Source organism: Hemitrygon akajei, chromosome 16, assembly GCF_048418815.1.
Source record: "Hemitrygon akajei chromosome 16, sHemAka1.3, whole genome shotgun sequence".
NCBI classification, from domain to species: domain Eukaryota; kingdom Metazoa; phylum Chordata; class Chondrichthyes; order Myliobatiformes; family Dasyatidae; genus Hemitrygon; species Hemitrygon akajei.
In genome coordinates this window covers 62,849,985-62,922,073 of record NC_133139.1, presented here as the reverse complement: position 1 = coordinate 62,922,073, position 72,089 = coordinate 62,849,985, and the positions used below count along the sequence as shown (strand labels likewise).

At 44.1% G+C, this 72,089-nt stretch overlaps 1 protein-coding gene across 3 annotated transcripts; it reads left to right on the top strand.

Annotated features, from left to right (window-relative positions):
- Positions 1-41,324: 41,324 nt before the first annotated feature.
- On the top strand, positions 41,325-63,075 carry LOC140740110 (G-protein coupled receptor 54-like). Of its 3 annotated transcripts, XM_073069013.1 has the most exons (6): positions 41,325-42,083; positions 51,347-51,471; positions 53,539-53,674; positions 54,655-54,893; positions 60,163-60,213; positions 60,681-63,075. In XM_073069013.1, the coding sequence occupies exons 1-6, from the start codon at positions 41,840-41,842 to the stop codon at positions 61,038-61,040; spliced, it is 1,155 nt and encodes a 384-aa protein (XP_072925114.1). In that variant the 5' UTR covers positions 41,325-41,839; the 3' UTR covers positions 61,041-63,075. The 3 variants fall into 3 exon arrangements, with proteins under 3 accessions (XP_072925114.1, XP_072925115.1, XP_072925116.1); XM_073069014.1 differs by lacking the exon at positions 60,163-60,213; XM_073069015.1 differs by lacking the exons at positions 60,163-60,213; positions 60,681-63,075 and adding an exon at positions 57,992-58,339.
- Positions 63,076-72,089: the final 9,014 nt, after the last annotated feature.

The following is a 72,089-nucleotide window of genomic DNA, read 5'->3' as shown; positions in this document are numbered from 1 at the left end:
CAGGCATCGAGCCGGACTCTTCGAGGGGTAGACACAGACAATGGGCAGGAATGTCGAGCCAGGACTCCTCCTTCAGATCAGGCATCGAGCTGGGACTCTTCTTCAGGGGATAGACACAGACAATGGGCAGGAACGTCGAGCTGGAACTCCACCTTCAACCCAGGCACCGAGCCAGGACTCTTCTTCGGGGAGTAGACATAGACAATGATCATGAACGTCGAGCTGGAACTCCGCCTTCCACTCAGGCACCGAGCCGGGACTCTTCGAGGGGTAGACACAGACAGGGGGCAGGAACGTTGAGTGAGGACTCCGCCTTCAACTCACCCCTGGCAGATTGACCTTGCCCGCACCCACTCTGGCGACAGAAGGTGAATTGCTGGTACTCCGATGCGGGCTGGGTCACTCTGGCGACGGAAGGTGAATTGCTGGAACTCCGATGCGGGCTGGATCACTCTGGCGACGGAAGGTGAATTGCTGGTACTCCGATGCGGGCTGGATCACTCTGGCGACGGAAGGTGAATTGCTGGAACTCCGATGCGGGCTGGATCACTCTGGCGATGGAAGGTGAATTGCTGGTACTCCGATGCGGGCTGGATCACTCTGGCGATGGAAGGTGAATTGCTGGTACTCCGATGGGGGCTGGGTCACTCTGGCGACGGAAGGTGAATTGCTGGTACTCTGATGCGGGCTGGGTCACTCTGGCGACGGAAGGCGAATTGCTGGTACTCCGATGCGGGATGGATCACTCTGGCGACGGAAGGTGAATCGCTGGTAATCCGATGTGGGCTGGGTCACTCTGGCGACGGAAGGCAAATTGCTGGTACTCCGATGCGGGCTGGGTCACTCTGGCGACGGAAGGTGAATTGCTGGTACTCCGATGCGGGCTGGATCACTCTGGTGAAGGAAGGTGAATTGCTGGTACTCCGATGCGGGCTGGGTCACTCTGGTGATGGAAGGTGAATTGCTGGTACTCCGATGCGGGCTGGGTCACTCTGGCGACGGAAGGTGAATTGCTGGTACTCCGATGCGGGATGGGTCACTCTGGTTACGGAAGGTGAATTGCTGGTACTCTGATGCGGGCTGGATCACTCTGGTGACAGAAGGTGAATTGCTGGTACTCCGATGCGGGCTGGGTCACTCTGGCGACGGAAGGTGAATTGCTGGTACTCCGATGCGGGATGGGTCACTCTGGCGACGGAAGGCGAATTGCTGGTACTCCGATGCGGGCTGGATCACTCTGGCGACGGAAGGTGAATTGCTGGAACTCCGATGTGGGATGGGTCACTCTGGTTACGGAAGGTGAATTGCTGGTACTCCGATGCGGGCTGGATCACTCTGGCGATGGAAGGTGAATCGCTGGTACTCCGATGTGGGCTGGGTCACTCTGGCGACGGAAGGCGAATTGCTGGTACTCCGATGCGGGCTGGGTCACTCTGGCGACGGAAGGTGAATTGCTGGTACTCCGATGCGGGCTGGATCACTCTGGTGACGGAAGGTGAATTGCTGGTACTCCGATGCGGGCTGGGTCACTCTGGTGATGGAAGGTGAATTGCTGGTACTCCGATGCGGGCTGGGTCACTCTGGCGACGGAAGGTGAATTGCTGGTACTCCGATGCGGGCTGGGTCACTCTGGTGATGGAAGGTGAATTGCTGGTACTCCGATGCGGGCTGGGTCTCTCTGGTGACGGAAGGTGAATTGCTGGTACTCCGATGCGGGCTGGATCACTCTGGTGACGGAAGGTGAATTGCTGGTACTCCGATGCGGGCTGGGTCACTCTGGCGACGGAAGGCGAATTGCTGGTACTCCGATGCGGGCTGGATCACTCTGGCGACGGAAGGTGAATTGCTGGAACTCCGATGTGGGATGGGTCACTCTGGTTACGGAAGGTGAATTGCTGGTACTCCGATGCGGGCTGGATCACTCTGGCGATGGAAGGTGAATTGCTGGTACTCCGATGCGGGATGGGTCACTCTGGTTACGGAAGGTGAATTGCTGGTACTCCGATGCGGGCTGGATCACTCTGGTGACGGAAGGTGAATTGCTGGTACTCCGATGCGGGCTGGGTCACTCTGGTGATGGAAGGTGAATTGCTGGTACTCCGATGCGGGCTGGATCACTCTGGCGATGGAAGGTGAATTGCTGGTACTCCGATGCGGGATGGGTCACTCTGGTTACGGAAGGTGAATTGCTGGTACTCCGATGCGGGCTGGATCACTCTGGTGACGGAAGGTGAATTGCTGGTACTCCGATGCGGGCTGGGTCACTCTGGTGATGGAAGGTGAATTGCTGGTACTCCGATGCGGGCTGGGTCACTCTGGCGACGGAAGGTGAATTGCTGGTACTCCGATGCGGGATGGGTCACTCTGGCGACGGAAGGCGAATCGCTGGTACTCCGATGCGGGCTGGATCACTCTGGCGATGGAAGGTGAATTGCTGGTACTCCGATGCGGGCTGGATCACTCTGGCGATGGAAGGTGAATTGCTGGTACTCCGATGTGGGCTGGGTCACTCTGGCGACGGAAGGTGAATTGCTGGTACTCTGATGCGGGCTGGGTCACTCTGGTGACAGAAGGTGAATTGCTGGTACTCCGATGCGGGATGGGTCACTCTGGCGACGGAAGGCGAATTGCTGGTACTCCGATGCGGGCTGGATCACTCTGGCGACGGAAGGTGAATTGCTGGAACTCCGATGTGGGATGGGTCACTCTGGTTACGGAAGGTGAATTGCTGGTACTCCGATGCGGGCTGGATCACTCTGGTTACGGAAGGTGAATTGCTGGTACTCCGATGTGGGATGGGTCACTCTGGTGATGGAAGGTGAATTGCTGGTACTCCGATGCGGGCTGGGTCACTCTGGCGACGGAAGGTGAATTGCTGGTACTCCGATGCGGGATGGGTCACTCTGGCGACGGAAGGCGAATTGCTGGTACTCCGATGCGGGCTGGATCACTCTGGCGACGGAAGGTGAATTGCTGGAACTCCGATGTGGGATGGGTCACTCTGGTTACGGAAGGTGAATTGCTGGTACTCCGATGCGGGCTGGATCACTCTGGCGACGGAAGGCGAATTGCTGGTACTCCGATGCGGGATGGGTCACTCTGGCGACGGAAGGTGAATTGCTGGTACTCCGATGCGGGCTGGGTCACTCTGGCGATGGAAGGTGAATTGCTGGTACTCCGATGCGGGATGGATCACTCTGGCGACGGAAGGTGAATCACTGGAACTCCGATGCGGGCTGGGTCACTCTGGCGACGGAAGTTGAATCGCTGGAACTCCGATGCGGGCTGGGTCACTGTGTCTTGTCGTGGCAGTGGCGACTTGCGAAGGCTTCTCAACACTCTCGCCCCGAACGGCTAAAGTCAGGGGCTTATAAGCTGCCGGTTCAGGTCGAGGGTAGATTACCTTGATTGCCAAGCTCAAGGGACGCGTGAAACTGAATTAGATGGGAACAAGCAGTCAATGATCCGGATCGCAACCTAATTAAATTTAATGGGGAACCGATCAGGACCATGACAGTCTCATGGGCATCAATGTCTCACAGTGTCTATCCTGGGCTAACACATTGATGCAAACATGAAGAAGGCATGCAAGAGACTTTATTAGGCGTTTGAAGAGAATTGGTATGTCACCAAAGTCTCTAAAAATGTAGGGTGGGGTGGAGACTGGTTGCATCATAACCTAGTATGGAGCCTCCAATGCACAGGATCACAGGAGGCTGCAGAGTGCTGTAGACTCAGCCAGCTCCATCACAGGCACAACCCTCCCCACCATCAAGGTCATCTTCAAGAGTCAGTGCCTCAAGAAGGCAGAATCCATCACTAAGTACATGACCTCCATCAGGGAGGAGGTCCAGGAGCCTGAAGACACACATTCAATGTTTCACAAATAGCTTCTTCCCCTGTGTCATAAGATTTCTAAATGGATCATGAACCAATGAACACTACCTGTTATTCCTCTTTCACCCTCACAATTTATTTATCATTATACTTTATAGATATTATGTCTTTGTATTGTACTGCTGCCTTCGAGTAGCACATTTCTGTCATAATAAATCTAATTATAATTCTTATTAAACTCATGAGATTCTGCGGATGCTGAAAATCCAGAGCAAAATAAACAAAATCCTGGTCAAGCGGCGGATAAACAGTCAGCGTTTTGGGCCAATCTATGTAGAGAAATAAATAGTCCACATCTACCCTCTTACTCCTTTTCTTCTCCTCACAGGCGCATCACCTCCCTCTGATGACCCACCTCTTCCCCTTTCTCCACTGTTCTCCTATCAGGTTCCTTATTTTTCATCCCTTTGCCTCTTCCACGTATCCCTTCCCTGCTTCTCACTTCATCATCCCTTCTCCAACTACCCACCCTCTTCCTCATCTGGTTTCATCTATCATCACCTGCCACCTTGTACTCCTTCCTCTCTCTACTCCCACCCCCCAAACTTCTTATTCTGGCTTCTGTCCCGCCCTTCTTTCCAGTTCCAATGAAGAGTCCCGGCCTTGAAACTTGGACTGTTTATTCCCCTCCATAGATGCCGCCTGACCTGTTGAATTCTAGCAGCATTTTGTGCATGTACTCTGATTCTGATTAATTTCAGATTTCCAAGTTTATTTTACCTTGCTTTCAGCATTGCTTGTCTATTTTTGCAGCCAATTCATACCTGATGATTCATTGTTACTCATTTTACAGCATCATATGCCATAAAACAGATTTATTTTCACCAGTGTTCTTAAGTACAGACTTTTAGTTCTACAAAGTTACTGGCTGGGAACGGAATGATGCAGTGGGTTAGAGATTTTGTTATTTTGGGAATTAACTTCACAGCAGACTGATGTCTAGACATTTTATTTTCTGCTGGAGGTAACGAAATAAAATGAGTCACTGTCAAGTCCTGATGGATCACTATAGTTAACAAGATAGAAGGTTGTCACAGATGAAACTAGGATCAATAAAGCAGCTTTAGCTCGGAGAGTGGACAATGGCTGTAAAAGGGGAAAAAATCATGCCTGATTCATCTGCAAAATAGATTTTGGGTTGAGAGGTTGTTCAACTCAGCTGACTCAATTCTCTCTAAACACCATACCTGGGGTAAACCTGGGTAGTTCTATAACTCATGTTCTCAGTATTATTATATTTATTTATCATTATCCTTGTTTTCCTTTGCAATTTGGTTGTTTGTCATTCTTTCCTGTCCTGTCTCCCTTTCTCTTCACCATTTACACCTCGGACTTCAACTACTGCACAGAGTCTCGCCATCTTCAGAAGTTTTCTGATGACTCTGCCATAGTTGGATGCATCAACAAGGGAGATGAGGCGGAGTACAGGGCTACGGTGGGAAACTTTGTCACATGGTGTGAGCAGAATCATCTGCAGCTTAATGTGAAAAAGACTAAGGAGCTGGTGGTGGACCTGAGGAGGGCTAAGGCACCGGTGACCCCTGTTTCCATCCAAGGGGTCAGTGTGGACATGGTGGAGGATTACAAATACCTGGGGATACGAATTGACAATAAACTGGACTGGTCAAAGAACACTGAGGCTGTCTACAAGAAGGGTCAGAGCTGTCTCTATTTCCTGAGGAGACTGAGGTCCTTTAACATCTGCCGGACGATGCTGAAGATGTTCTATGAGTCTGTGGTGGCCTGTGCTATCATGTTTGCTGTTATGTGCTGGGGCAGCAGGCACCAACAGAATCAACAAACTAATTCGTAAGGCCAGTGATGTTGTGGGGGTGGAACTGAACTCTCTGACAGTGGTGTCTGAAAAGAGGATGCTGTCCAAGTTGCATGCCATCTTGGACAATGACTCCCATCAACTCCATAACGTACTGGTTAGGCACAGGAGTACATTCAGCCAGAGATTCATTCCACCGAGATGTAACACTGAGCGTCATAGGAAGTCATTCCTGCCTGTGGCCATCAAACTTTACAACTCCTCCCTCGGAGTGACAGACACCCTGAGCCAATAGGTTGGTCCTGGACTTATTTCCACTTGGCATGATTAACTTATTATTATTTAATTAGTTATGGTTTTATATTGCTATATTTCTACACTATTCTTGGTTGGCACGGTTGTAACAAAACCCAATTTCCCTCAGGATCAATAAAGTAGGTCTGCCTGTCTGAAAAGGTTGGTAATGATGGGCCAAAAATATGGTGTGAATTTTGTGACTTAATCTCATAGAGATCTCAAAAAGCAGGCTTTTCAGCCCACCAGGTCTGTAGCAACATTCAAACGCCCATGTACTCTGATTGATTGGCTGTGTCTGATGATGACAGTGAAACCTGTGCCAGAAAGTTTTTAAGATGGAAAAGCCATTGCATTGAGACAATTCCCCTCTCTTGACCTCGGAAGTCTGGATCCGGTGGTACGAGTAGTTGCCACGACTGTGGTTTTCCATCCTTGCATTCACTTCTGTGCCTTGTCATGCCCTTGGCTCCTCAAGAAACACTGCAGAACTTCCTTCCTGGCTGTTGGATCTTACTGTTAAGCTCATCCTGCCGGAGCTGACTTTGCATGCTAGGAGTGCAATGACCCTATCTCATACCTCACGAGGGTATGAAGTCCTTATTTGTTTTAGCTTGCCTGATGAAGCATTGTACCAGGGTGTGGTTGCTGTCATATGCAAACAGTTACCTGGAGCCACAATGGGAGCTGAGTGGGGATCAAATGTGAGTGTTGGATCCCTGTTTAATTTTTGGTCTTCTGGGTTTTTCCAGGAGCTAGGAATGATAAGCAGTCTTAATTCCAAGATTTCAGTTTTATTTTAATTACAAACAAACATACAAATACTAAACAAACTAAATAAAGAGCTGGGAAAAGATGCTAAGGTTTGTAAGACAAAAGAATAAAGATGGCACTTCTGAAAAATCTATCACATTTATAGATAAGATTAGAGAAATTCCTTAGATAGAGATAAATTATTTTAATATGCTATGTAATTAAAACAATTACATAATGTGCTAATACTTAGCCAATGAAAAATGGGAGGTGATAAACTGTTAGTTTAGCTGCTATACCGCTTTCTGCCTGTGAGTGTGAAAAATACATGAGTTTGTGAAAAAGTATAAATCTTATAAAAAGTATTAATAAAGAAAGACAGTGGTTTCCAGTGTGAGTGAACTGCCTAAGAATGGACATGGCAAACCCATTCACTAGAGGTGATACCCCATCCTGAACACCTGATCGAAACATGCTATTCCCATTCTTTCTCCCATGTTTCCATTAGTTCCTCCTATGCATTAGGGGTAATTTAGAGTGGCTGATTGATCTATCAACTTGACTGTCTTTGGGATATTGGAAGAAGCGATATCACCTGAAGTAAACATATGCAGTCACAGGGAGAATGTGCACACACTACACAGACAGCACCAGGGTTCAGGATCGATCATGGACCACTGGATTTGTGAGGTAGTGGCTTTCCTACAGCTCAGGAATAGACCCTTTGGCCCTTGATGCCTACACCATACACAATGGCAAATTAAACTCAATCTCTTCTGCCTGTACTTGGCATATTCATTTGTCACTGTTTAACAGCCTTTTAAACATCTTTATCCCTGTGCTGCAAAGAAATATTGCAGGCCACAATTTCAGAGCTGTGGTCCAGTGTACAGTCTATCGAACATCTTCTTAAAAGCCACAATCATATCTGCCACCAGACTATTCCAGGCACCTACCATTCACTTACTCCATATATCGTTCTTTCCTCCTCTCACCTAAAATGCACGTCTTCTAGCATTTGACATTTCTATCCTAGGAGAAAACATTTCTGACTGTCCATCCCATTTACTCCTCTCATAATTTTATAAACTATTATCAGTTCTCCCCTCAGCCTCCGAAACTCCACAGTAAACAATCCAAGTTTGTCCAACCTGTAACTCATACCCTCTAATCCAGGCAGCATTCTAGTAAACTTATTTTGTAACCTTTCCAAAGCTTACACATCCTTCCTGTAAAGGGGAGACCAGAATCTCCACTGATTACAGGTCCATACTGTTTGGTTGCTCCTTATAGGACAACCCCTTTATCCCAGACATCAAACTTCCCTTTGGCAAACTTGAACTTTTATGTGTCTTGAAATTTGGATCAGATTTTTCTCAATTCAAGATAATTTTGCTTTAATGACCACAACAGATGCCTGACGGAGAGATGCACACTAGATCAGTTAAGTAGCTTTAATAATATTTGGAACTATATGAATAATGCTTCTGAACTCTCTGAGATTGGATTTACTACCCTGAAGTCAAAGATCTTTCTTTACAACATAAGATGTAATACTTGCTTTAAAGCTGATGTTAACTTGTTCATGAACTTGGACCTCAGGGTTAGTTAGTGTTTTCACAATTTGATGTGACAAAGTGCATTAAGTGTTGACTTTGGCTTCATTAGTAGCCTTGTGTTTTTATTTATTTGAGAGACAGCCTATAAATCCAAATTTCCAATGAATGGGAGTCCAATATTCCCAATCTTTCCTTCCCTTCTAAAGTAAGCAGTGGGTATCAGAAAGACAGGCAATGCTAAAGGTTTCTGGCATCCTGTTACGCCTTTCAGAAAAAGTCAACATATATCCATATCCTGACAATGTTGCCCATATGCACATGGCAGCCATGTTCAGCACAGAAAGGTCCTACAAAGCATGAAATAGATCCTGGATCAGCTTTCATTTTGGTGTTAGATGAAATACAAACATTAGACAGAAGTTTGAGATACAACAGCTCCATGCAATCTTTAATGTGCATTGAAAAGGCAGGAAAAAGATTATAAGAAAAATAATATGAAATTGATAGTAGGTTTTAGACCCAGAGAGATGTAGATGATCTGATCAATTAGGCAGAAAAATAGCAAATGCCTAAATGCCTCTTGAATGTTGCTATCATCTCTGGTGGAGCGTTCTAGGCATCTACCACTCTCCTGTGCTTAAAAAAACTAGCTTGCTTGGTAAAATCTCTTTAAACCTTCCTCCTCTCACCTTAAACCTTTTCCTTCTGGGAAAACAACTCTATCTAGCTCATTAAAACTTACCAAACATTGAAAGGCTTGGATAGAGTAGATGTGGAGACGATGCTTTCAGTAGTGGGAGAGTGGCACAGCCTGGGAAGAGAAGGGTGTCCCTTTAGAAGGGGAATGAGAGTCAGGCCTGCACCTTCTAGTCGCCACACAGCTAACAGGAGTCACTTGTCACTTGTTTCCAACTTGTCAGCTGCTGCTGCTTTAAACCCAGCTCTCATCCACAATCCTCTGTTCACTCATTGAAGCAGCCAGCCTCAATCAGCTCCTTCTAGCCTTTTGTTCCCTTGTTTCCTTGTCATGCCAAGTATCTGTTCTCTCTTGTTTTGTGGCCCCGCGTGACTTGTTATTTTGCAGTTTTTTAACAAAATATCATTTACTGCTAAATCATCTTTGCTTCTGGATCAAGCCTCTTCTGCATCCCCTGACAGGTTGGGTGAACACATGATTGACCTAACAGATTATGCTCACCTAAAGGAAGTCGTCCGTCGACAGGAGCACACGATCCCAAAGCGACAGGAAACCATTGACCATCTGCTCACCACTCTCAGCCGACTCTCCATCACATTACAGCAATCCTGTGCCAGTCAGCCCGCTCCTTTGGAGCCCTGGGTTATGGTGCCCCAATGCTTCAATAACCCTCAGCCCAATGCCACAACATCCTGTCCCAGTGTGTCTTACACATTAAGCTCCAGCCTTCTCTGTATTCCATGGACCAAGACAAGATGGGCTTCATCATCTCTCTCCTGAATGGGCAAGCTCTTACCCGGGCCGCTGGGACAATAAAATCATAATTTGGAATATATACAAGGAATATGCTGCTGAAATGCTTTGGGTTTTTCACCATCCAGGAAGTGAAATGGGGCAACAGTTCAGATATCTCGCCTCCGTCAAGATTCGTGCTCGGTGCTGGATTACACTGTGGAATTCAGGACCCTCACAGCGAGTGCGGCTGGAATGCAGAAACACTGCTGGATCATTACCATCACGGCCTCTCGGACCACTTGAAAATTGAGCTGCCTACTCAGAAGATGCCCACTGACCTCAAAAACCTCATCACTCTGACCCTCCAAATTGACAAGCGTCATAAAGACTGACCCTCCAGACATCCAGCCAGAACCCCAGTTCCATTTCTAGAACTATTTCAGGCTGCAGGACCCTCATCGTGAATGCCCCCAGAACCCATGCAGTTAGGACCCCCCCCCCCCCCCCAAAGCATAAGCATCAGTGGAGAAACAACTTGTCTGCTTTTTGCAGAACCCATGCATTAAAACCTACTGGGTCTGGGAAAGGACACAACCAGGTAAAGACGAGGGACCTTCTATCTGGTAAGCTCGACCCAGCCTTCCATTCCAGCACCATCGTCCAACTCACTTTCTCTGATCTCCTCAATGGTTCTATGTACACCGGAGGCTCTGTTGGCTTCTGGTGCAGTAGGCAAAGTTGGACTTCCTATCAAGTCTCTCTCTCACCCTTTCTGCATCATGGCCATTGACTGACATCCCTTGGGGTTTGGGATGACCAGAGTGTGTACATGAGCATCGGTGAACACTAAAAATCCATCCAATTTCCCCTTACCTACTCACACAACACTCTGTTCATCTTGGGTCACTCAACTCCTGTCGGATCATCTGCCTGCAACCGCAAGTTGACTTCACCATGTAAATCCGTGGAGACGAAGGAAACTCTCGACCTCACCACACACCCACAGGAATGCCACAACTTACCCATCACCTTCACTAAAAGGGAAGCCAGCACCCTACTGCCTCACGGACCACATGACTGTGTGATCGACCTCCTTCTGGGCACCACCCCTCCCTGAACTCGTTTGCTCTCCCTTTCCCCTCCTAAGACCAAAGCCATGTACAACTGGCATTGCTGAAGCGCTACAGCATGGCTTAATTCAAACATCCCAGTCCCCTACCGGTGCAGGATTCTTCTTTATCAAAAAGAAAGATGGTAGGGCGAGTGGTCTTCATCCATGCATTGAGTACAGAGAACTCAGCAAAGTAACCATTAAGAACCACTACTCTCTCCCCTTGATGGATAGCACATTCAAAACACTCCACGGGGCCAAGATCAGCAAACTGGATCTATGGTGTGGGTACAACCTTATCCACATCCGCCAGGGAGATGAGTGGAAGATGGCATCCATTACTCCCACTAGCCACTATGAACACCTGGTGATCCAACAGTCCAGCCATTTCTCAAGCCTTTATCAGTGAGTTTCTCGGAGACATGCTTCATGTATTCTTCTACCTAAACGACATCCTCATCTTCTCCAAGGACTCTCAAGACCACGTCTGTCACATCTGATCTGTCCTTCAGTGTCTCCTTGAAAACTAACTGCACTGTGAGTTAGAAAAATGCTGTTCCACACCCTAGACATTTCTTTCCTGGGTTATGTCCATTCACCCAAGGCATAACCATGGACCTGGAGAAAGTGGGTTCCATCATTGAGTGGCCTTAACCAGGTTCCCTCAAACAGCTACAATGCTTCTTGGGCTTCTCCAACTTCTACCACTGTTTCATCAGGAACTACACCCAAATCACCACTCCCCTCACCTCCCTCACAGATATCTTGATGTGCTGCCATAGACCATACTTTCAAGGAGCTCAAGAGATGCTTCACCACTGTTCCCATTCTCTACTACCTGAGCTCCGCAGGACCTTTTGTGGTAGAAGTGGATGCATCTGATGTGGGTGCTGGAGCCATCCTCTCCCAGCGAGGACCAGAAGGGAAGACACGCCCTTGTGTCTTTTTCTTGCTCAAGTTCAACTCTACACAGTGCCATTACAGGGAGCTACTCACCATTAAATAGGCCTTGGTGGAATGGAGGCATTGGCTGATAGGAAACACCGAGCCCTTCCTGACCATCAGAACCTGACATCCATACAACAGACCTGCCAACTCGACTCATGTCAGGCTCACTGGGCCCTCTTCTTCAAACAATTCAACTTCATCGTCTCCTACTGACTGGGCTCCAAGAACACTAAGGCGGATACCTGTCATGACAGTTCGGTTCAGCTGAAACAGCGGCCGACCCTCAGTCCATCTTTCCATCCTCGGAGATCCTTGCCCCGATCATCTGAGATCTTGAAAACCAGACCTGACAGGCCCCACAGCATGAGCCTGCTCCAGCCGCCACACCTGACAACTGCACATACGCGCACTCTGCGACACTCCAGTGGGCCAGTCCTCACCCTTCTCCAGCCATCTGTGATGCCGATTTTAGCGGCACACCATGATTATAGATGTAACTCAGTTCGTCACTGCCTGATCTCACTGTGCCCAGTTCAATTGGTCCAACCAATGGCTCTCTGGGTACCTGTGGCCCCTACCGGTTCCCCGACACCATTGTCATGGATCTCATCATAGCTTTGCCACCTTCCAATGGGGCCACGGTGATCATGACTTTGGTAGACTGATTCTCCAATGTGGTCCACTTCATGCCCTCCCCAAACTTCTGTCAGCTACTGAGACAGAAGACCTGGTTCTCCAACATGTAATTCACCTCCATAGTAAATGTCAGGACATTGTCATGGATGGGGTGTGCAGTATCTGGATGACTGGGAGGGGTATGGCCTGAGGGTGCTGTCCAGTTTCATCTTGGATCCATCAGTCATTGAGGAGTTTCACTGGACTCATCCAAATTATCCCGTGGCATTAAGTGTTAGCCATAGGAGTGCAGGGTATCACGTCAGGCCTGCAAATGCAGGCACCTCCCATCTCTACACAGCTAACAGGAGTCACTTGCCACTCATTTCCAACTTATCACCTGCAGCCTATTTAAACCCCGCTCTCATGCACAATTCTTGTACACTCATTGAACCAGCCAGCCTCAACCAGTTGCAACTAGCCTTCAGTTACCTTATTACCTTGTCATGTCAAATATCTGTTCTCTCTTGTTTTGTGGCTCTTCATGGCTTGTTATTTCGCAGTTTATTAGTAAAATATCGTTTACTGCCAAATCATTTCTGCTGCTCAGCCTCTGGGTCAAGCCTCATCTACATTTCCTGACAATGAGAAGGAATTTCTTTTGCCCGAGGGTGATAAATCTGTGAAATTTATTGCCACAGATGACTGTGGAGGCCAAGGATATACTGAAAGTAGAAGCTGATGGGTACTTAATTAGTAAGGCCATCAAAGGGTACGGGGAGAAAGCAGGAGAATAGAGTCGAGAGGGAAAATAAATCTGCCATGAAGGAATGGTGGAGCAGACTCGATGGGCCAAATGGCTTAATTCTGCTCCAATACCTTGTGGTCTTATGGTCTTATCTATGCCCCTCATGATTTTACAGTTATGCAGGAATACATACATTAAACAATGTGCGTAGCCCATTTCATATATGCACAGAATAAAGGAGAATGTGACATAAATCAATGTAATAATATACCATTTGCTGGTAATTTAAAGGCCATTTGTTAAATTAAATCTGCTCTTGTCATTCTCAGTGGAGACAATGGGTGTTATTGAGGCAAAGTTAAGAAAGGGCAGACAGAATGACTAGGATATATGTTTCAGCAGAGAATAGCTGAATACTGCAATTTTCTCTTACAGAATTATCTCTCTGTGATGAAAGCAATCTAATTTGTCACTCTGTCAGTGGACTGTGTGTCCTGTTATCTAACCCACGTTGATAAGATTTTAAAAATATTCTGCTGAGTGAAAATAGTCGGCTTGACTTCTGCTGGTGATAATATCTTTCTTTGAATTAAACTTACCAGTTACTGTGGGAATGCTACGTTGCCGCCATAATATGTGGCGACTCTCATGGGCTGGTCCCAGCACATCCTTTAGATAATGTTGGTTGTTAATACAAACAATGTACTTCACTATATGTTTTGATGTATGTGTGATAAATAAATGAATCTGAATCTATATTGGTATTCTCCCCACTTTCTGAACAATTTAGTTTCAAGTGTGCTGGCTCAGTGATTAAAGAGCTGAGATAGCCATCGAGAGTCTAAGTCCCAACATGCTAAATAAATTCAATAGATCTACTAATTATCTGAATAGATCTTATTCTAGTCCTTCCCTTCATGATAGAAGCTTAATTGTTCAGGCAAATAGGATGAGACATACATATTGATTTGCCCAGATTATTAATCTAAGAACAAATGAAGGATAAACTATCAAGATGCAAGAGATTCTGCAGATGCTGGAGATCTTGAGCAACACACACAAAATGCTAGAGCAATTCAATAAGTCAGGCAGCATCCATGGAAGGAAATGAGTGCTCGCTGTTTCGGGCAAAGACTATTCATCAGGACTCATTTTTCAATCTTTTTATTGATTTCCAAATAAAGAATATACAAATCGGAAGAGGAGTATAACAAGTAGACAATATAAAAGACATATAAACAGCAATAGTAAAAACAAAATGTATATAATATCAAAATCAAATAAGTAAAACATTATGCTGTTATATATACAATAGTCAAAAAAAACTACAACTCCTCATAACAATCATAAGAAAAAAAGATTGGAAATTTTATTGATAAGGAAAAAAACCCCACTAACTAAACTGCAACAAAAAACGAAAGAGAAAAAAAAATGAAAAGAAAAAGAAAGATTGGGCAGTCCAATTGAGGATAAAATTAGAAAAAACAGAGAACGAGAAAAAAAAACACATCCTTCCAGTCATCTCCAAACCTTCATGGATAAGGATTTTCCCCAAAGAGAATTCTTAAAAATAAATAAATAAATAAAAATTAAATCATGTGAAAATATTGAATAAAAGGTCACCAAATTGTTCAAAATTAAAGAATGTATCAAATGTCTGGCTTCTAATTTTCTCCAAGCTTAGACATGACATAATGGAGGAGAGCCAATAGAAAACAGTAGGCGGGATAGATTCTTTCCAGTGTAGCAAAATAGCTCTCCTAGCCTCATCAGGACTCAAGAAGCAACTGAGCCTACAGATTCTGGAGCTAACTTTCAAACATATGAGCATTTATACAGAATGTAAACAGGCCATTCAGCCCATCCTGTCCATTCCACCAAGATGCCCCATCCAAGCTAGCCTCATTTGCCAGCATTTGGTCCATAGCCTCTTAAAAATCCATGGACTTTTCCAGCTGTTTTCTAAAAGCTGTTATTATACCTGCTCCAACCATTTCCTCTGGCTATTCATTCCATATCAATAGCACCCTCTGGGTGGAACAGTTGACTTTCAAGTTCTTATTTAATTTTCCCCCTTTTACCTTAAATCTATGTGCCTACCACTTGATTTCCCAATACTGGGAAGAAAATTGTGTGTATTCACTTTATGTATACTCTTCATGATTTTATACACCTCTGTAAGGTTACCTCTCAATCCCTGACACTCCAAAGGCTAAGCTCCCAGCCTGGCTAACCTCTCCCCATAACAAGTCCTTCAAGTACTTATAAATCATTTCTGAACAACACACACAAAATAATGGAGGAACTCAGCAGATCAGGCAGCCTCTATGGTGAGGAATAAACAGTTGAGGATTCAAGCTGAGACCCTTCAACAGGACTGGAAAGGAAGCGGGGAAGGAGCCAGAATAAGAACTTTTGGAGGAGATGGGAGCAAGCTGGCAGGCGATAGATGAAACCAGGTGAGGGGGAAGGTGGGTGGATGATGAAGGGGGTTGAAGTAAGAAGCAGGAAGATGATATGTGGAACGGGTAAAAGGCTGAAGAAGAAGAAGGAATCAGACAGGAAAGGAGATTTGACTCTGGGGGAGGGGCACCCGAGGGAGGTGATGGGCAGGTGGGGAGAAGAGAAGGAGTAAGAAGGAAGCCAGAATGGGGAATGAGAAAAGAGAAAAGAGGGAGGGGGTAAAAATTACCAGAGTTAGAGAAATTGATGTTCATAACATCAGGTTGGAGGACAGCCAGACGGAATATGAGGTGGCCACATTGTGACAGTAAGGGAGGCCATGGACAAATATGTCAGAATGGGAATGAGAAGTTGAATTGAAATGGGTGGCCACTAGTAAAGCCCGCCTTTCATGTGGGTGGAGGGAAGGTGCTGATGGATAGTCCCCCAATTTCCTTTGGATCTCACCAATGTAAAAGGGGACAAATCTTTTCTGAACTCTCTCCGGTTTAATCCATTTAACCCGAGCATCGGCTAATATGAGATCAATGTGCTTCCTACAGTAAAGAGAGTGGAAACCTGTCAGTCTGGTCATTATTTTTATCTGATGTATTGGGCTTTTTGTTAAATCCAGTGGCCAGTCCATTGGCGAACACGCATCAGTCACTTCACTCTGTAATTTATGTTTCAGGAAGCTTGCTGTCACTTAGCTGAGTGGTCAATTTTTTTTTAAGAAAGATTAGCTTTATTTGTCACATGTTCATTGAAACATACAGTGAAATGCATTGTTTACATCAAATCAAATCAGCAAGGATTGTACTAGGCTGCCCACGTGTGCTATGCTTCCAGCACCAACGTAGAACGCCTACAACTCACTAAGCCGAACCCGTATGTCTTTGGAATGTGGGAGGAAACTGGAGCAGCTGGAGAAAGCCTATGAGGTCAAGAGGAGAATGTACAATCTCCTTACAGAATTAAACACTGAACAGTGATTGCTGGCTCTGTCAAGTGTTGCAGTAATAGATATGCTCCTGGGCTGCCCATTATTGCTAACTGTACCCAGATACAATGATATCTTGTCTTCTGTACCGCTGATACAGGCCAAATCATTATACAGTGCAATGAGGTAGAACGCGGTGTTATTGTTGTCACATGTATCAACATACAGTGAAATGCTTTTGTTTGCATGCCAACCAGAATGCAGAATATTAGTGCAAATATTACCATGCCACACTTATATAATATCCAATGGATGTTTAGCCCAAGGGCCCGAGGTAAAGCAGGGATAGATTGAGACAGCTGATTGCATAGTCTCTATTCTTGTGACAGTGAAGTCCATGAGGCTCCCCACATGTTATTGGAGACGAGTGGAGGCTGGGGAGAGGTGCCTAAAAAGATGGTTTGACGTTGTCAAGGGAAGACCATAAAACAGGAGCACAATTAGGTCATTTGGCCCATCAAATCTGCTCTGCCATTTGATCATGGTTTATTTATGCAAGTGGTGTTAACCATTGCATTTCCAGCTGATCCAGGAACAGCGGAGAATCTCAGACTCAGTGAACAGGTCCTGATAGGGAACTCAATTACCCTCCAGTTCTCTCAATGAGAGTCCCTCCTGTAACAACATGGACCTTACAGCACCCTGAAAGGTTTGTTAGGCAAAGAACAACACGGAAAGTGTAAAGGCTGAGAAAGACACAGAACTCATCATTCATCATCTTCAGTCAGAATCACCTTTTGTACAAATTCTCCTCTACACAGCACCTATTAATGTCCATACAATCTGTCTATGATTACAAGCTATCTTATGTATTTATATATATTCTGTTTTATTGTTAAGTTCTTTATGCATATGATGCTTTTTTTAATGTTGCATTGGATACAGAATAACAATCATTTCTTTCTCCTTTACACTCGTGTACTGAAGAATGACCATCTTTGCCACGGTAGCATCAGGGTTAGCGTGACGCGATTACAGCTCGAGGCATTCCGGAGTTCAGAGTTCAATTCCAGCACTGTACATCCTCCCCCATGGAATGCAGGGGTGTTTAGAAACTAGGAGCTCTGGTTTCCTCCCTCTGTCTAAAGACGTACTGTGAAGGTTAATTGGTCATTGTAAATTGTCACGTGATTAGGTTAGAGTTAATCACAGTTGTGAAGTTACTGGGGTGGCATGGCTCAAAGGGCCAGAAAGACCTATTCCGTGCAGTAACACTGAATAAATAAATAAATCTTGAATCTTGAATTCATCTCACTTCAAGCTAAGTAGATTTGCAATCTCACGACACTGAAAGAACACAGCATATTGCAATGGAATTTCTGCTTAGAAATATTAAGTTGAACTTGCTCAATTGCATTTCAAGAGGATTATTGATGACATTTCAAAATCTTTAAGTGGCTAAATCACAAGGCTATCACTCCATCATCCTGCAGTGTTCCATTATATCCTCTACAAATAAGTACAGCAACTTGTGTAACCGTAAACTGCTCAACATCAGAATATTTTCATCATTGACCAAGTCTCATATGTTTCACAGATATACAGTGCTTATAAAAAAGTCCCCCCCCCCCCCGGAAGTTTCATGTTATTGTTTTACAAATTAAAATCACAGTGAATTTAATTTGGCTTTTTTGACAGAAAAAGACTATTGTGTCAAAGTGAAAGCAGATCTCTACAAAGTGATCTAAATTAATTACAAATATAAAACACAAAATAATTGATTGCATAAGTATTCACACACTTTAATATGACACACCAAATCATCACTGGTGCAGCCAGTTGGTTTTAGAAATCATCTATTAGTTAAATAGAGATCCATTTTTGGAGATCTGTCTGTAAGTCAGGGTGTTTAAATTGATTGTAGTAAAAATTGAAGATCCAACTGCAGGTGAGTCAGTATCCCGGCAAAATCCACACTATGAAGTCAAAAGAACACTCCAAGCAATTCCATGAAAAGGTTATTGAAAAGCACAAGTCAGGAGATGGATACAAAAGATTTCCAAGTCACTGAATATTCCTTGGAGTACAGTTAAGTCAATCATCAGGAAGTGGAAAGAATATGGCACAACTGTAAATCTGCCTAGAGCAGGCTGTCCTCAAAAACTGAGTGATGGTGCAGAAAGGGGACTAGTGTGGGAGACCTATGACAGCTCTGGAGGAGTTACAAGCTTCAGTGGCTGAGATGGGAGAGTCTGCACTACAACAACTGTTGCCCGGGTGCTTCACCAGTCACAGTTTTATGGGAGAGTGGCAAAGAGAAAGTCACTGTTGAAAATAAACTCACATGAAATCTCAGCTAGCATTTTCCAGAAAGCATGTGGGAAACTCTGAAGTCAGCTGGAAGAAAGTTCTATTGTCTGATTAAACCAAAATGGAGCTTTTTGGTCATCAGCCTGTTGGCCAGAAGAAACTGCAGTATGATCAAGGACGGGGGACACAGACAAGCCAGTTGTCTTTGCTTCCCCCATTTTGTGGACTCTGAACAGTTAGTTCCTTGCTCTTGGATAATCTAATCAGAGCAACTGAATGCGGACACAGGAAGCTTCAGGTAATGATCTGCTAAACCCGAGACCATTCTCAAACAAGTAGCCATTTGTTATGTAAAGGGTGGACTCTGAACTGATCCTTGCTCTGGGATAATCTAATCAGAGCATCAGAACCTGAGACCATTCTCAGTGGAGTAGCTCGTGTTATGTAAAATGCCAGACCTGTAATCGGTAATCTCGTTAGACTCTGTCTGCGTTGCCACATTGAACTGTTTTGAACCAATCAGAGTGTAAAGAAACAAATACACAAGACTGGGGTGAGCAGAGCCATGAAACAATGTTGGCTGTAGCCCTGTATGATGACCAGTAAGAAGGTGACCCGGGTCGGTCAGGTGACCTTGAGCCAATGGGATGGAGATCCAATGGTTCAATTGATGAGGAAAACGCAGGAGCTCCTAATACTCAGGGGCGATAACTCTGCAGCAGCCAGAGACAAACCATCGCAGATAAGGAGGACCCACGGACACGTGGAGATCGGGACCACGAGGAACGCCTGGCCAGTGTAGACTCTTTTCCCAGGTAATATCCTTTTCTCTTCATTGACTGTTCATGGAATGTCAAGGAATTCTAGTAGGGTACACACAGGTAGTTAGTTTGTGAACCCATGCGCTTTTCAGTTGAAACAATAAAAGTTACTTGTTAGTAACTACAGATTCTCTGTACCTCACTGATCATTATTACAAGGGGTGATTCTTGTAACCAGACCAAACGCCACACATCATCAAAAACACATTATCTCTACCAGGAAGCATGGTGGGGATACGTCACTGCAGCAGGCCCTGGAAGGCTTGTGAAGGTAGAGGTAAAATGAATGCAGCAAAACACAGGGAAATCCTGGAGGAAAACCTGATGCATTCTGCAAGAGAACTGCGATGTGGGAGAAGATACGTTTTCCAGCAAGGCGATGACCCCAAGCATAAAGCCAAAGCTACACAGGAATGGATTAAAAACAACAAAGTTAATGTCGTGGAGTGGCCAGGTCAGAGTCCAGACCTCAATCCAACTGAGGATTTGTGGCTGGCTGTTCACTCACAATCTCCAGGCAACCAGTTTTGTAAAGAAGAATGGGGAAAAATTGCAGTGTCCAGATGTTCAAAGCCGATAGAGACCTATCCACACAGACTCAAGGCTGTAATTGCTGCCAAAGGTGTATCTACTGAATACTGACCAGAAGGGGTGAACACTTCTACAATCAATTATTTTTTGTTTATATTTGTGATTAATTTAGATCACTTTGTAAAGATCTGTTTTTACTTTGAAACGTAAGAGTCTTTTTCTGTTGCCCAGTGTCAAAAAAAGCCAAATTCATCTGGTGGTGAGTGGGGAGGAATGCTCTTTATAGGCCCTGTATCTTGATATCTTCATTATCTTAATATTAAAGTCTCTTTATTTATCACATTTATTTTTATAAAATATAATTTCATATGTGAAGTTCAAGTTTGTTTGTTGTCATTCCTCAGTACACGAGTGCAACGGGAGAACAGAATAATTGTTACTCTCGATCTGTTGCAGCATAAAAAACACAATAGGCATAAAGAACACGACACAATAAATATAAATTCACAAGACTGCCGTATACACATAGATTGTATGCATATAAAGTGACATGAGGTGTAGGAGTGTCTGTACATAAGGTGATCCTGACAGGAAATGGAAAGTAGTGGTGGTTGGGGGTGTGGCAGGGTGGGTTACTGGTGTTTGGGGGTGGGGAGGGTGGGTAGGTCCCTATATTTTGCTGCATTCATTTCAGCCTTTCCCTTCACAAGCCTTCCAGGGCCTGCTGCAGTGAAGCAGCCACCACCATGTTTCATGGTAGGGATGGTGTGTTTTTTGTTGATATGCTGGGTTTGGTTTATGCCAAACATAGTGTTTAGTCTGATGACAAAAAGCTCAATTTTGGTTTCATCAGATCATAGAACCCTCTTCCTGCTGACTTCAGTCTCCCGTATCCCTTCTGGCAAACTTTCGCCGAGATTTCATGTTTGTTTTTTGTAGAGATCTGTTTTCACTTTGACACAAAAGAGTCTTTTTCTGTTGATTGGTGTAAAAGCCACATTAAAATCACTGTGATTCAAAGTTGTAAAACAATAAAACATGAAAAGTTCCAAGGAGAGTGAATATTTTTTATAGGTACTGTCTGTCCCTGATAGCACGAAGCTGGTGCTGGTGTTGCACTGGCAGTTTTAACTACCTATTGTAGAGCCTTCCTGTCGGCCACAGTGCAGATTTCATACCACACAGTGATACAGCTTGTTAGGACGTTCTCTACCGTGCATCTGTAGATGGTCGTATGTGACCTGCATAATCCAGCCCTCTTCAGCCTCCTCAGAAAATATAGGTGTTTGTGAGCTTTCTTGACTGAGGAGTTTGTGTTCTGGGAACATGAGAGATTATGCAAGATGTATAGTCCTGGAATTTGAAACTGCTTGTGAAACAGCAATTTGAAAATGCAGACAACACATTTCACTGTATGTTTCAATGAACCTGTGATAAATAAGCAAATCTGAACTTGAAAATCCTATTAAATTGGTCAGACAGGACTTCATCTTGTAAAGCCTTACTAACCATCTTTAATTAACCTCTGCCTTTACAAATGTAGATTAATGCTGCCCCTCAAAATTATAAATATATGATTCTGAATCTGATCTCTCCAAATGCGCTTCACAGGAAATAGGATTAAGTCAGAGATATTTACAAGTCTTCTAATATACAGTATATCAAAATTATAAATAGGGCCCATTGTGCACAATCTGTTTGCATAAATTTGTTAATGCTGTCATTAGTTCTTTTCCGAAATCTTACAAGAGAGCAATATTCAAAGTCCAGTTTATTGTCATATATGCAAGTACACATATGCAAAGATGAAATGAAAATGTTACTTGCAAAAGCATCAGGCACTTAGCATCAGATAAGCAGCATTCACAAGAAAGAGAAACATAAGTGAAGCATAAATTATACCCAATTTTTAACAGAAAGAACACAATTAAACCAAAAAAAGACATAGAAGTTCAAGATTTCCATTGTATGGGCTGAAGTGCTAAAAATTAGACTCAACACAGTGAAACTGTTCCTGTTATCAGCAAACCTTGAAATCTTTCAAAAAGTGTTTACAACTTAAATGCTGAAATAAAATTATTTTGTGTTCTCCAACCTATTAGATTATAAACATATTGGAACAACCTCACCACTTCTGTTGAATGTAGTGGTTTCTCACACGGTTTGCACTGGGCTGTACTTCACTGGGAAGAAATCATCAGTGCTGACTCAATAAAATCTTCCAGATTTATCGGGAAGAGATGCTAACCATTGTCAGCGATCTCCCCCAGACCCACAGCCCCAGCATTGAGACCTTAGTCACATTCAGTTTGCATCATTAGGTAGGTAATGTCTCTCGCATTCTTGACACCAGCTTCTGAAACAGACAGCCTCTCCAAGCACTGCATTGCAGGGAGATCACCAGGTGGACAGGGAAAAGGATATGCTATTGAGGAAATGAAACATTCCTATTGACTCCTGAGAACCTCTGGCACCTGAAGGTTGGATGTCTGCAAATCTGCAAGTCCAGGTGGGAGGCCTGATGTCTCTGACTGTGAGAGTCTGGGGTCAAAGACCAGTGGTCAGAGGCTTAGAATTGGCCTGTCTTGGGGTTGCGGGCCTGTCTGTGTGTTAGTTTGTGGGGAAGAGGTTTGCTCTGCTGTTGTCGCTTGTGTTGCTTTGTTAAACGTTGTAGGCAAGCTATGTTTGTGGCAGAGCATGTGGTAACACTTGTGGGCTGCACTCAGCACATCCTTTGGTTTTGCTTGTTGCTAACAAAAATGACGTGTTTCACTATGTTTCGATGTCATCATCATCATTATATGCCAAGTTGGTGACCATGACTTTTCTTGGCAAAATTTTCTACAGGAGTGGTTTGCCATTGCCTTCTTTTGGGCAGTGTCTTTAGAAGATGGGTGATCCCAGCCATTATCAATCCTCTTCAAAGATTGTCTGCCTGGCTTCAGTGGTGATGCACCATCAATAACTCACGCCGAGACTTAGGAAGTGAGATATCGGCTTTTATTGACTGAAGAACAACACTACATCCTGGGGAAAATGAGGGAGAGCAGCAGGCCACAGTCGCCTTTATACAGGGGTCTGTGGGAGGAGCCACAGGGGCAGTCAGCAGGGTCTTGGGAGGAGCCACAGGAGCAGTCAGACAGGTATATCTAGTTCACCACAAGTGGTCACATAACTAAGACTTGTGATATGCACCAGCTGCTCATACGACCATCCACCACCTGCTCCCGTGACCCCATGTGACCCTGATTAGGTGCTACACTTCAACCAAGGGTTACCTGCAAGCTTTCAGAGGAAAGGAGTGCCATACACCTCGTTAGCAGAGACGTAACTCCACCCCGCTACCCAATGTTTTGATGTACACATAATAAATAAATAAATCTATACTTGAAAATCCAATTAAATTGGTCAGACATGATCTCATCTTGTAAAGCCTTATTGACCATCTTTATTTAGCCTCTGCCTTTACAAATGTAGATTAATGCTGCCCCTCAAAATTATTTGCAATAACTTCCCAACCACTAACATTGGATTTAAGGTCTGTAATCATTTGGTTTATCCAGAGGAGGGATTAAAGAAAAGATTAACTTTACTTGTCTCATGTACATTGAAATCATGCTACCCTAATCCATGCTGATGTTCTTAAATAAAGGTACCACATATGCTGTCATTTGCTCACCTGCCATCTCACCTATAGCCAGTGAAAATTTAAAGATCTCTGTCAGAGCCGCCACTATTTCCTCCCTTGTCTCCTAAAGAAGCCCAATATGCATTTTACCTGATCTGGTGATTTATCCACCCTTAAGTCCACTAAGATATCTAATACATGCTTTTTACTGATAACGTGCTCAAGAATTTTACCACCCCCTCCCCTGAATTCTTTTTGTCTTTCTCCTTAGTGAAAGCAGGTGAGAATTATTTATTTATTTAAGGCCTTCGCTCTAACCTCTGGCCCCATGCATAGGTTTCAAATTTGGTTCCTAATTAGCCTTATCTTTTCCTTCTACCCTCATGTCCTTAATTTACTTGTAAAACCTTGTGGGATTTCAATCAGTTATATTTTGTATCTACGCTTTGCCTTACTAATTTCTCTTTTTTTACCTCTCTCTGCCGGTTTTGTACAATTCATTGTTTTTCAGTAGTCACTGACTTCAGGATGGGGGGGGGGAGCCAGTGCACAATCTCCTGTTTACATCAATGGTGCTGAGGTCGAAAGGGTTGAAAGCTTCAGGTTTCTTGGAGTGTTCTTCACCAACAGCCTGTCCTAGCCCAACCAGGCCAAAGAAGCTCACCAGTGCCTCTGTTTCCTCAGAAGGTTAAAGAAATTTGGCATGTTCCCTTCGACCCTCGCCAATTTTTATCGATGTACCATAGAAAACATCCTCACCAGATGCATCACAGCTTGATATGGCAACTGCTCTGCCCAAGGCTGCAAGTAAGTACAGAGAATTGTAGCCACAGCTCAGCACAGCACGAAAATCAGACTTCCCAGCATAGACTTCGTCGACGCTTCTCACTGCCTCAATAAAGCAGCTAACATGCTCAAAGATCTCACCCACCCCAGACATTCTCTCTTCTTTCCCCTACCATCAGGCAGTAGATACAAACGTCTGAAGGCACATACCACCAGGCTCAAGGACAGCTTCTATCCTGCTGTTATAAGGTCTCCCAGTATGATAAGGTGACTCCTGACCTTACAATCTGTCTCATTGTCTGCCTGCCTGCAATTCACCTGTAATTTAAACTGCATTCTGTTATTGATTTTCTTTTGTACTAACTCAATGTACTGATGTGATGAAATGTTGTGCTTTGTAGTACAAGTGACAATAAACCAATTTTCCAAATAATTTCTTTCTTCTCAAAGTACATACTGTATATTTTGCCATATAATACCTTGAGATTAATTTACAGCAAATACATAGACACACAATAGAATGGATGAAAATCGGCAGACAATAAAGATGGACAAACAAACAATGTGCAAAAGACACCAAATTCTACAAATACAAAAAAACCCCATAATAATAAATAAACAAACAAACAAATAAATAAATATTGAGAACATGACCATTTTAGATTAGATTAAATATACAATCAATCTAATGCTGATAACAATTTTCTTTTATTCCATCATCCTTAGGGTATCCACCGAGATAATTAATGCAGAGTGCAAATGAGATATTGCACTGAGATATGAGTAGTTTCTCCACAATTTATATATCCTTGTCCCTGTTGAAAGATGTTCTAAAGGCAGCAACATTCAATCAAATTGACAAAAGGTAAGTAAATTTTGCCTAAGCCAATTAAAAACTTCCTTATAAGTTTGCAAGTGTACTGATTGCATCACTGTGTGGAAAATAGCTGTTTAAATAACCTTTTTGATCACTACCTTAATTTATTTTTATTTATTGAGATACAGCATGGTATAGGTCCTTTTGCCCCCTTGAGCGGAGCCAAGCAGCAATTCCTTGATTTAATCATAGCCTGATCATGGGAAAATTTACAACAACTAGTTAACCTACCGAAAGCTACGACTTTGGAATGTGGGAAGAAATTGGAGCACCCAGAGGAAAACCATGTGGTCACAAGAAGAACATGCAAACCCCTTGCAGGCAGCAGTGAGAATTGAACCCGGGTCGCTGGTACTGTAAAGCATTGTGCTAATTCAATTAATTTTGTATCAATGTCTAAATATGCAAACTGGTCTTTTATTAGAGACTGAATGTTTGATTGTGCTAAATGTCACTTTTAATACTATCACAATGTCAATTACTGAAAATGTTAATAGTTCACACAAGGGAAAGTTTTGGAACCCATTAAATTTAAACAAATATTCTTGATATTCAATAAATGGAAGTAATTATATTATTATTATTATATTGCTTTCCAGCATTGAGAATTCATTAAAATCTCTTTTAGCTATTTCAGGTGTCTCAATAGATGCAGAGGAGATTTGAGTCTTCGGGACTGTAGAGCAGTCCCTCAGCACAGAGAAATGGGTTTGAATGCCAGTGATCAGTGGTGTGATCACCTGAGCCGAGTATGGTGTTCCCTTAAAGGTTTCTCTAATGGTGGGTCCTCAGGTGGCTGTAGACATTAATCCAGGATCCACATTTTCTGATGCAGCTGGGCAAGAGTAAGTGGTGGCTGTGGTTAGTGGTTGGGCCAATGATTAAGAAACAATCAAAATATTCATGTTTTAAAATTTATTTTATTGTCAGGACATGTTCAAACTCCAGGTGACAAATCCCACGAGTCTCACAGTGTAGCCACGAAGTACAGACCATTTACACTTTACAGCTCTACAGTCATCTACAAGTCTACAACTCATGTTCTCAGTATTTATTCCTTTGCACAATTTGCATCTCCAAAAGAAAGTTAATAAATAATACTCAGGTCATGAGGTGTAGAGTCCTTGAAAGTTGTGGCATCAGTTCAGCGTTGAGGTGAGTGAAGTTATGTATGCTGCTTCAGGAGCCTGATGGTTGAAGGTTAATAACTGGTCCTGAACTTGGTGATGTGGGACCTGAAGCTCCTGTAGCTCCTTCCCAATGTCAGCAGCAAGAAGAGAGCATGGCCTGGATAGTAGAGGTATTTGATGATGAATGATACCTTTTTGTGGCAGTGCTCTGCAACGGTTGGAGCCCATGTGATGTAAGGCCGGCTGGTGAATTGGATCAACGTTTAATTTGATAGTAGGAGATGGAAGATGAAAGTGAAAGGCTGTCACCTACATGATCAAAGACGTTGTAGTGTTATTGTTTTGTTGAAGGCACATGTTGGACTTGGTGACCTATCATTGTTATTCATATTGCTTGTCGTAGCCGTGTTGAGTCAGAGGTTGTTGGTGATAACTGATGTCAGTCAAGTTCTATTCTGGTCGGTTTTAAACCTTTTTTTGAATGGAAGCCTTTATCTTTCCTGGTATTGGAGGCTTCAGTGACTCAGAATCTATGCCTGTTCAGTACAAGGATGATACAGTGAGGGAAAACGTTACCGCTCCTACAGATCAGAATTAATTTAAAGTAATAATTGACCAACATGCATTGTTTGGCAATGCATCACTTTGCAAAGAGTTAGTTGTCACTTTATCATTTTCTGTCAGAGTCACCTTATGTTCAGATACTCCCGCACCTGTTATGTACATAGAATCAGTCTGCGTACTGTATATAAGGTAATTTCATATAAACACAATGGTCACTTTATTAGGTATCTCCTGTATCTAATGATGTACCCACTGAGTGTATGTTCATGGCCTTTTGCTGCTGTAGACTATCCACTTCTGCACAATTTGCATCTCCATAACCTCCACATCCTTTCTGTATTGGAGCAACAGAACTGTACACAATACTTCAAGTGTATGTTCAAATAGAAATGCATTTTACAACAAATCAGAGTTTTATAGTTAATGGTAGAAGTTTATTAATTCCAGATTAGTTTAATAAAGTGTATTTGAATGCTAATTGCTTTTGCACTCGAGTCTTGTGGACACTCAGCTATTGACCTCTGGTGCACTGTGATTGACCTTGGACTGTGCAGAGACTCTGGTCCATGATCTTCTGCCAAAGTTATGGTGCTATTGAGATTCAACTTCAGATTCAGTTTATTTATCACACATACATTGAAACATATAGTGAAATGCAATGTTTGTGTTAACAACTAACACACTTAATGTACTGTCACATATTCTGATGCCAATATAGTACGTCCTCCATGTTCAACAGAAAAAAAATGGAATAAAACAAAACGAAATCAGCAAAACAAGCCCCTTTCCCTCTCTCCCCGACAAACAGGCGTCCAATCCCAGAACAAGCTGCCTCTAGGTCTTGGCCCCAAGTTCCCAGACTCGCAGACATTGGGTCTGCAACTTCGCTCAGGACTTGCACGTCACAGGTTTGACCTTCAGGCCTCGACTTACAGACTTGCACAGATCTCCAGCTCCAGTGACCTGGGCCCTTGTGACTCCTTCGAGCCTCTACCTTGGGTTTTTGACCTTCAGAATTCTCCCTTGGGACTTGCCAAGCTTTGGATTCTGATCTTCAACTTTGCCCATTGGACTTCGCTGACCTCTGGGTATTGATCCCAGGATTTGCCGATCACAGAATCACATTTCCAGTGGTAACAAAATGTACTGATGAGGGCAATGTAATTGATGTAATCTTTGTGGATCTCATTAAAGGCTCTGTCATGATCCCACATGGGAGACTGGTCCAGAAGGTTCAAAGTTCAAGGTAAATTTATTATCAAAGTACATATATCTCACAATATACGATCTTGAGATTCTTTTTCTTGCGAGCATTCAGAGTAGAACAAAAAATAGAAAAAAAAATTAATGAAAGCTACATTAAAGAGCAACAAGCATCTAATGTGCAAAAGAAGGCAAACTATGCAAGTAAAAAAAGTTAATAAATAATACTCAGGACATGAGGTGTAGAGTCCTTGAAAGTTGTGGCATCAGCTCATGTTGGGATGTCGGGGTGAGTGAAGTTATGTATGCAGCTTCAGGAGCCTGATGGTTGAAGGTTAATAACTGGTCCTGAACTTGGTGATGTGGGACCTGAAGCTCCTGTAGCTCCTTCCCAATGGCAGCAGCAAGAAGAGAGCATGGCCTGGATGATACCTTTTTGTGGCAGTGCTCTGCAATGGTTGGAGCCCATGTGACGTAAGGCCGGCTGGTGAATTGGATCAACATTTAGTTTGATAGTAGGAGATGGAAGATGAAGGTGAAAGGTTGTCAGCTACATGATTAAAGACGTTGTAGTGTTATTGTCTTGTTGAAGGCACATGTTGGACTTGATGACCTATCATTGTTATTCATATTGCTTGTTGTAATGTGTTGAGTCAGAGGTTGTTGGTGAACACACTGACATCAGTCAAGTTCTATTCTGAAGTCAGTTTTAAACCTTTTTTTAATGGAAGCCTTTACCTTTCCTGGTATTGGAGGCTTCAGTGACTCAGAATCTATGCCTGTTCAGTACAAGGATGATACAGTGAGGGAAAACGTTACCGCTCCTACAGATCAGAATTAATTTAAAGTAATAATTGACCAACATGCATTGTTTGGCAATGCATCACTTTGCAAAGAGTTAGTTGTCACTTTATCATTTTCTGTCAGAGTCACCTTATGTTCAGATACTCCCGCACCTGTTATGTACATAGAATCAGTCTGCGTACTGTATATAAGGTAATTTTATGTAAACACAATGGTCATTTTATTAAGCACTGTACCTCCTGTATCTAATGATGTGCCCCCTGAGTGTATGTCCGTGGTCTTCTGCTGTTGTAGCCCATCTACTTTAAAGTTCAAAAGCTGCAGATCGAGCTGCTTGCCATGCACAGTTTGGATTGCCAATATGTCCAGAAGAAAGATGTCCAAAGCTGTCGTGACCATTTACTGCAATCCCAGTAATATTGCATACTCTCCATGAGCTCTGTGTACACTTCTAGCTGCAACCAGTGCAATGAAAGACCACACCCACTCCAGAAATTACAAAAACTTGAAAGCATGTACTGTAACTCCGGCTCAAAGAACAGTTTCTAGCTTACTGCTGCAAGACTATTAAGCAGTTCCCTAGTATGATAAACACGAGGAAATCTGCAGATGCTGGAAATTCAAACAACACACACAAAATGCTGGTGGAACACAGCAGGCCAGGCAGCATCTATAAGGAGAAGCACTGTCGACGTTTCAGGGTCTCGGCCCGAAACATCGACAGTGCTTCTCCTTATAGATGCTGCCTGGCCTGCTGTGTTCCACCAGCATTTTATGTGTGTTGCCCTAGTATGATAAGATGGTTTCATGACTTCAAAATCTACCCTTTCAAGAACATAATTTCAGACCATATTTTAATTGACTTCTGAAAGCACTGTTACAAGGCTATTGAACAGAGGCCAGAATGTTAAGATGGGCTCTTGATCTCGCAATCTACCTTGTCATAATCTTTGCACCTTCTGCCTGCATTGCACACCCTCTGTAACTGTCACAGTTTATTCCGCAATCTGTTATTGTTTTCCTTTGTACGACCACAATGCACTGTTGTAATGATTGTATGGACAGTATGCAAAACAAAGACTTCCATTGCAACTCAGTACATGTGACAATAGCAAATTAACTCATTGTGGATATACTGGATGCACTGTTAATTGTGATTGAAGATTGTTTATCGTCATTCTTCAGTACACAAGTGCAAGGGATAATATAATGCTCATTACTCTGCATCTGATGCAGTACATAAAAACACAGCAAGCATAAAGAACACAATAAATATAAATATAACAGCAAACCTACAAAACATAATATACAAATAACTGTTCTGAACGTGTGTGTGTTGGTTGTCTGTTGTTTCTGATGATCACATTTGTCTGTGCAGCTCAGTTGTGTGTTCTGAGGTGGCTCTGCAGTCCTATACCAGAAAGGGATGAGCATTGACAGTGAGGGCAGGCAAACTGTCTGGCAACAGATGTGGCCATTTTTCTCCATCCTCGAGCACCGACCAGATCTGCACATTGACTGTTTTCGAAGTTTTTGGAGGCTCATCTTACCAGGGCACACCATCCAGTCCAGTCCTGAGCATTTTGCTCGCTGCTTAGGTGCAATGTCAACATGTGTGAAATTGGCTTTCACACAGCCCTTGAACCTCTTACAGGTCACCAGCCACCTCCTCTTCCTTGTGACAACTCTCCATATAGCAATTATTTGGGTATTCTGGAACTCTGCATGTATATAACATGCCCTGTCCAGTGAAGCTGGACTTATAGGATCTTTGCTTCTATGCTTGTGCTGTCTGCTCTTCCGAGGACATAGGCTGATTGGCTGTACATAAAGCGATGCCAGATTATGGGTATGTGGTGGTGGTGGTGGTGGGGGGGGGGCGGTGAAGGTGTTAATCAGTCTGAGGGCTTGGGAGAAGTAATCTTGATCTTGGGAAGGTGCATTTAGTTTACTGGAGTATTCTCTTATTAATCCTTCTGTTGCTCCCTTTACGATCTCATCTCTCCTCTTGGTTTTCTCTACCACAACGTCATTAATGGTCCTTGTTTTCACATCTCTACTCACTCCTTGCATTTTGACTTTTGATTCATCCAGCTGGACTTTGGTCTTTGCACCTACATTTACAAGCAGCTTTTTGTCTCCCACTTGTAGTTCATGCAATAACCTTAATGCCCGCAGAGTAGATTCTGGTTCTTCATACTTACAAAAGCTGAATGCTTGCAACTTTCCTGAAGCTCCTTGAACTCTCTTCCAGCTTAAAACCAAGTAAATGCCTGATTAGCATACCAGAAGCTTTCTCAGATACGTTGCCCACAAAAACTGTTGTCATTGGACCACTGCTTTTGTCACTTCTGAGCAGCATGTGATCCAACTTGCTTTCCAAACAGAGGCACGGAGGTTGGCACCAACACCTGTTTGTCCTTTCTTGGGCAATGGTTTATGGTGTTGAGCATGGAGACAGTTGTGACATTAAGTAGTACATTTCTAATTCACTTTCAGCTGGCTTCATTGCAGGGTATGTGGCATGAAAACAGTGAATGGATCTCCAATCAAGTTGTAGTTTCTCAGCCAATCATGTCTCCACTGTGCTGGTCCTCCTGTTTTTACCACATACAAGCTCAGAATGTCTTATTGGCCATTGTATTTCACTGTTACGAATGTCATTCCCAAAGGAGTTTTCTTTTCTCCAATATAAGTTCTTAGTTGGATATCTGCAGTATCTTTAAAATGCTGATCAAACTCATTTTGTGGAATGACTGAAACACACAAGCCTGTGTCAAGTTCCATTTTAATTAATTTGCTATTCACTTCTGGTGTAAGCCCATATTGCTTGTCCAATGTTTGTTTTCGCAATGTAAATCTCAAGGCTTCTCATTAATAGAGTTTTTTTTATCAACAGCGTGTGGATTAGTGCTCTTTTTGAATCTGCAACTTGAATTTTTTATATTTTTTTCTTTCCTGTGCAATCCATTTATTTTTCCCTGCCCTGCATGTTCTTTGTATGTGTCCCACTTTGCTGCATTTTCTGAAAATTTTGCCTTTAAACCTGCATAGGTCTGGTATATATGAGTCACTGCTACAACAGTAATGCAGTTCGTTCCGCCAGGCAGGTTTCTGTTTAAACGTCACAATTTTGGTCACAATCACATTTATTCATGACTGCAACTCAATTGCAACTCAATTTCTGTTTGCTGTTTCCATTGATACAGTGATTTCAACCGCTCTTTTAAATGGGAGTTGTGCTTCAGTTAGGAGCCATGTTTGAATGGTTTCTTGTAAGATTGCACAAGCTAAATGATCTCTCAGTGCAATGTTAAACCCATTGCTGAACTGACAATGCTCGGACAATCTCTTCAATTCAGCTACATAAGCTGAAATGGACTCCCATTTTCATTTGATTCCACTTATGAAACCTAAAGCATTCTGCACTCAACAATAGCTTTGGCTCTAAATTATCCTACATTATGTTTATGATATCAGCAAAAGTAATTTTAGCTGGTTTTCTTGGAGCAGTCAAACTTCTAAACAAACTGTATGCTCTTCCACCTATTAAGTCAGCAAAACTGGTATTTGTTTCTCATTGGGAATTCCACTTGCTTTCAAATACTACTCAATTTGTTCTGTATAGATCAAACATGTCTGTCTTTCTTATGTCACCAGCTATTTGTTTTTTTTAGTTATGATCATCCTTTTTTTGCCTTTTTATTTTAAACGCAACTATTTCCCTCCTCTTGCAAAGAAAGAGTGCTGTGCTTTTTGTTTAAATTCGCACATCTCGCTGTGTTTTTAATAGTTGGTATTCATTTTGGATTTGTATTAAAACTTCCTCATTACTACTGTTAAGTTTTGTAAAATGGTTGCATTCATGTATTGCATACATAAAACCTGTAATGAATTCTGTAAACAACAAAGAATGCAAAATCAAACAATATATTTATGATTCTACTCAAATATTACTGAAATAATAAGCACATGGTTTCCATGGTTTGCTGAGGTATGTCCACAGTTCTCTGCTAGTTCTTGCGTTTATGGGCAGAACAGTTGCCATTCCCATCTGTTACAAAGACATATTCTCATTAGGCCTTAAGACATAGGAGCAGAATTAGGCCATTTGGCCCATTGAGTCTACTCTGCCATTCCATCATGGCTAATTTAATATCCCTCTCAACCACATTCTCCTTCCTTTTCCTGTCACCTTTGCCACTCTTACTAATCAGGAACCATTTTAAATATACTCAATAACCTGGCCCCTACAGCCTTCTGCGGTGATGAATTCCACAGGTTCATCACCCCCTGGCTAAAGAAATCCTCTTCTATTCTGAGGTTATTCCCTCTGGTCCTAGACTACCCCACTATAGGAAACATCCACTCTGTCTAGGCCTTTCAACACTCAGTAGGCTTCAATTAGATCTCTTCTCATTCTTCTGAACTCCAGCAAGTAAATGCCCTTGTAATTTCAGGTTTGGGCAAGAAATCTGATTGTATTTCACAGCATTATCATGCTCCTTGTTCACGTCCATCCTCACTAAAATTCCTCATTAATCTGACAGGAGGAAGCTCCAAAATTAATTAAGATCACGCGGGCATCCTTGTCTCATCCTATCACACTGAACATATTTCCTGTTTCATCCCACCTCCACCCTCCATACAGCTTAAAACAGTATTGTATTTTCACTGGCTTGGCATGACAACTACTCTGCCCTGAAACCACAAGAAACTACAGAGAGTTGTGGACACAGCTTAGCACATCTTGGAAACCAGCCTCCTCTCCATTGACCCTGTCTATACTTCTTACTTTCTTGGTAAGGCAGTCAATAAAATCAAATATTCCACCAACCCTGGACATTGGCCAGAAAATACAAAAACCTGAAAGCATGTCGCGTCAGACTCAAAGACAGCTTCTACTTTGCCATTATAACACTATCCCTTCATACGATAAGATGGACTCACAATCTACCTAGTATGGCCTTACACCTTCTTGCCTGCCTGTGCTACACGTTCTCCGTAATTGTTATAGTTTATTCTGCATTTTGTTATTGTTGAAGTACATTGATGCACTGTGGTCATGAATTGATCTGTATGGACTGTATACAAGGCAATTTTTCACTGTATCTCATTACTTGTGACAATAATAAACCAATTTACCAAATAATTTACCAGTTTTTCCAATTCCTCTGAAAGGTGTTTGAACTGAAACATTAATTCTTTTCCTCCAGATGCTGCCTGACTTTCTGAGTGTTTCCAACATTTTTTTTCATTAAAGTCGATAGCTTCACACACCTCAACTCTGAACTGATTCCAGAACTATGGACTCACTTTCAAAGGCTTTGCCACTTGTGTTCTCTGTAATATTTATTTACTTACCTTTTGTTTGTTTGTCTTCTTTTGCACTGTGATTGTCAGTCTTTGTGCATAATTTTCAATGGTTCGATTGTATTTCTCCATTCTACTGTAAATGCCTGCAAGAAAATGAATCTCAAGGTAGTATATATGGTGACATATTGTATGATATGAACTTTGATAATAAACTTACTTTGAACTTTGAAGGATTTTAGACAATGGTAGTTACATTCCCTGAAAAGAACTGCGAACTGTCAGGATTATCCTGATCTTTTATGGGTTGTTAAGGAAGCATACAAACTACAGGAAATACAACACCACTTATCCTGTCACTGACATTGAATCTGAGCGCTTATTGAATAAGTAGGGACTGGTATGAATGAGCACCCATCCTAATTTATCAAAAAATCAAAGTACTGTGTCCCAGCTGATAAATGATTTTTTTTGGGCAATCACTGGTGCATTGTACACTCTTCTTAAATAAGGGATATATAATAGTTAGATTCTATCCAGAAGCATCATGGATCTCCTGTACAATAATATGGACTCTGGACACAATCTACCTTGTTATGATTTACTCGGCATCATTTTCCTGCATTGTTATTATTTGACCTTGTTCTACCTCAATGCCCTGTGTAATGATTTGATCTGTATGAAGAGTATGTGAGACAAGCTTTTTTATTGTATCTTGCTACATGTGACAACAATGGATGGCACATGGTAGCAGAGCAGTTAGCACAATGTTTAACAGAGCCAGTGATCACCAATTGGGGTTCAATTCTGTAAGTAGTTCGTACGTTCTCCCCGTGACCTTGTGGGTTTCCTCTGGATGCTCCAGTTTTCTCCCACGTTCCAAAGACGTAAAGGTTTTGGGCATATGAGGTTGGCACCAGAAGCATAGTGACATTTGCTGGCTATCCCCAGTATACTGTATCCTCGGCTCTGTTGCTCATTGACACAAACAATGTATTTCACTGTATATTTCAATGTACACGTGACAAATAAAACTAATCTCTATTTTTAAATAAACCATACCAATGATAAAGCAGTACCTATGATTAATAACATCCAAATGTATTGATTTTATTTTTTTTATTGATGCCAGAGCTGAAACCTGGTTTTGTGCTCTGGGTACTAGTTAAAAACACTAAAATGACTGAACTAAACACCTGTCGTTTAGTGTCATTCAAGGTCTGGTCTGCCCGTGCCATTATTATGAGAGAAGAAACCATACTTGGAGTACCTTGTCACCCTGGTATCGGAGAGATAATTAAACTTTTCCCTAGGTTGGGGAATCAAGAACAAGAGGGCATAGGTTTAGGGTAAGAAGATTAACTAAGGGGGCACCTTTTTCACCCAGAGGGTGGTCAGTAGATGGACGAGCTTTCAGGGGCAAGTGCCTGAAGCTAAGAGGCACTTGGGCAAGTACATGGATAAGAAAGATTTAGGGGTTATATGGCTTAAAAGTAGGCAGATGTGCCTACTTTAGAGGTAATCTTGGTCCATACAGAAAAGCTGGGCTGAAGGGTCTGTTATTGTGCTGTATGAGTCTATGATTGTAAAGTGGGAAGACTGCACATAAGATTTATGAGGATGCTGCCAGAACTTGAGGGAGTGAGTTTTATGGACAGGTTGGACAGGCTAGGAAGTGGAAGGTTGAGGGGTCACCCCTTAGAAGAATGAGGTTGGAGTCTGAGAGTCTGGGGCTAAGGACCGGAGGTCCAGTGACAGCCTGTCCTAGGTTTGGAAGCCTTCATCTATGTGAGAGGGGTGGGAAAGGGGCTTGTTTTGTTGCTCTGCTGAACGTTGTAGGCATGCTATGTTGGTGTCAGAATGTGTTGTGACATTTGCACCCCCTTGTGTGTGTTGGTTGTTAATACAAATGATGCATTTCACTGTACATTTCAATGTACAGTACATGTGAAAAATAAATCTGAATTTTCTGCAAATGTATAGAATCATGAGAGGCACAGACAGGGTAAGGGAACATAGTATTTTTCTCAGGGAAGAGAAACTGAAAACTAGAGCATAGGTTTAAGGTGTGAGGGAAGAGATTTATAAAAGATGAGTGGTAATTCTTCATGCACAGGGTGGAGAGTATATAGAATGAGCCTCCACAGGAAGGGGTTAAAGTAGGTACAAAACAACATTGAAAAGACATTTGGATAGGAGGGGTTTAGTGGGATATTGGCCATATGCAGGCAAGTGGAACCAGCTTAGAGGCACTATGGTCAGCATGGGTGAGTTGGGCCAGAGAGCCTGTTTCCATGCTATGCCTCTAAGAAAAAACCTAGTAAATATATTTCTCTCCCTACCAGCCTCTCTGGTAAATTATCTCCTTGATGTTTGTGACAGATTGTTGCATATACAATTACTTGTTCCTTTCACTTCATTAATGTAGAGTCAACATAACTCTAATTACTTCAAATTAGGTTTGAAGTGACTTCAGATTATTCAAGGTTCTTAGTTTTCACAACACCGGAGAAAGCTTTTCAGCCCAATGACTCCTTGTGGGTCCCAGCAGAACAAACCCATTCCCCTCCTTACTTCCCTGTGGCTCTGCCATTCATTAGAGTCAGAGTAATACAACACAGACATAGGCCATTCAGCCCAACTGGTTCATGCTGACCAAGATGGCCCATCCATGCTAGTGTCATTTGCCAGTATTCAGCTCACCAAACCTTTCCTCTCCATGTACCTCTTGAGCTGTCCCTTAAATGTTGTTATTTTACCTGCTCCAACCACTTCTTCTGGGAGTTGATTCTATGCAGATGCCAGCCTTTGTGTAAAAAAGTTGCCCCTAAAATTCCTCTTAAACCTCTTCCTTTTGGGAAAAAGACTCAATGCATCTACTCAATCTATGCCCCTCAAGATGTTTACTCTCCTTCATATGCCTGTTGAAAGACCTGGCACTTGTCAGAAACTTCATGGGGATGGCACTCCATGGATAAGTAGAGGTATACTCCATTACCAGGTAGCCCACCAATGCTCACTATCCAGACGTGGATGGCATTTTGGTGAAGCAGTTTGTGTAATTCTGTGACAGTATCAGTCATAAGATAGGGGTTTCAATTCCCACTGCTGTCTGAAAGCATTCTCCCCATGACTGTGTGGGTTTCCTTCAGTTCCTCCCAGTTCAAATCCACATTCCAGAGACACATGCTTAGAGATAGTGAGTTATGGGCAGGCTATGTTGGTACCAGAAGTATGACGACACCTGTGGGCTGCCCAGCACAATCTTTGCTGATCTTGTATGTTTCGATGTACATGTGACAAATAAAGCTAATCTTTTCAGCTAAACTTGTGTTGTGCGAGAAAAATGGGCACCTGTAACAAGAGAGGTAATCCTAACTCCCCACTTGCATGGACAGATTTTGTTCTAACTCTGACTAGTGGTTTGCGGATGATAACCACTGTAGATGGCTGCATCTCAAATAATGTCAAGTGTCAGTACCTCCAGTTGAACTCTGTGTTTTCTCCCAGCTGTCAGTCTGTGGGTTTGTATTGCCATGTGCTCCTGTCCCCGGTCCTGCTCTACTCCGGCCCCTGTATCACTGAGTACTCCGTCTCTCATCTGTTTCTCATTATTACCTGTATTGCTGCCACCTGTGACTCCACCTATCACCTACCTCTCTGTTTATTGCTCAGTGTATTTTAGTCCTGTGTTGTCACCTGTTTGTTGCCAGATTGTGCCAGTGAATTTTCCTGAGCCTTTCTAGCATTTGTATCTGTACTCTATCCATCTGAGTATCGACTCTGCCTGTTTCCTGATTCTGGTTTTGGATTTCTCTGGATGTTTTGATCTCTGCCTGAACTTTGACACTGACTTTGTTTACACCTTGGGATATGTTACTCAATTAATATCACTGTGTGTACAGTACTGGATGCGATTGGATCCCTGCTCCAGTGCCCTGACACCCAGTTGGAGTACAGGAAGACAATAGAAAACCCAGTGACATGGTGTCATGCCAGCCTTCCTCCGAATGTTAACAAGGAGCTGGTCTTTGACTTCAGGAGCTGAGGTTGGGAGGCTTGAGAGATTCAAGTACCTTGGTGCAAACATCATTAATAGCCTGTCCTGGTCCAACCACATTGCTATCACAGCCAAGATAGCTCACCTACAGGTCTACTTCCTCAGGAGGCTATAGAAATTCAGCATGTTCTTGTACCAACATTTCTTGGTGCATCATAGAAAGCATTTTGTTTGGATACATCATGGGTTGGTATGGTAACAGCTCTGCACGTAATGGCAGAAGACTGCAGGAAGTTGTGGAGAACTCAGCAGGGGAACCAGCTTACTGTCTGTAAGGAGACTGTACATTCAGCCCTTTGTTCTGTGGGTTTCTTCTCACTTTCTAAAGATGTACGGTTAGAGTTAGTTAGCTGTGGGCTTGTTCTGTAGGCCCCAGAAACTTGCAGACAGGTTGTGGTGAACTACATATACCTGTCTGGACATGCCCCCCTGCTGACTGCTCCTGTGGCTCCTCCCACAGACCCCGGTATAAAGGCGATTGAGGCCTGAGCCCTGCCCTCAGTCTCCAGGATGTAGTGTGGTGGTCAATTACTGCTTGTTTTCTCTTCCAGTCAATAAAAGCCAATATCTCGCCTCACGTCTCGGAGAGTTATTGATGGTGCATCACAGGTCCCAGCACAATCCTTGCTGATTTGATGTGACACATTTCACTGTATGTTTTAATGTACATATGACAAATAAAGCTAATCTTTAATCCTTACATGTGACATTAATAAACCAATGCCAATTCCTACAAATTTTCAAAGCAGAACAATAGCGGGAACACTTGTGGGTTGAGGCCCACTGACTCAGTTTGCAAACTTTTCAAACTAGTAGGCACAACTTTTCAAATGAGGCAAACACAGGTAAATGGGAGTAGTACGGGTAGGTAACATCGGTGTGGACACGTTGGGCTGTAGGACTGGGTCCGGGCTGTACAACCTTATGAGTCTATTTCACTTCATTCATTTTTTTTTTAACCACTTATCTGCACAGACGGAAAATTTGCGTTGGCCAATTAGCCCTCGCACACTTTGGGGAGGAGTGGGTTCTTACGGATAATGAGCAGCCAGCACACAGACAATGCATGGGCTCAGGATAAGTTCCAGCCCCACTGTGCCTCCGCATCACCCACCAGGTCCTTTATGTGTGTGAAACCACTGCAGTAAAATAACACATCCCGTTTCATCCTACAATCTGGTGCAATCTTAATGCTTTCCTGTATTATAAGTTTGTGATTGAAAGCTAGTTTTCCTGTAATGATGCACCATGGAAAACATTCTGTCTGGATGTATGAGAGCTTGGCATAGCAACTGCTCTGTACGTGATCACAGGGAACTGCAGAGAGATGTGGACACAGCTCAGCACATCACAGAAACCAGCCTCTCTACGGACTCTGCCTACACTTCCTCCTGCCTCAGTAAAGCAGCCAGCAGAATCAAAAAGCCCAACCACCCCAGACATTCTCTCTTGTCCCCCCTCCCATTGTTAGGGGATGCAAAATCCTGGAAACATATACCTCCAGGCATAAGGAGGGCCTCTATCCCACTGGGACAAGACTACTGAATGGTCCCCTAGTATTTTATGAGCTTGCCCTTTCAAGACCATAATATCAAACTACATTTTGACCAACTAGAAAGCATTGTTGTAATATTCCCCAGAATGTTAAGATAGGCTCTTGCCCTCACAGCCTACCTCATCATCGCCTTGCACTCTTTGTAACTGTAACACTTCCTTCTGCACTCAGACATTGTTTTGCCTTGTACTACCTCAATGCATTGTTTTAATGCACCTAGACCACGGCCATCAATAGCCTTCTAATCCATGTACTTATCCAAATTACTTTTAACTGTTGCAGTTGAATCCTCATCCATCATTTCCTTTGGCAGCTCGTTCCACACTCACGCCACCCTCCAACTGAAGAAGATTTCCCTTATTTTTATTCTGCCCAGCAACTCCTGATTTAACCCAAGCCTAATCATGGGACAACTACCAGCTGGTACGTATTTGGACTGTGGGAGGAAACTCATGTGGTCAAGGATGTACAAACTCCTTACAGACAGCAGTGGGGATTAAACCTGTAAAGTGTTGTGCTAACCACTATGCTACTGTGCCAACTAAAATTTCACCTTTCACCTGAAATCTATGACCTCTAGTTCTGGTCTCTCCCAACCTGAAGGAAAAAAAAGCCTGCTTGTATTTACCCTACTTGCACACCTCATAATTCTGTATACCTCTATCAAATCTCACCTCAATCTCCTACACTGCAGGAAATGAAGTCCTAACCTATCCCTATACTTCAGGTCTTCAAGCGACTTGTAAATTTTCTCCACACTCTTTTGGACATCTTCAAAAGGCAGCATCCATCACAAAGGATCCTTAGGGTCCTAGACATGCCCTCTTCTCATTACTACCATCAAAGAGGAGGTACAGCAGCCTGAACACCCACACTCAACGTCCTAGGAACAGGTTCTTCCCCTCCATCATCAGATTTCAGTATGGTCCATGAACAATACTTCTATTTCTCTTTTGCGCTATTTATTTATATTGTAACTTATAGTAATTCGTTTTGCCTGCACCGTCCAGCACTGCTGTCACAAAACACATTTCACGACGGGACTGATGTCAGCGACGATAAACCTGATTCTGACACTGCTCTGGAGGTCTGGGTGGGATTTCAACTCGAGTATGAAGTCGAGGAGCGAGAGTATTGGCTGGCGGTCCGGTAAAGACTCCTCCTCCACCACGCCATGTCCCTCACTGCCTACACGCCTCCTCCTTCCACACATCAACTCCTGTGTTGCTAACCGACCCGCCGCAAATCCACTTAGGTCCACCTATCACCCACCCGCACCCCCGCTCACTCCTCCCTCTCATTTCCAATATACCGGCTCTCTTCTCCCGACCCTCTATCAGTGCGGACGCAGGGTCCCGACCCGAAATGACCGGCCTCCACAGATGTTGCCCAGCATCGCTCCGGTTTCCAGTGTCTGTCGTCTCCAGCTCAAAGCTTCTCCGGACGTGGTTGTCATTCGAGATTCCTGCCTCTAACCCGCGACCCTCTCCACCACCAGAAACTTAGCCTTGTCCCAGCCTGGAATTAACTTTGCCCCACTCTTACCCCGTGCTCCAGTCCCAACAACCATCCGTTCCTGCTCTTTCGTCCCTTGCTGTACACGCGGTGGTCCCAGACGGTGTTAACCCTTAACTGACCGGCGGCTGAGCTCTCGAGATCTGCAGAACACCCCCTTATAGAAGCCTGTTCCAGGAGCCACTGGTCCCCATCCCTCAACAATCGGCTGTCGGCTGCGGTCCGGGACATGGAATCGAGCGCGAACAGGACGGAGAACGGCAGCGCCGGCTGGTTCGAGGCTCATGTACGGGCAGGTCTCGGCAGCGGCTTCAATCTGACCGGCGAGGAGAGCCCCCCGTTCCTGACCGACGCTTGGCTCGTTCCCCTCTTCTTCGCCCTGCTGATGTTGGTGGGGCTGGTGGGGAACTCGTTGGTGGTATTTGTGGTGAGAACCCGAAGGAAGCTCTGGACAGCGACCAACTGCTACATCGGTGAGAGAACGGGCTGGGACTGACCGTGTGTCCCGGGAACACCCGGGGGGTGGCAATGCGGGCATTCAGTAACACACACAAAATGCTGGAGGAACTCAGCAGGTCAGGCATCATCTATGGAGGAGAATAGACCGTTGATGTCTCGGGCAAAGACACTTCCATTGGTAACGGAAAGGAAGGGGGGGGGGGGAGAAGCCAGAATGAGAAGGTGGGGGAGGGGAAGGAGTACAGGGTGGCAAGTGATAGACCAAACCAGATGAGGGGGGAGGGGTGAAATAAAGCGAGAAACTAGGAGGTGATAGGTGATAGGCAAAGGGCTAAAGGAGAAGTAATCTGACAGGAGAGGACAGTGGACCATGGACGAAATGGAAGGAGGAGGGGTAAGATGGGCAGATGAGAAGGGGTAAGAGTGGAGCCAGAATGGAAAGAGAGAGAGGAAGGGGAGAAATTGTTGTGTTTGAGAAATAAATGTTCTTGTCATCAGATTGGAGGCTATCCAAACAGAATATGTGGTGTTGCTCCTCCAACCCGAGGATGGATTCAATGTGATGGTAGAGGAGGTGATGGACTGACTTGTCAGAATGGGAATGGGAAGTCAAATAGAAATGGGTAGAACCAGGACATATTGTCTTTTGTGACAGATGGAGCGAAGATGCTTGACATAACGTTTCCCCATTCTGCACCGGGTCTCACCCTTATAGAGAAGGCTGAACCGGGTTTACCAGATATAATAGATGACCTCAGCAGTCTTTCCCTCACCTGCAGAGACAGTTTGGGGCCCTGAGTGGTGGTGAGGGAGGAGGTGTAGCACTTGTCGCACTTTCCAAAACGAGGGGTCACAGTTTAAGGATAAAGGGGAAGCCTTTTAGGACCGAGATGAGGAAAAACTTCTTCACACAGAGAGAGGTGAATCTGTGGAATTCTCTGCCACAGGAAACAGTTGAGGCCAGTTCATTGGCTATATTTAAGAGAAAGTTAGATATGGCTCGTGTGACTAAAGGGATCAGGGGGTATGGAGAGAAAGCGGGAACAGGGTTCTGAGTTGGATGATCATCCATAATCATACTGAATGGTGGTGCAGGCCCGAAGGGCCGAATGGCCTACTCCTGCACCTATTTTCTATGTTTCAGGGGTAAGTGCCAGGAGATAGATCTGTGGGGAGGGTCTAGCTGAATTCCACCTGCATTGTGTGCATGTTGCTCAAGATCTCCATCACTTGCAGAATCTCTTGTGTTTATGTTGGGCATTCAGTGATCAGATAGTGGATTATCCAGTGGCTGTCAGTTGTATGTCAGTGAAATTACCGGTACCTTATGGGTCTGGAACACTGAAGAGTACAGCACAAGAACGGGCCCTTTTGGCTCACAATGTTGCGTCTAATGAATTAAACTAATGATGCCAGCTAGACTATTCCCTTCTGCTGCATATCAAAGTCACAATAAACTTATTATCAAAGGACATATACATCATCATATACTACCTTGACATTCCTTTTCTTACAGGCACTTCCAGGAAAATAAAAAAAACATTAGAATTTATGAATAAATACACATAAATAAAGCTGACTAACAGCCAATGTGCAAAAGAAGTCAAGTTGTGCAAGTAAAAAAATATATAACCAATATCAAGAACGTGAGTTGTAGAGTTCTTAAAAATGAATCTGTACATATACACCTGGGCCGTATTTCTCCAATCTTGTACATTTAAGTGCCTAAGAGCCTCTTAAACATTTCTACCCTATCTGCCTCAATCACCATCCCTGGCAGCACATTCCAGGCACCTGCCCCTCTTGATATAGAAAGATCTTAGCTCCCACATCTCCTTAAACATACCCACTCTCACCTTAAATGCATGTCCTGTAACCTTGGGGATTTCAACGCTGGAAAAAAATGTTATCTGCTGTTTACTTTAGGATGGTCTCTTCAGATGCCCAGTGATCAGAATGTCGTACCTTTTGATCTGATTCCAGAATTATTGAATCTCCTGTGGAGGGTGAATGCAATGGCCACTCCCATGCTAAATTATGAGGCGTTTAGAAGGGAGTAAACTGTCAAACTTATGTCTCTTGACAGAAGGTTCAAAAACAACAAGTAAAGATTTAAAGTAATTAGCAGAAGGTTCTGGGGGGTGGGCAGAGCCAGATATACTTTTCCAGCCAGAGAGTAATAGGGATTAGGTACTCCTGTCAGAAAGACTAATGGAGACAGAAACCCTCCCTTTATTTAAACCTTGCTTCACTGGGTACTGAAGGTACTATGTCCCACAGGCCTACGAAACCCTCCACCCTGGGTTATGAGTATCCGACTTACAGACACCCCTACATATGAATGTACACGCATAATATTATTAAATTCAAAAGTCTGACATACTGTATGTTCATACATTGGTTCAGAATCAGGTTTATTATCACTGTAACACACACAAATTGCTGGTGGAACGCAGCAGGCCAGGCAGCATCTATAGGAAGAAGCACAGTTGACGTTTCAGGTCCTGACGAAGGGTCTCGGCCCAAAATGTCGACTGCTTCTTCCTATAGATGCTGCCTGGCCTGCTGTGTTCCACAGCATTTTGTATGTGTTGCTTGAATTTCTAGCACCTGCAGATTTCCTCGTGTTTGTGTTACTATCACTGTTGTATGTTGTTTTATGACAGCGTAAACTTTACTCACCCCATCACTGAACTGTTCCTACAACCAATGGACTCTTTAACTCATGTTCTCATTATTTATTGCTTATTTATTATTATTTCTTTTTTTCTCCTTTCTGTATTTGCACATTGTTGTTGTCCATCCTGTTGGGTGCAGTCTTTCATTGATTCTAATGTGTGCCTTGCATTTATTGTGAATGCCCACAAGAAAATGAATCTCAGGGCTGTATATGGTGACATATATGTACATTAATAACAAATGAACTTTGAACTTTGCAGTACAGTGAATCAGAATTAAAATCAAGTTTGTTATCACTGACATATGACATGAAACTTGTTATTTTACAGCAATACAGAAGTAGTTACTATAAGATATAAAGAAAAAATGAATATTAAAACATAAATAATTAGTGCAAAAAAGACCAAAAAGCAAGGTAGAATTCCTTATTCCATGGACCATTCAGAAATCTGATGGAAGAGAAGGGACATAGGTTTGACAGCTTACTCCCTTCTAAGCACCTCAGAGAAGTTGTTCCTGATGGCCACAAGAAAGTGAATCTCAGGGTTGTATACGGTTTACTTTGAACCTTGAGTGTACATTCAGGCTCCTCTACTAGCACTGAGAAGATGACATGTCTTGAATGCTGAGAGTTCTTGCAATTTGCCTATCGTCACAATCTCAATGGCTCTCCACACAGCTTTAGACCACCTGGACAACACAAACATGTATGTCAGGATGCAGTTCATCAACTATAGCTCAGCATTTAATGCCGTAATTCCCACAATCCTGATTGAGAAGTTGCAGAGCCTGGCCTCTGTACCTCCCTCTGCAATTGGATCCTTGATTTCCTAACCAGGAGACCACAATCTGTGTGGATTGGTGATAACATCTCCTCCTCGCTGATGTTAAACACTGGTGCACATCCGGGGTGTGTGCTTAGCCCACTGTTCTACTCTCTATACAACCATTGTTGGTAGAATCTCAGATGGAGCCGAGAGGGCGTACAGGAGTGAGATATGCCAACTAGTGGAATGGTGTCGCAGCAACAACCTGGTACTGAATGTCAGTAAGACGAAAGAGCTGATTGTGGACTTCAGGAAGGGTATGATGAAGGAACACATACCAATCCTCATAGAGGGATCAGAAGTGGAGAGAGTGAGCAGCTTCAGGTTCCTGGGTGTCAAGATCTCTGAGGACCTAACCTGGTCCCAACATATCAATGCAGTTATAAAGAAGGCAAGACAGCGGCTATACTTCATTAGGAGTTTGAAGAGATTTGGTATGTCAACAAATACACTCAAAAACTTCTATAGATATACTGTGGAGAGCATTCTGACAGGCTGCATCACTGTCTGGTATAGGGGTGGGGGGGTGCTATGGCACAGGACCGAAAGAAGCTGCAGAGGATTGTAAATTTAGTCGGCTCCACCTTGGGTACTAGCCTACAAAGTACCCAAGACATCTTCAAGGAGCAGTGTCTCAGAAAGGCAGCATTCATTATTAGGGACCTCCAGCACCCAGGGCTGGTGGTAATAAATCTGATTCTGATTAATGATGTATGCCACTTTCAAAGGGTTTCTTTGGCAGCTCGTTCCATATACACGCCACCCTCCTGGTGAAGATGTTGCTCCCTGTGTCCCTTTTAAATCATTAAACCAATGCCTTTTAGTCTTTGATTCCCTTTCCTTGGAAAAGGACTCTGTGCATTTACCCCATCTATACCATTCATGATATTCTACGTCTCTATAAGGTCATCACTCAATCTCTTATTTTCTAAGGAATAAATTCCAACTTCTTTTTATAAGTCAGGCCCTTGAGTCTTGTCTTGTTTCCTTCAGTCTCCAGCTTTGAGTCCTGGCAACATTCTTGTAAGCTTCCTTTGCAGTTTCATGACATCTCTCCTGTAACAAGTTACCCAAAACTTATGGTTGTCTGTAAAAATGGAACCTGTTTGGTACCCAGGGACAGTGTGTACTGGGAGATCAGATTAAACAGGGTAGCACATCTTCAACTGGAAGAAATGTTATGGTATGAATAGTCTCCTTACTGATAAAAATTCTTATGCATTATGATTTGTATTCACTTCATTCCCTTAGCCAGATGTTCAAAGCTTATAATGGCTAAATAGTTAATGGTGCACACATTCTTATGCACTTTATTAAAATATAGACTACTCTTTAAAAGTGTTCTCTTGTCAGATGGCAGGTGGTAGCCTTAAATTCAAGATTGTTTAAAATAATCTCCAGTACACAAGAGTAAAGGAGAATGAAATAATAGTTACTCTCGATCCGATGTAGTGCAAAAAAAAAACACTAGATAAAGAATACATTAATGAAAAACCACAGTAAATATAAATACATAAGATTAGCTTATGCATATACACAGATTGATTGTATGTACAGAACTTCCGATGACTTCTGGTCAAAATGGCACCTGCGTACAATGCTCCTTTGGTTGACATCTTTTGGATAGATCATGAAACCATATATTTCAATTCTTTTATGTCTTTTACGTTTTATTTTTGTCTTGAACATAATTCTGGATCTGTTGGAGCTTGTGGTGTGCAGTTTGGAGATCGTTTGGGTGTTTCTGCACTCTGCAGTCTCAGAGAGGATTCTGGGAGGCAGAGGCCATTACGTGAACTTTGTGGTGAGAAGGCTGCGGGGATGCGAGTCCATGTTCAACTCCATTTCGGCAATGAAAGCTTCTATTGTTTGCCGACTAAAGTGATGAGGGAAATTGAACCATCGAGGCGAATGCAGAAGGTGAGCGCTGCCTGCCTGCCACTTTATTGGTGGGAGATCGCTCTGCTGCTGGAGAAGGGAAACTGCCTTTTGATCACTCTGCTACGGAGAGGGGAGACGGCCTTTTGATTGCTCTGTGACAGAGAGGGGAGACGACCTTTTGATTGCTCTGCTACAGAGAGGGGACACTGCCTTTTGATCGCTCTGCTACGGAGAGGGGACACTGCCTTTTGATCGCTCTGTGACGGAGAGGGGACACTGTTTTTTGATCACTGCTACAGAGAGGGGACACTGCTTTTTGATCGCTCTGCTACAGAGAGGGGACACTGCTTTTTGATCGCTCTGCTACGGAGAGGGGACACTGCCTTTGATCGCTCTGCTACGGAGAGGGGACACTGCCTTTTGATCGCTCTGCTACGGAGAGGGGACACTGCTTTTTGATCGCTCTGCTACAGAGAGGGGACACTGCTTTTTGATCGCTCTGCTACGGAGAGGGGACACTGCCTTTGATCGCTCTGCTACGGAGAGGGGACACTGCCTTTTGATCGCTCTGTGACGGAGAGGGGACACTGCCTTTTGATCGCTCTGTGACGGAGAGGGGACACTGCCTTTTGATCGCTCTGTGACGGAGAGGGGACACTGCCTTTTGATCGCTCTGTGACGGAGAGGGACACTGCCTTTTGATCACTTTGCTACGGAGAGGGGACACTGCCTTTTGATTGCTCTGCTACAGAGAGGGGACACTGCTTTTTGATCGCTCTGCTACGGAGAGGGGACACTGTTTTTTGATCACTGCTACAGAGAGGGGACACTGCTTTTTGATCACTTTGCTACGGAGAGGGACACTGCCTTTTGATCGCTCTGCTACGGAGAGGGGACACTGCTTTTTGATCACTGCTACAGAGAGGGGACACTGCTTTTTGATCACTTTGCTACGGAGAGGGGACACTGCCTTTTGATCGCTCTGCTACGGAGAGGGGACACTGCCTTTTGATCGCTCTGCTACAGAGAGGGGACACTGCCTTTTGATCGCTCTGCTACGGAGAGGGGACACTGCTTTTTGATCGCTCTGCTACGGAGAGGGGACACTGCCTTTTGATCACTCTGCTACAGAGAGGGGACACTGCTTTTTGATCGCTCTGCTACGGAGAGGGGACACTGTTTTTTGATCACTGCTACGGAAAGGGGACACTGCTTTTTGATCGCTCTGCTACGGAGAGGGGACACTGCTTTTTGATCGCTCTGCTACGGAGAGGGGACACTGCCTTTTGATCGCTCTGTGACGGAGAGGGGACACTGCCTTTTGATCGCTCTGTGACGGAGAGGGGACACTGCCTTTTGATCGCTCTGCTACGGAGAGGGGACACTGCTTTTTGATCGCTCTGCTACAGAGAGGGGACACTGCCTTTTGATCACTTTGCTACGGAGAGGGGACACTGCCTTTTGATCGCTCTGCTACGGAAAGGGGACACTGCTTTTTGATCACTCTGCTACAGAGAGGGGACACTGCCTTTTGATCACTTTGCTACGGAGAGGGGACACTGCCTTTTGATCGCTCTGCTACGGAGAGGGGAGACTGCTTTTTGATCACTGCTACAGAGAGGGGACACTGCCTTTTGATTGCTCTGCTACGGAGAGGGGACACTGCTTTTTGATCGCTCTGCTACGGAGAGGGGAGACTGCCTTTTGATTGCTCTGCTACAGAGAGGGGACACTGCCTTTTGATCGCTCTGCTACGGAGAGGGGACACTGCCTTTTGATTGCTCTGCTACAGAGAGGGGACACTGCCTTTTGATCGCTCTGCTACGGAGAGGGGAGACTGCTTTTTGATCACTGCTACAGAGAGGGGACACTGCCTTTTGATTGCTCTGCTACAGAGAGGGGACACTGCCTTTTGATTGCTCTGCTACGGAGAGGGGACACTGCTTTTTGATCGCTCTGCTACGGAGAGGGGACACTGCTTTTTGATCGCTCTGCTACGGAGAGGGGACACTGCCTTTTGATTGCTCTGCTACGGAGAGGGGACACTGCCTTTTGATCGCTCTGCTACGGAGAGGGGAGACTGCTTTTTGATGGCTGGTGGGTCGCTTGCTGCTGGAGAGGGAAAGGCCTGCTGCTGTGCCTGGAGAATTTTACCCAGGTTTTCTGCGATTTAGATATGGACTTGGACTATAGACTTCTCTCAGTCTTTTCAGTCTTGTAGTTTTTTATATGCTGTGTTATTTGGGGTCGATGTGCCTGTTTCATTTTTCTGTTTTGTGTGGGGAGGAGGGCTTTGAGGGTTGATGATTGTGTTGCCTTTCTTCTCTTGCTTGGTTTCGTGGCTATCGAGAAGAATTTCGGAGTTGCATACTCCGATAATAACTGAACTTTTGACAAAGTGACACTAGGTAGAGGAGTGTCAAACTTTGAGTCTGGTGATCCTGGTGCGGATGCTATGTTGCCTCCTCCCTGATGTAAATGGGACAAACAGACCATGAGCAGGGTCGATGGGATCCTTCACGATCCATTACTTTTCTGTATAAATGCCCTTCTTGGGAGGTAGGCTGGTGCTGGTGATGTACTAGGCAGTTTTGACTGTCTTGTTATAGAGGCTTCCTGTAATGCAGTTTCCACACCAGACAGTGATGCAGCATGTTAGGACGCACCTGTAGGAGATTGTGAGGATGGATGTGCATTGTCCAGCTCTCTTCAGCCTCCTTAGACAGTACAGGTGTTGGTGAGCTTTCTTGATGTGTTCTGGGACCATGAGGGGTTGTGCAAGATGGGCACTTCAGGAGTTTAAAACCGCTTGCAGTTTCCATTGCTGTGCTGCTGATGTGAGTGGTCCGAGTTCTCCTGAAGTCAATAACCATCCCTGTTGCCCTCTTGACTTTGAGGAAGAGGTTACTTGCCTGGCACCAGGCCTTGAGCCCTTCCACCTCCTTTCTGTAGGCCTTCTCATCGCCGTTGTTAGTGAGCCTCACACCAAAAATCAGAATATTTGAATTACCTTCTCTGCTCCACTGTGAAGGCTTCTCAATTCATTCAAGTTCAAGCTAATTGTTAGTCACCCTATACATGTGTAGTTTACCTCAAACAAAACAATGTTCCTCCAGACCAAGGTGCACAACGCAGTACATATAACTCACACACAACACATAAAGGAATATTACCACAAATTAATTAACAAATTATAAAATATATTCCAGAAGACTGATGTTTAACGTAAGATGAATTTATGACACAAATCAAAAGCTAAACAGTATAATGCTACTGGCGCTTCACATGTGATGAAACCTGGCTGGTGATAGGAGGGTTCAGTAGTCTCATAGCCTGGAGATAGAAGCTCTTTCCCAGTTTACAAACCCTGTCCTACTGTTATGGCACCTCTTTCCTGAAGGAGTGGGGTCAAAGAGATTGGGGAATGGATGGAAGTGATGACAAGTCAACTCAATGTGGAGTTTATTGTCATGTTTATTTATTTAGAGATTGAATGTAGAACAGGTCCTTCTGGCATTGAGCAGTGCCACCCAGCAAACCACCAATTTAACTCTATCCTTATCACAATTCAATTAACCACGAGCAATTAATCTATGAAATGGTACGTTTTTGGACATGGGAGGAGACCAGAGCACCTCGAGGAAACACATGCAGTTACAGGGAGAACATACAAACTCTTTACAGCTTACAGATGGCACCAGAACTGAACTCTGAACTTTGATGCCTCACGCTAACTGCTAACACTGTCATGGCACCAGTGTACACTAGTGCATTAGGACATGTGGAGCGGCATCACAGGCACAGAGCATCATTTACAAGAAGTAACATAAATTAAACACCTTGAATGATCTGACTCACAATTAAACTGTTCACTGTCTGTGTATTTTCAGTTAATTTGGCAATTACGGACATCATTTTCCTGGTTTGCTGTGTGCCGTTTACAGCCACTCTGTACCCCCTTCCCAGCTGGATCTTTGGAGACTTTATGTGCAAATTCGTCAACTACCTACAGCAGGTAATGAGGGCATTGATCTCCGATTAATGTTGGCTTGTGGGATGGGTTCAGCCTCGGGAATGCTTTTTGAACTGGAGGTGGGGTGGGGTGGGGCAGGCTTGGGGAGTGTGGGTAGCCACAGATGGTTCAGATACCGATGGGGAGCGATAGATCAGGACTGGGAACTACTTTGGATTAGCGTCAAACCTCCAGCCCTGTCTTTTATCTCCCAGCGATGCAGGGCCTTCAATCTGTAAAAATTTCCAGGATGTTACAAACATCGTAGGATTCTCTCCATATTTCCACGTTGCTGTAAGGTTTAGAGTCTCACACAATCATTGTGATGCAAGAGGAAGTGTTTCTGTCTTGTCAGTTCCACACACAATATGCTGGAGGAACTCAGCAGGTCAGGAGGAGATTAAACAGTTGATGTTTCAACACCGAAATCTTTCATCAAGACCCTTCTACGCCTGTCTGGATTCTATCATCTGTCTATACATAAGGGCAATTGACAGTGGTCAATTAAAAACAATCCATAAAAGATTGGCTTTATTTTTCACGTACACCACAACATTCAGTGAAATGTGTTGTTTGTGACAAATCAAATCCGCGAGGCTGTGCCAGGGGCAAGTGTTGCCATGCTTCCGGCACCAAATCAAACGGCAGCAGCTCACAAGCCCTTACCATACGTCTTTGGAATGTGGGGGAAGACTGGAGAATCCAGAGGAAACCCATGCGGTCATGGTAACAGACAAATTACTTACAGACAGTAGCGGGAATCGAACCCCAACCGGTGATCAATGGCACTGTAAAGTCAAGTCAAGTCACTTTTTATTGTCATTTCGACCATAACTGCTGGTACAGTACACAGTAAAAACGAGACAATGTTTTTCGGGGCCATGGTGCTACATGAAACAGTACAAAAATTGAACTATGTGAAAACAACACAGAAAAAAAACTACACTAGACTACAGACCTACCCAGGACTGCACAAAGTGCACAAAACAGTGCAGGCATTACCATAAATAATGGACAATAGGCACAGAGGAGGGCAGTAAGTTGGTGTCAGTCCAGTCTCTGGGTATTGAGGAGTCTGATAGATTGGGGCAAGAAACTGTTACATAGTCTGGTTGTGAGAGCCCGAATGCTCCGGTGCCTTTTCCCAGATGGCAGGAGGGAGAAGAGATTGTATGAGGGGTGCGTGGGGTCCTTCATAATCCTGTTTGCTTTGTGGATGCTGCGTGTAGTGTAAATGTCCGTGATGGTGGGAAGAGAGACCCCGATGATCTTCTCAGCTGACCTCACTATCCGCTGCGGGGTCTTGCGATCTGAGATGGTGCTATTTCCGTACCAGGCAGTGATGCAGCTGCTCAGGATGCTCTCAATACAACCCCTGTAGAATGTGATGAGGATGGGGGGTGGTCGCTCCGTGCCCTCCTGAAGTCAACAACCATCTCTTTTGTTTTGTTCACATTCAGAGACAGGTTGTTGGCTTTGCACCAGTCTGTTAGCCGCTGCTCCTCCTCTCTGTATGCCGACTCATCATTCTTGCTGATAAGACCCACCACGGTCGTGTCATTGGCAAACTTGATGATGTGGTTTGAGCTGTGTGTTGCAGCACAGTCGTGGGTCAGCAGAGTGAACAGCAGTGGACACAGCCCTGGGGGACCCCCGTGCTCAGTGTGATGGTGTTGGAGATGCTGCTCCCGATCCGGACTGACTGAGGTCTCCCAGTCAGGAAGTCTAGGATCCAGTTGCAGAGGGAGGTGTTCAGGCCCCGTAGGCTCAGCTTTCCAATCAGTTTCTGAGGGATGATTGTGTTGAATGCTGAACTGAAGTCTATGAACAGCATCTGAATGTATGTGTCTTTTTTGTCCAGGTGGGTTAGGGCCAGGTGGAAGGTGATGGCAATGGCGTCGTCTGTTGAGCGGTTGTGACGGTACGCAAACTACAGGGGGTCCAGTGAGGGGGGCAGCAGGGTTTTGATATGCCTCATGACGAGCCTCTTGCACTAACTGCTATGATCTTCCACCTCCACACTCTCTCTCCCTCTCTCCCCCACTCCCTCTCCTTACCCCTTCTCTCCAGGTCACTGTCCAGGCCACCTGTATAACACTAATGGCCATGAGCTTGGATCGCTGTTATGCCATGGCCTACCCACTTCAGTCACTGCGCCACCGCACCCCCCGGCTGGCGATGGTGGTAAGCGTGGTGATCTGGATTGGTGAGTTGGATGGACAGGAGTGCGGTGTGGGGGGGGGGGGGGGGCATGGGTAGAAGCTCCAGCAAAGTCTGCAGATGAGATCCCATTGTGGGCTGGAGCTATTGCCAGAGCCTGGGGAGATGGAGGTCACTTGCAAGAGGAAAGCATAGAAGTTAAAGCAATGGTTTGCACCTCCAGTGATAGGGGTTCAATTCCCACTGTTGCCTGTAAGCAGTTTGTATGTTATGCATGTGACCACCTGGGTTTCCAACAGGTTCCTCCCACATTTCAAATATATATGGGTTAGGGTTAGTGAATTGTTGGCAATATTTGTGAGCTGCTCCCTTTCGGTTGTATTGGTTGTTGCGTAAACAACACATTTCACTCTATGATTCAATGTACACGTGACAAATAAATCTAATCTTTATTTTTATGATGTGCAGTGGGATCTTAGGGTTCAAATCTATGGATTCCTGAAACTAGAAACATACATAGATAGCATGTGGTGTTTGTAAAAAGTGTTTCAAAGTGTTTACAGTGCAGTCATGGGTGCAATAGATAGAGGGAGGGAACCAGAATGGTTGATCAGATTAAATGATTAGTGGACGAAACTTTTAAGATGGCGTGAAGTTTTTGTTTTAATAGCCCTATAGCACTTTCCAGAAGAGAGCTTTGGGAAAAGACATTTTGAAGGGTGGGTAGTGTCCGCAGTGATTTCCTGCCCGTTTCTTTGTCCTGGACACATACAAGTCCTGCAGTGATGGTGGACTACAGCCAATGACCTTATCTACTGACCTGATAATTTGCTGTAGTTTTTGTATGTTACGGGCGGATGCTGCACCAAACCAGACGGCTAATAGCTGATGTGAGGATGCTCTCTATGATGGCAGTGTAGAATTGCACCTGTATGTTCTGGGGAAGATGGAATTTTACCAACGGGTGCAAGACATCACTTAACCCTTCTTTTCCTGTTGTACTGTTTCTCTTTTAATCATTTTGAGGTTCCTTCGTTCTGTCTGTTCCCATGGCTCTGTACCACAGGACAGCAAAGGGCTATTGGTATGGTCTACAGACGTACTGCATCGAAGCATTCCCCACAGAGTCCCAGCAGAAAGCCTTCATCATCTACACCTTCCTTGCTGCCTACCTCCTGCCTCTGGGCACCATCTGCGTGTGCTACACCATCATGCTACAGAGGGTGGGCCGCCCAGTTGTCAGACCCGTTGACGGCAGTTATCAGGTACTGTGCGAGAGTTTGTATTTGTATGGCACCTGTCAACTGACCCCACTCCTTCCCCCCGTTACCCAGGCCAGACTCTCTTCTCAGTCTTAGGTTCCACAGCACCAGGTTCAGCAACCATCAGGCTCCAGAACCAGTGTGGTTAACTTACTCACCTCAACACTGAACTGATTCCACAACCTACAGACTTGCTTACAAACACTCTACAACTCATATTTGCAATACTATTTATTATTAATAATATTTGTCTTTCTTTTTGTATTGGAACAATTTGTTGTCTTTTGCATATTGAGTGCTTGACTGTCTTTATGTGTAGTTTTTCATTGCTTCTATTGTGTTTCTTTGTATTTATTGTGAATGCCTGCAAGAAACTGAACCTCGGGGTAGTATATGGTGACATATACAGTCGGCGCTCCTTATCCGCAGGGGATTGGTTCCAAGACCACCCGCGGATACCAAAATTTGCGGATGCTCAAGTCCCTTATTTAACCTGAATCAGTGCGGTGGTCTTTAGGACCCAGTGGAACCCCAGACTTTATTTAACATGTTCAGTGCAGTGGACATTAGGACCTGGCATAGCTCTGAATCCACAGTGTTTCTGTTCACGAAGATAATTACGATCACGATTGAAAATAAGGTGGAAGTAATAAAGCGATCGGAAAGAGGTGAAACACCATCGGTCATTGGAAAAGCGTTAGGCTACAGTTGGTCAACGATCGGAACAATTTTAATGGAGCATGTGAAAGCCCTTGCCCCGATGAAAGCTACAATTATTACTAAACAACGCAGTAGTTTAATAATTGAAATACGTATGTTTTAGTGTTTTATATGCATAGAAAGGTAAAATATGTACTCTATATTAAGAAAAATGTTTGGCTAACTCACGCTAAATAATACTGGATGTACCTGTTCCGACCTCAAATCTGACTTAAAGACAGACTCAGGAACGGAACTCATTCATAAACCGGGGACTGCTTGTACTTTTAAGTCATTTCTAGATTACTTATAATACCTAATACGATGTAAATGCTATGTAAATAGTTGTTAAACTGTATTGTTCAGGGAATAATGACAAGAAAAAATAGTCTGTACATGCTCAATAAACGAGTGCTGGAGAGAGAACTTCCGGGTTTTCCCGATACGCGGTTGGTTGAATCTGCGCATGTCGAATCTGCGGATAAGGAGGGCCGACTGTATGTACTTTGGTAATTATGGTGAAATACAGGTATTTTTATAATAAATTGACTTCCGTGAGGCTGGAATGCAAAACGTCCATAAGACATTGGAGCTGTTTCAACATGGCTGATCCATTTCCCTCTCGACTCCATTCTCCTGCCTTCTTCCCATACCTTTCAGGCCCTGACTGATCAACAACCTATTAACCTCTGCTTTTTGCTGTGGCAATGAATTTCACAACCCACTGGCTGAAGAAATTCCTCCTCATCTCTGTTCTGAATAGATGTCCCCCTATTTTGAGCGGTGCCCTCTAGTCCTAGACGTCCTCACCAAAGGAAACATTCTCTTCATATCCACTTTATCTAGGCCTTTCAACATTAGATAGGTTTCAATGAAATCCCTCCTCTTTCTCCTAGATTCCAGCGAGTACAGGCCCAGAGCTCAATCGCTGAGGAAATGGCAACAGTTCCATTCCCAGAATCATTCTCATTAATCTCCTCTGAACCTTCTCCAATTTCAGCATATTATTTCTTAAATAAGGGCCCAAAATTGTTCACAGTACTCCAAGAGAGGCCTCATCAGTGCTTTACATAGCCTCAGCATTACATCCTTGTTTTTATATTCTAGACCTCTTGAAATATTACATTTGCCTTCCTCACCACTGACTCAATCTACAAATTAACCTTCAGGGAATCCTGCACAAGCACTTCCAAATCCTTTTGCAGGTTGGATTTTTGACTTTTCACTCCGTTTAGTAAATAGTCTATGCTTTTATTTCTTTTACCAAAGTGCAAGACCAAACACATCCTGACGCTGTTTTCATCTGCTACTTCTTTGCCCATTCTCCTAATCTGTCCAAGTCTGCTTCCTCAACCCTACCTACCTCTCTGTCCATCTTTGTATTGTCCACAAACTTGACCACAAAGCCATCAATTCCATCATCCAAATCATTGGCATACAACGTAAAAAGTAGCAGTTCCAAAACAGAACCCTGTGGAACACCACTAGTCACCGGCAGCTAATGTGAAAAGTATCCCTTTAATCCCACTCTTTGTCTCCTGCCAATCAGCTAAAACTCTATCCATGCACATCTTTCTTGTAATACCTGGGCTCTTATTTGTTTAGCAACCTCATGTGCGGCACCTTGTCAAAGGCCTTCTGAAAATCCAAATGCACAACATCCACCAATTCTCCTTTGTATATGCTGCTTGTTATTTCTTCAAAGAATTCTAACAAATTTGTCAGGCGATATGTTCCCTTGAGGAAACCATGCTGACCTCAGCCTATTTTATCATGAGCCTCCAAGTACCCCAAAGCAACATCCTAAACAATCGTCTCCATCGTCTTCCTAACCAATGAGGTCAGTCGAACAGGCTTACAATTTCCTTCCTTTTGCCTCTCTCCATTTTGAAGAATGGAGTGACATTTGCAACTTTCCAGTCCTCTGGAACTATGCCAGAATCTATTGATCCTTGAAAGATCATTACTACTGGCTCCACAATCTCTTCAGCTTCCTCTTTTGGAACAAGTGACTTATCTAACTTGAGATCTTTCAGACTCCCAAGCACCATCTCCCTAGTAATAGCAACTGCACTCACTTCTGCCCTTGACACTCTTGAAATTCCAGCATACCTCTAGTCTCTTCCACAGTGAAAACTGATACAAGATACTTGTTCAGTTCATCTGCCTTTTCTTGTCCTCCATTACTTTCTCTTCATCGTTATTTTCCACCAGCCTCATATTTACTCTTCCCTCATATTTACTCTTTATATATCTGAAAAAGCTTTTGATATCATTTTTGATATTATTGGTTAGCTTACCTTCATATTTCCCCTCCCTTCCCCTTTTAGTTGCCTTCTGCAGCATCCATCATCAGGGACCCCATCACCCAGGTCATGTTCTCTTTTCACTTCTGCCATCAGGATGAAGGTACAGGAGCCTCAGGACGCACATCACCAGGTTCAGGAACAGTTACTACCCCTCAATCATCAGGCTCTTGAACCAGAGGGGATAACTTCACTCCCACCATCATTGAACTGTTCCCACAACCAATGGACTCATCATGATCTCAATTTTTATTGTGTATTTATTTAGTTTTTTTTCTTTCTTTTCGTATTTTCACCATTTGTTTTTTTTGCACATTGGTTGTTGTCTGTCTGGTTGGGTGTGGTTGTTCATTGTGTTTCTTGTATGCCTGCAAGAAAATGAATCTCAGGGTTGTATGTGGTGACATATATGTATTTTGATAATAAATTTACTTTTTTTATAAAGTCGTTTTAAAAATAAAGATAATAAAGATCCTTATTTCCCCATCTGTAAGGGAACGCTGTCAGAGCAAAACTGTGTAATGCCCAGAGACAAGCCTGAACCTTGAACGTTTTAAAAATATATTTGAAGAAGTGTGCAAAAGCTCCATTATAGGACGGGGTGTTCAGAGCCCCCATGTACAGTATATGTTACTTTTAAAAGCCGATTGTAACCTGGTAAAATGTACAGGACTCATTAACACACACTCCACCACACATCTATAGAAGTTTGTCAATGTTTTTGATGTCATGCCAATTCTTTGCAAACTTCTAAGGAAGTAGAGACACTGCCATCCTTTCTTCATAATAGCATTTATGTGCTGGACCCAGGGTACATCCTCTGAAATGATAACACCAAAGAAATTCAAGTTGCTGACCCTCTCTATCTTTGATCCCCTGATGTGGACTGGCTCATGGATATCCAGTTTCCTCTTCCTGAAGTCAATAATCAGCTCCTTGGTCTTGCTGACATTGAATGAGAGATTGCTGTGGCACCACTCAGCCAGATTTTCAATCTCCCTCCTATAGGATGATATATCATCATCGTTGATTTGGCCAACAACAGTGGCATCATCAGTAAACTTAAATATGGCATTGGAGCTGTGCTTAGCCACACAGCAATTATTGTGAGAGTTACTGAGATAGACTGAGAAGATTTTATTTTGCGTGCCATTCAGACAGGTCATTTCATACATTGAGGCAGTACAAAGGAAAAGTGAGGGAGTGCAGCGTAGGTTCATAAGGTTAATTCCCGGAATGGCAGGACTGTCATATGTTGAAAGATTGGAGCGACTGGGCTTGTATACACTGGAATTTAGAAGGATGAGAGGGGATCTGATTGAAACATATAAGATTATTAAAGGATTGAACACGCTGGAGGCAGGAAGCATGTTCCCGCTGATGGGTGAGTCCAGAACTAGAGGCCACAGTTTAAGAATAAGGGGTAGGCCATTTAGAACAGAGATGTGGAAAAACTTTTTCACCCAGAGAGTGGTGGATATGTGGAATGCTCTGCCCCAGAAGGCAGTAGAGGCCAAGTCTCTGGATGCATTCAAGAGAGAGTTAGATAGAGCTCTTATAGATGGCAGGGTCAAGGGATATGGGGAGAGGGCAGGAACGGGGTACTGATTGTGTATGATCAGCCATGATCACAGTGAATGGCGGTGCTGGCTAGAAGGGCCAAATGGCCTACTCCTGCACCTACTGTCTATTGTCTAAAACAGAGTGCACCACCTTTGCCCTGTCCACCCATTTCAATTCAATTCGACTTCCCATTCCATTCTACATGTTGGTCCATGGCCTCTTCTACTGCTGCGATGAGATCAAACACAAGACCTCATATTCCATCTGAGCAGCTTCTGATCTGATGGCTTGAACATTGATTTCTCTAATTTCTGGTAATTTCTCTCACCCTTCCCTCATCCCCTTTCCCAGTTTTTCCATTCACTTTCTCCCTTGCTCCATCGTCTTCTCCAATCAGGTTCCTTCTTCAGCCCTTTACCTCTTCCATCTATCCCCTCTCAATTTCTCACTACATTGCCCCCTTCCCCATCCACGCACCTTCCTCCTCATCTAGTCTCACTATCACCTGCCAGCTTGCACTCCTTCCCCTCCTCCTCATTCTGGGTTCTTCCCCTTTCTTGTTCAGTTGTTGATGAAGGGTCTCGGTCCGAATTGTCAGTTGTTTATTTCCCATCATTGATGTTGCCTGGCCTGCTGAGTTCCTCCAGCATCTTGTGTGTGTTGCTCTGGACATCTAACCTGCAGAATCTCTTGTGTTCTTGCAGAATAAAGTGCTACGAAGTGCAGTACAGATTAAATGCAAGTGCCACAATGAGGTAAGCTGAGAGATTGTTGGTGATGAAAAGCCATTTAAAAGTCTAACAACAGCAGGATAGAAGCTGCCCTTGAACCTGCTGGTCGGTACTTCCAGGTTTTTGTATATTCTGCTCATCGAGAGAGGGGAGAAGAGAGAATGACCAGGATGGGAGGGGTTCTTGATTGTGCTATAAACAGAAGGGATTCTGGAGATTCTGAAAATCCAGAGCAATGCACACAAAATGCTGGAGGAACACAGCAAGTTAGGCAGCTTCTATGGATGGGAATAAACAGTCGATGGTTGGGCTCAGTCCTGATGCAGGGTCTCAGCTCAAAACATTGTCTATTTATTCCTCTCCATAGATACTGCCTGATCTGCTGAGTTTCTCCAGCATTTTCTGCATGTTACTCTTGATTATGTTGGCTGCTTTCCCGAGGCAGTATGTGTGAACACTGTTGTAATTCTCTTCCATATATTTTCTTCCAGAAAGTACATCATTTGTCAGAGAGGTCAATGGCCATGAGGGCGAAAGTCACCAAGATGGTGGTGGTGATTGTGCTCTTGTTCACTGTGTGTTGGGGCCCCATCCAGGTCTTTGTCCTCTTTCAAGGCTTCTACACTGGTTTCCAGGTCAACCTTGAGACCTACAAAATCAAAACGTGGGCTAACTGTATGTCTTATGCCAACTCTTCCATCAATCCGATCATCTACACATTCATGGGTGAGAATTTCAGGAGATCCTTCAGAAAAGCATTCCCCTTCATGTTTAAGCAACGGGTCAGAGATGGCACCTTTACCAGAGGCTCCAGGAATGCCAAGGTGAAGTTTGTCACCGAGGAATCATAAGTTCTTCAGAGATGACAAGTGACTTGAGAAGAATTGAACCCTTCATTAAAACTCTATGAATCTTTGAATTCATAGAATTGAATCTTAAGAGTACTCTTAAAAAGTTTCCCATTAATGATCTGCCAAACGAGTGTTATTTGGGAAGAGGACACCATTCAATCCATTGAGTCAGTTCTGTTGGAGTGTTCTCCAGTCTTACACCATGCATCCAATTATGATTAATACTATGTATTCTTTGTTCCCACTTCCGTTTCTATACGAATATGCAACACTGTCGTGGATATACTATAAATTACTGCCCATCCCTGATGCCCTGGAATGTTTTATGCCGACTACTTTGACAAGTTATGAATGGGACTTCAATTAATCTTAAGTTGAAGCCCAACAGGCCGAAACCTGGATACTGGAGGCCTGAAGAGGAGTTGGAGGACTGCCCATGTGGGTGGGAGGGAGGAGAGGGTCTCATTTCATTGTTGTGTTCTGTGTTGTTCTGCTGAGCATTGTGGGCATGTTATGTTGGCACTGGAATGTGAGATGACACTTGCGGATACCCCAGCACATCCCTAGTGTGCTGGTTGTTAGCACAGACAATGCATTTCACTGTATGTGATAAATAAATCTGAATCTGAGTACTTGTCACTGGCACCAGAATCTTGCGACTACCCTATCTGCCAGTGTGGAGTACCAGCTACTATCTGGGCTCTTCAGTATTCCACTGAAGGCTCTGCCTGGACAGGCTCAACACTCTGGACTGAAGATGGGCCCCATGACCAAGCCAGAGAGACCCACTGAGCCAACTGTTCAACTTGTAAATTTGCATCAGGTCAGAGTACATTGAACATAGAACATCACAGCACAATAACACACACAAAATGCTGGAGGATCTCAGAAAGCTAGGTAGTATCTATGGAAAGCAACAAAGAGTTGACATTTTGGACCAAGATCCTTCTTTATTTCTCTCCTTGGAGGCTGCCTGACCTGCTTAGTTCCTCTAGCATTTTATATGTGTTGTTCTGGACTTCCAGCAACTGCAGAATCCCTTGTACATTACGGCAGCATACAGACCTTTTGGCTCAGGAAGTTGTGCTGACCTTTTAGCCTACTCTAAGATCAATCTAACCCTTCCTTCCCACAAAGCCCTCCATTTTCCCATTATTCACACACCTATCTAAGGGTTTCTTGAATTCCCCTAATGTATCTGCCTCTACCACCACTTTGGCAGCCTGTTCCACACACCCACCATACTCTGTCTAAGGAATTTACCCCAGTAGAACATGGACTATTGTAATTGAAGTCAAACTCACAACAAAGAACAATTGCTTCATTGTTTGGAAATACAATGGGGGAGTTTTGATTTAATCAAGTTTAGATTCAGGTTTAAGTTCAAGTTTATTGTCATTCAACTATATTCATATATCGCCAAATGAAGCAACATTCCTCCAGACCAAGGTGCACAACACAGTACATATAACTCACATACAACACATGGAGTAATATTGCACCAACTGTGTGCATAAATAATAAAATATGACTGCAAGCATAAGCACAGCTCCAATATTTAAGTTGCTGAATGTTGTGATCGAATCAAAGGTGGTGATGAATCAATGCATAGGAGATTGAAAATCTGGCTGAATGGAGCCATAAAGACAATTTCAGCAAAAGCAAAGACTTGATTATTGACTACAGGAGAAGGAAGCCAAAGGATAATGAGCCAGTCCTCATCAGGGGATCAAAAGTGGAGAGTCAGTATCTTTCAACTCCTCTGTGTTACCATTTCGGAAGACCTGTCCTGGGTCTATTAACTTGGGGTGTCACAAAGCACCTTGAGGTCACTATGACATATCATTACCATTGTTCTAAGTACTATTGTAGTAACTATTGTCATTACTGTTGTAGTTGCTGTTGAAGTATGGTCTCTCTTATAGTTACCATTACAGTTGCTGCTGTTAATGTGGAGAATTGTATTAATTATAGTTGTCACAATGAAGTATCTAAGACACTGTTATGTTCAATCGTGAATATAAGATGTTCAACTCATTACGTACTGTATGTCTTTAAAGCTCTTCATTCCAAATCAGACTTCAATATTTGCAGTCTTATTCAAAGTTTACATTAATCAATTATTGAAATTGGGAACTAACAGGGAAACAAATAACCTGCTCCCTCTTTTTGATACTCCAGTAAGATTTTCAGTTTTATGGATAATATTTAGATCGTTGTGCAAAAAAACAAACCAGCTGCTGGAGGAACTCAGCAGATCAGGCAGTATCTGTGGAGGGAAGTGAACAGTCGACAATTCAGGTCAAAACTCTTCTTCTGTACTTGACCTGAAACACTGTTCATGTCCCTCCACAGGAACCTGTCGAGTTCCTCCAACAGATTGTTTTTGTTTTGCTCTAGATTCTTGTATCTGCCATCTCTTGTCTCTCCCTTGGAACTTTGTATTGAGGAGCGTTGGTGGTTTTAACTCTGCTCCATTCTGAGAATTTGTCACCTTTGTTGGAACCTCTTTAGGTATGAAGAAGTATGAGGGGAAAGCAAGAGACCTGAGATAGAAGGGCCTATATCTGTTTCTATATCAAAGATTCAAGATCTCACCCTGGAATTGATGGAAATAAAAAAAAAGTAGATCTGTAAAAGAAATCTGAAATAAGAACAGAAAATGCTAGAAATATCCAGTACCTCAGGCTACATTTGTGCAGAGAGAAAAACAAGAGAAACCATTTCAGGCCAAACAACTTTGTGTTTTCAATGAGACTTTAACATTATCAAAATCACAGGCAAAGTCCTCTGCACCACTGAGTACATTTACATACAACTGCTGGATCCAACTGTTTAACTCTTAGACTGTTCAATTGTTATTTTCTTTGCAGTTTAAAATATTAATATTCTGCTTATAATTTAAATAGTTCTTACATGCATATAACAGTTTAATATGCCTCCAGTGGTTATACAAAGTATAATTCTGGAAAGTTCTGGAAGCTTCTTTGTTTTGCATTACTTGAATAAGTGCTTTCTAAATGGTTAACTTGGTACTGCAATATTCAAATAACAGCTTTCTCATTCGTTAACTCTAATCTACAAATTTGAATGGAATTTTTCCTTATCTCTGTAGAATAAATAACTAAACACAAAGCAGTGCTATCTTCTTAAACTTCTTAGCATCTTAATCTCCTGTCTTTCAGCCTTCTGCTACTAGCTTCTGCTCTTTCCTTTGTTCTATTAACACTTAACAAAACGATTATGAAGCAGGAAGTTTTGTGCCTCTTTCCTGACTTCTAAAAGAACCTTGGATTGAAACATTGGAATCCAACAGAACGCTGTCACAAGAAAGCTGCATCCATCATCAAAGACCCCATCATCCAAGTTCAAGCTCACACACAACACATAAAGTAATAATGCCACAAATAAATGAACAAATAATAAAATATATTCCAGAAGATTGACATTTACCACAAGGTGCATTTATGACAGAAGTTAAAATGTAAACAGTATAACGCTACTGTCGCTTCATATGTGAGGAGACCTGGGTGGTGGTAGGGAGGGCACTCAGGCTAGAATCTCTTCTCGCTATGACCATTGGGCAGGAGCCCTAGGGCCCACACCACCAGGTTCAGAAACTGTTATTACCCTTCAACCATCAGACTCCTGAACCGGTGTGGATAACGTCACTAACCTCAACCCTGAACTGATTCCACAACCTACAGACTCACTTTGAAGAACTCTTTACAACTCATGTTCTCAGTGTAATTTTTATCTGCACAGTTTTGTCTTTTTTGGCAAATTGGTTATGTATCAGTCTTTGTTTCTGTATAATATTTTTGTAAAACAGATAAAGCTCCAAAGGTAGTCGTAGCCGAAGGGTGGTAGTGGGGACGAGCTCCCACTGCTAAACAAATGCTCTTCATGTCGTGCGTCTCAAACAGCCTCTGACAACCAAGTCCAACTCCTGGCCTTCACGTGTGGCGTAGTCCTTATGCCCGGCGGAGCTGTTCTCACTGACAGGAGAAGGGGCAAAGGCAGACCACTGGCGCCTTAAAACCAGTCGCTCCAGGCAGATGGGGCTTGTTAACCACGGATGGTACCTCATCTAGGAGAGGGAAAACTCCGATTTCAAACCTCCGCTGCCTTGCGGCTATACCCGCTTACAGGAAAGGCTTTGGGAGTAAACCCCGAGGAAAAATCCGGAGTTGGAGTCCCGAAGGCGGCTGACTGCTGTACACAGCACCAGCATGGCAACTCCTGCGATGCTGCTGGCACCAAAGTGTATCAATGTCCATCATTCCTTTGGACCTGTCATCAGCATGGTGGGGGGGGGGGGGGGGGTCCCCACTGCATGGGCAACAGACGGATCTCCATATCTTGTGCCCTGGAGAGGCCACTCCCGGTGACTATCAGAGGCACAGTACCCATGGTCGACCACGACCGACAGAGGCCACACTAAACAGATAGCTATATACCGTCAGACAGCATTGGGTGTAGAGGGAGTAGAGCATTGGGCTGAGTACAGACCCTTGAGATGTGGTAGTGTTCATTGTTGGCGAGGAGGAGATATTATTTCTGATCCGCACATTCACACCAAGGCAAGGCAGGAAAGCAATGGCATTTTGTTGGGACTTATTTTTTCCAGTAACAAAGTACTTGATTATTGAATAAAAACACAAAATGCTGGCAGAACTCAGCAGGCCAGACAGCATCTATGGGAGGAGGTAACGATGACGTTTCGGGCCGAAACCCTTCATCAGGATGAAGGAGGAACCCTCCTGATGAAGGGTTTCGGGCCGAAACGTCGTCACTACCTAGAGAGGCCCAGGTTTTGCACGTGTGCAAGTTATGTGTAGTGGTAGATAGTTTAGTCAGGTGTACTGAGGTACAGTGGAAAACTCAGTTTTTGCATGCAATGCATACAGATCGTTTCACCCCATAAACACACTGAGGTAGAAGAAGGGAAAGGCGATATCAGAATGCAGAATATGGTGTTAACAGCTGCGGAGAAAGTTCAGTGCAAACAGACAATAATATGCGAGATCATGACGAGACAGATTGTGAGGTCAAGAGTCCATTTTATCGGACTAGGTAGGCGACCATTCAATAGCTGTAAAGCCCTTGAGCCTGACGGTAAGTGCTTTCAGGCTTTTGTATCTTCTGCCTTATGAGAGAGGGGAGAAGAGAGAATGGTTGTTTTACTGAGGCAACGAGAGGTTATGTAGAGAGAGTCCATGGACGGGAAGCTGGTTTGCATGATGAGCTGAGCTGTGCCCTCAACTGCAGTCACTTAAGGTCTTCAGCTGAAATCTCTTTTAGCGGTTCATCAACTGAAAAGCTGAGTCTGCTCACCCATCTACAGATGCTTCCCCGATCTCTTCGAGGAATTCTCCATCTCTTTTACCTTGATCTCAGCTGCCCGATCTGCTTTGTCGCATTTTTCTGCTGAAAGAATGAAATGGCTGCAGTTGCACACTTCCGCCGTTAGATGGGGCCTCATGACCACGTCTGCCCACCTGGAGGCAAACCTGCTTGAACCTCACTCAATAAACACCATCACAAGAGGATGGCAGCTTTCCGCAGATAGGTATCTCACAAATAAAACATCATTCTGGAAACTCAAACTTCAATAAGATGGAAAGCATCCCCTTCTTCAGCCCTCTACCTCTTCCAGCCATCCCCCCCACCTTCTCACTTTATCCCCCTTTGCCTCCCCTACCCACCTTCCCCCCTCACCTGGTCTCCCCAGCTTGTAACCCTTTCCCTTCATTATTCCAGCCTCTGTCCCTTCCTTTCCAGTCCTGATGAGTTCTTCCTGCATTTTGTGGGTGTTGCTCTGGATTTTCAGCATCTATAGAATCTCCTGTGACCTTTGTAGGTACTTGTGTTTTGTTTGAAATTACCTTTGCAATAATGTAAGAATACAAGAAATAGGGAAGGGAACATGCACAAAATGTCTTAAGTGTTCATTATATATCTACCTCTACCACCAGCACTGGCAGTGTGTTCTATGCACCCACCACTCCGTGTTGTGTAAAAAAACTTACCTTTGACATCCACCCTCCTCCCATACTTTCCACCAATTGCCTTAAAATTATTCCCCTGGTATTGGCCATTTATGCCCTGGATAAAAATCTCTGGCTAACCACTCTATCAATACCTCTTATCATCTTTTACACATCTATCGAGTCACCTCACATCCTTCTTCACCTTCTGAACAACCCTATCAACTTGCATGCCAATTTAGAGGGATCTATAGACAGTGATGCCAAGATCTTTCCGTTCCTCCACACGGGTTATCTTCCCCATTTATCTATTTGTGCAGCTCTCTCTTCTAGTAATCATTAGTGCCGGAGTTTCTCCCTCTGTTGTCTGACCTACAGGCTCAACACTAGGCTAAGGTACACAATGCCCATCTAACTAGCAGTGAATCATCACTTGCATCCACAGTGCAATGGATCTTCTCCGTCTTTCCCATCACAAGGTTGGCACATAGTCACCTTTACTTTCCCAGAAGGTTAAGGATGTTTGGGTTCCTAAGGTTGCCATAGCCGGGGTGGTAGTGGGGATAAGCTCTCACAATCTATAAAGTGCTCCAAATGGCATGTGTCTCTAACAGCCTCTGACAACCAAGTCCAACTCTCAGCCTTCATGTGTGGCTTAGCTACTAGGCCCAGCGGAACTGTTTCTACTGACAAGAGAAGGGGCAATGGTGGACCAGTGGCACCTCAAAACCAGTTGCTTCAGGCAGGTGGGGCTCGCCAGCCCACCTCGGAGAAGGAAACTCTGATTTTAAACCTCCGCTGCCTTGCGGCCATACCCACCCACGGGAAAGGCTTCAGGAGTAAACCCTGAGGAAGAAATCCAGAGCTGGGTTCCCTAAGGCAGTTTGATGTTGTTTACAACTTCACTCTGGCAACCTCTGTGACAACACTGGTGCCAAGCTGTATTGGCGCTTGCCCTTCCCTTGGACTACATCAGTGACGTGGAGAGGGGGAGCCCACTGCATGGGCAACAGCCGGTTCTTCAAGACTTCCCACCCAGCCTTGCGCCCTGGAGAGGACACAGTCCACCAGGGGCACAAACCCATGATCCCCTGGGATCGATGGCTGCCTACTACTAAGGATGTTTGGCTTGTCACCGTACACTCTAACAAGCGTCTACAAATGGACTGTTGAAAATGTCCTGACTGGTTGCATCACGGTCCATTAAGGCATTTCCAATGTGCAAATTCCTAGCCATATGCTCTAACTATGCCTCTTATCACCTTGTACACCTCCATCAAATGGCCTTTCATCTTCCTTCGCTCCAACGAGAAAAGCTGTAGCTCACTCAATATTTCCTCAGTCCAGGCAGCATCCTCTGTATCCTCTCTAAAGCTTCCACACCCTTCCACTAATGAGAGTACCAGAACTGAACACAATATTCAAATGTTTCCGTTTATTAGCAAGAATGTATACAGTATACAACCTGTCCTCGCAGACACGACATGAAAAACAGAACCCAAAAGAATGAATGACGGATAAATGTTAGAACCCCAAAGCCCCCTCTCCTCCCTCCCCTGCGCAAGCACCCACCAAGCAAAAGCAAAGCACCCAAAGAGAGTGCGGTCAACAAAACCTGTTGTATACCCAACAGCTCGACATGTTGCAGGTTCTCTCTCTTTCTCACTAACAAAGGACAGACACTCATCTTCAAAGCGAAAGGGGAGATTGACAGTCGCTGCTTGCGATATTACAGTCTGCTATATTGCTTTTTATTCCGAGATTCTCCAACTTGACAATCGGCAGTAACATTACCTCTTGAACCTCATTAGCTCTTGAACTCAATCACCCGACTAATGAAAGCCAAGATGCTGCATTGCCTTCTTAACCACCCTGTCAACTTGCCCAGCAACTGTGAGGGATCTATGGACGTGGACCCCAAGATCTCTCTATTCCTCCACACTGCTAAACATCCTGCCATTAACCCTGTATTCTGCCTTCAAATGCAATCTCCCAAAGTGAATCACTTCACCCTCCTCTTGTTTTCTGTTCTGGTAAAAAAAATTACTCTGGGACATTCACTGTGAATCAATCCATAATCACTGAAGCTCGACATTGTCGAATGGCATAAAGGCAAGCTGGGTTGGAAACCCCCCACCCTGAACCTAATGGTGAGGGTTGGGGGAAGGGGGTTTATGGGGTATCAGCATGGTGACAGGGGTCTCCACTGAACTTCCTGTGGACATCTGCAGAAAGGAAGCGTCCTTTTATGTGGATGACTGCCATTCAGCCCTTTCAGTCTGCATCAGCTCTGGACTAAATTATTTACTTAAACCCGTCACCCCTACTGGGGCAAAGGCAGCTCACCAGAGTACTCTATCCTGGGCCAGTCTTTCACGTTGTCCCCAGGTGTAGCCCACCTTCGAATATTCTTCCTCTACGAAGGATGATGCCTTTGGAGTATCTGTTGGTATGGACATTGCAAACCTTCTTCCTTTTGCAGTAGGGCTCGCGACTGTCAATGGAGAATTACATCACATTAATTTATTGTCGTATGTACCAGGAAATTCAGGGCAGCGTGGTTGTGTAGTGGTTAGCACAAGACTGTACAGCACCCGTGATCAGTTCAGTTCCCACCACTGCCTATAAGGAGTTTGTACGTTCTCCTCATCACCCTGTGCATTTCCTCCGGGTGCTCCAGTTTCCGCCCATATTCCAAATAATTATTGGTCAGTCGTGGCCATGCTATGTCGCTGCTGGAATGTGGTGACATCCTCAGACTGCGTCACTCAATGATGCAAAATAATGCATTTCACTTTATGTTTCCACATTTCGATGCATGCAGAAAATAGAGCTAATCTTTATTTTTTAATAAAGTTCCCAGTCCCAACTGCTTCATTTTCACTATGGATGTCCAATCCTTATACATTTCCATTCCCCATCAAGAAGGTCTCAAAGCCCTCCGCTACTTTCTGGACAATAGACCTCACCAGTTCCCCAACACCACCACACTCCTCAGGTTGGCGGAACTGGTACTCACACTTAATAACTTCTCTTTTGGCTCTTCCCACTTTCTTCAGACCAAGGGTGTAGCTATGGGCACTTGCATGGGCCCTAGCTATGCCTGCCTCTTCGTGGGTTATGTGGAACAGTCTATGCTCCAAATCTATACTGGTACTGCTCCCCAACTTTTCCTTCGATACATTGATGACTACATTGGTGCTGCTTCCTGCACCCATGCTGAGCTCATCAATTTCATCAACTGTGCCTCTAACTTTCACCCAGCCCTCAAATTCACTCGGTCCATCTCGGACACTTCTCTCCCCTTTCTCGATCTATCGGTCTCCATCTGTGGAGATAGACTGTCCACTGACATCTTCTATAAACCCACTGACTCTCATAACTACCTTGATTATACCTCTTCCCACCCTGCCAAATGTAAAAATGCTATTCCCTATTCCCAGTTCCTCCGTCTCTGCCGCATCTGCTCCCAGGATGAGGCTTTCCATTCCAGGACATCTCAAATGTCCTCTTTCTTTAAAGATCGTGGTTTCCCTTCTGCCGTCATCAATGATGCCCTCACCCGCATCTCCTCCATTTCCTGCACTTTGACCCTCACCCCATCCTCCCGTTACCACAACAGGGACTGAGTCCCCCTTGTCCTCACCTACCACCCCACCATCCTCCGGATCTAGCACATTATCTTCTGCAACTTCTGCCACCTTCAACAGGACCCCACCACTAAGGACATCTTTCCCTCTCTACCCCTCTCCGCTTTCTGCAGGAATCATTCCCTCCACGACTGCCTGGTCCACACGTCCCTCCCCACAGATCTCCCAACTGGCACTTATCCCTCCAAGTGTAAGTGCTACATCTGTCCCTACACCTCCTCTCTTACCACCATTCAGGGCCCCAAACAGTCCTTCCAGGTGAGACAACACTTCACTTGTGAGTCTGTTGGGGTAATCTATTGCATCCGGTGCTCCCGGTGCGGCCTCCTCTACATCGGCGAGACCCGATGCAGATTGGGGGACCGCTTCGTCGAGCACCTCTGCTCCGTCCGTCACAATAGACAGGACCTCCCGGTTGCCACCCACTTCAACTCTGCTTCACATTCCCATTCGGATATGTCCATACATGGCCTCCTCTACTGCCATGATGAGGCCAAACTCATGTTGGAGGAGCAACACCTCATATACCGTCTGGGTAGTCTCCAGCCACTTGGTATGAACATCGAATTCTCCAACTTCCAGTAGCTCCCGCCCTCTCCCTTCCCCCATCCCACTTTCACTCTGTCTCCTCTTCCAGCTACCTATCACCTCTCTTATGATTCTGTCTTCTTCTACTACCCATAGTGCTTTCCCCTTACATTCCTTCTTCACCTTTCCTGCCTATCCCCCCCCCCCATTTCCCCTCCCCCACCCCTTGATCTTTCCCTTACTGGTTTTTCACCTGGCACCTACCAGCCTTCTTCCCACCCTCCCCCCACCTTCTTTATAGGGCCCCTGCCCCTCCTTCTTCAGTCCTGACGAAGGGTCTCGGCCCGAAACGTTGACTGCTCGTTTCCACGGATGCTGCCCGACCTGCTGAGTTCATCCAGCTTGTTGTGCGTGTTGCTTTATTTTTTAAATTCCTTGTTTGTGTGAAGCTGAGTAAACAATGTTCATGGTAATGATAAATTCAACAATAAGTAAAGCACAAGGCACAAAACAGCGGGATGAGGCAAAGATTGTCATGTAGTCTGAAGTAATGTATCTGTGGAGAGGGAAGCAGAGGTAAAGTTTCCAGTTCTGTAACCAATACAAAAGCCACCGAGTTTATGTCTGTGGTCTTCTGCAGCTGTAGCCCATCTGTTTCAAGGTTCAAAATACTGTGTGTTCAGAGATACTCTTCTGCACGCTGCTGTTGTAACACATAGCTATTTGAATTATTTTCAGCTTACTGTCAGCTTGAAACAGTCTGGCCATTCTCCTCTGATCTCTCTCATCAACAAGGCACTTTCAGCCACAGAACTGCCATTCACTACGTTTTTTTTGTTTTTTGCACCATTCTCTGTGAACTCTAGAGTCTGCTGTGCGTT

What these genes read in the sequence shown, in the direction of transcription:
- LOC140740110 (XM_073069013.1), top strand. Translation starts at nt 41,840, where the DNA reads ATGGAATCGAGCGCGAACAGGACGGAGAACGGCAGCGCCGGCTGGTTC. An exon ending in AGCGACCAACTGCTACATCG is followed by an intron (nt 42,084 to 51,346) that starts GTGAGAGAACGG and finishes GTGTATTTTCAG; the next exon opens with TTAATTTGGCAATTACGGAC. An exon ending in AATGCAAGTGCCACAATGAG is followed by an intron (nt 60,214 to 60,680) that starts GTAAGCTGAGAG and finishes ATTTTCTTCCAG; the next exon opens with AAAGTACATCATTTGTCAGA.